This window comes from Pleuronectes platessa, chromosome 6, assembly GCF_947347685.1.
Source record: "Pleuronectes platessa chromosome 6, fPlePla1.1, whole genome shotgun sequence".
NCBI classification, from domain to species: domain Eukaryota; kingdom Metazoa; phylum Chordata; class Actinopteri; order Pleuronectiformes; family Pleuronectidae; genus Pleuronectes; species Pleuronectes platessa.
The window spans coordinates 17,810,129-17,874,380 of record NC_070631.1 but is presented as its reverse complement, the minus strand read 5'-3'; the positions used below and the strand labels follow the sequence as shown (position 1 = coordinate 17,874,380).

General features: G+C 40.9%; 5 protein-coding genes across 6 annotated transcripts; 2 read left to right on the top strand and 3 right to left on the bottom strand.

The window, feature by feature from the left end:
* The first annotated feature begins 6,895 nt into the window (after positions 1-6,895).
* On the top strand, positions 6,896-39,489 carry si:dkey-11f4.7 (piezo-type mechanosensitive ion channel component 2). Its single transcript, XM_053424824.1, has 56 exons — positions 6,896-6,959; positions 8,557-8,652; positions 10,449-10,550; positions 10,737-10,782; positions 11,100-11,259; positions 11,348-11,561; positions 11,702-11,915; positions 12,617-12,794; positions 13,383-13,481; positions 13,721-13,762; positions 13,949-14,081; positions 14,297-14,451; positions 15,076-15,342; positions 16,062-16,170; positions 16,387-16,508; positions 16,977-17,036; positions 17,871-18,019; positions 18,119-18,283; positions 18,747-18,788; positions 18,933-18,965; positions 19,390-19,502; positions 19,900-20,075; positions 20,678-20,854; positions 21,015-21,179; positions 21,420-21,620; positions 21,733-21,937; positions 22,238-22,339; positions 22,459-22,624; positions 23,670-23,913; positions 24,055-24,151; positions 25,103-25,262; positions 25,654-25,743; positions 26,383-26,474; positions 26,838-26,903; positions 27,057-27,169; positions 27,641-27,761; positions 28,236-28,307; positions 28,424-28,590; positions 28,889-29,085; positions 29,593-29,742; positions 30,699-31,037; positions 31,184-31,442; positions 32,329-32,517; positions 32,629-32,839; positions 33,136-33,268; positions 33,453-33,600; positions 33,729-33,943; positions 34,397-34,555; positions 35,061-35,208; positions 35,348-35,536; positions 36,164-36,256; positions 36,427-36,596; positions 37,102-37,218; positions 37,479-37,558; positions 37,807-38,032; positions 39,133-39,489. Exons 1-56 carry the CDS (start codon positions 6,896-6,898, stop codon positions 39,386-39,388), a joined length of 8,256 nt encoding a protein of 2,751 aa, XP_053280799.1. The 3' UTR covers positions 39,389-39,489.
* Positions 39,490-40,028: 539 nt separating this feature from the next.
* atp5f1e (ATP synthase F1 subunit epsilon) lies at positions 40,029-41,859 on the bottom strand. The gene is made up of 3 exons (XM_053424827.1): positions 41,707-41,859; positions 41,226-41,353; positions 40,029-40,225 (listed from the first exon to the last, which is right to left on the bottom strand). The coding sequence occupies exons 1-2, from the start codon at positions 41,736-41,738 to the stop codon at positions 41,227-41,229; spliced, it is 159 nt and encodes a 52-aa protein (XP_053280802.1). The 5' UTR covers positions 41,739-41,859; the 3' UTR covers positions 40,029-40,225; position 41,226.
* Positions 41,860-42,540: 681 nt separating this feature from the next.
* On the top strand, positions 42,541-47,546 carry LOC128442391 (PRELI domain containing protein 3B). Its single transcript, XM_053424826.1, has 6 exons — positions 42,541-42,679; positions 44,107-44,275; positions 44,388-44,477; positions 44,811-44,881; positions 45,016-45,118; positions 45,237-47,546. The coding sequence occupies exons 1-6, from the start codon at positions 42,648-42,650 to the stop codon at positions 45,351-45,353; spliced, it is 582 nt and encodes a 193-aa protein (XP_053280801.1). The 5' UTR covers positions 42,541-42,647; the 3' UTR covers positions 45,354-47,546.
* Positions 47,547-50,096: 2,550 nt separating this feature from the next.
* bpifcl (BPI fold containing family C, like) lies at positions 50,097-56,558 on the bottom strand. Of its 2 annotated transcripts, none has more exons than XM_053425476.1 (16): positions 56,398-56,558; positions 56,125-56,236; positions 55,642-55,756; positions 54,920-55,051; positions 53,751-53,906; positions 53,568-53,631; positions 53,401-53,461; positions 52,778-52,869; positions 52,385-52,561; positions 52,222-52,281; positions 51,723-51,890; positions 51,332-51,399; positions 51,213-51,255; positions 51,077-51,137; positions 50,393-50,469; positions 50,097-50,319 (listed from the first exon to the last, which is right to left on the bottom strand). In XM_053425476.1, the coding sequence occupies exons 2-16, from the start codon at positions 56,222-56,224 to the stop codon at positions 50,242-50,244; spliced, it is 1,452 nt and encodes a 483-aa protein (XP_053281451.1). In that variant the 5' UTR covers positions 56,225-56,236; positions 56,398-56,558; the 3' UTR covers positions 50,097-50,241. The 2 variants fall into 2 exon arrangements, with proteins under 2 accessions (XP_053281451.1, XP_053281453.1); XM_053425478.1 differs by having other exon boundaries at positions 56,125-56,233; positions 56,398-56,543.
* Positions 56,559-58,237: 1,679 nt separating this feature from the next.
* LOC128442902 (vesicular inhibitory amino acid transporter-like) lies at positions 58,238-60,560 on the bottom strand. The gene is made up of 2 exons (XM_053425521.1): positions 60,180-60,560; positions 58,238-59,425 (listed from the first exon to the last, which is right to left on the bottom strand). Exons 1-2 carry the CDS (start codon positions 60,558-60,560, stop codon positions 58,238-58,240), a joined length of 1,569 nt encoding a protein of 522 aa, XP_053281496.1.
* Positions 60,561-64,252: the final 3,692 nt, after the last annotated feature.

Here is a 64,252-nt window from a genome sequence, read left to right as displayed (position 1 = left end):
GGAAGTGAACAGAAGGCAAAGGTTCCAAACTGAAACATTTGTATGTGTGTGACCAGGCCCTTGACCTCCATCACCTGAACTTCAGCACTGTAGCCATGCAGGTTGACAGAGAGTCCCAGCTCCGTTGAACCCAGGATTCCTAGAAACTCTGAACAGCAATGTCTTTACGCACGTCTTTAACGATACAATTCTAACTATTTGAAATAAAATCTACCATCTCCTGCCCTCAATTGATGTGCATAGAGCATCAAGCAAAGAAATCTCAGCAGCAACTGATAAAATCCTGTTAGCTGACCTGAATTATCTCATCGTCTAAACCCAAAACTTGTATCTTAGATCCCATTCTAATGAAGTTAATTCAAGAAAGTCTGCCCTTAATAAATAGTACTTTACTGAATACAATCAATCTATCTTCAAAGCTCTTGCCCAAGGGTGTGCTGTAGCATCGCTAGTTCCGGTAGCATCACTGCAATTACAGCTGAGATTGCTGATCTCGTCACATGCCCCTTGGACGAGAGCATATAGGCGCAAGCTTGTGCGGTGCACACAACCATGAATGCGGCTCCAGGCAGGAGGATAACAGTGGACAATTAGGGTTAAAACATGGTGTATATTATTCCATTTAGAACTCGAATTTGAATATTGGAGCTTATGGACACATGGATGACATCACAGGAGCAGTATCGAGGCATTTTATGTTATTTTTTTTACGCTTGAAGAAGTGGTCACCTGTTACTTCAATTTGATTGGATTTGGCTGCAAAAGTTTTTACCCCTGGAACTCAACCAGTTTTGTGTAGACTAAAACATTTCACCCACCCCTCCATCGGCATAGTAGTGAGTAGATAATGACTGAATTTTAATTTTTGGGTAAACTATTCCCTTAATGTCTCATCAATACATGTTTCTAAATTGACTTCTTCCTCGGAGTCCTTGTGCTATATTGTTTGTAGATCTAAGATCCCTGCTTCGGCCACATCGTGGATCGAGACGTTGGCTCGTAGACTGTGACCTTGGACCATAGATTATGAAGATGGATCACGAATCAGAGATTGTGATGGTGGATCGTGATCATGGTGGCAGCAGATCCTGGATAGCAATGGTGGATTGTGGATCCTGATCATGGATAGAGAGGGTGAATTGTGATTGCGGTAGCAGCTGATCATGGACTTTCATTACAACAATACAATATGCCTACTCAGCTATTCTACCATTACTCCAATAATTACGCAATAACTCCTCCATTTCAATTGTCATTGTGGCTCCCTTCATCTCTATCAGACATTTCCACATGCATCAATACTTTAAACATTGACACACCTTTCCATTATGTTTAAAACTGTTTCTTCTAATCAATGTTGTAAATATGGTACTTTTGTTGATGTGTTTAGCTTCACATACCGACTGGGCGAGGGATCCCTCACATGTGTCCTCTATTAATTAATTTAGCTTCTGAGTAAAAGGTTTATAAGTTCACAGCAGGGGTACATGCCTACACTGCTGTTAGGTCTTTTAAACACTAGGTGGCAGCAGTCTTAAATCTTGGAAGCAGGCTCAAGGTTAATTTATGAGCTGTAAAGTTACAACAGTGTAATTCTCATTCCACAATCTATAACATTTATATAATTCATCAAAAATAAATGTTCTGAATGGATTTGTCACTTCATGTTCGAGGCTGACTTTGAAAGTATCTTAAAACAAACAGGAACTGTAAATAGGTTTAAATAAAAATTGTTTTCACCTATAGACAAATTTGTTTTTGAGGCAAACAATTGTACATTTTCTGGATCCTCCACCCAGATCCTCCACTATATAGGCACAGCAAACAGAACAAAACACCACCTGACACTCACATGGTTTATCTCACATAAAAAGTGAAAAGCATCCTTGAGTGGACTAAAGCTGTGCCAAGCTCTGTATTTAAAACCCTCCCTGGCTTGTCCTCTGGGTTTTGCGGTGGGCTTCAGAATAAAGTGTTGTGCTGATCTGATGCTCTCCGGAGCATGAGGCCAAATCTCTGAGGAGCAGCCTCCCATCTGTTAGACTAACATGAGTAACATTACAGCCACACCTTTTTCTGCAGCTCGCCTTTCCCCCCCAACATGCAATCTATAACTGTTTCTGTTATTACCAACTGAATTAAGTAAGTAATAGATGGAAAGAAGATGCACATTGAAAAGTTCTACACGCTCCTAATTCTGAAAAGTCACGACTTCATGCTATAAATCTGCCATTGATTATACGCTCTATAACATTCCCTTACCCCAGGGGTTTGTAAATATATAAAATCAGTGTGTTTGCAATCAGTTGATGGTCTGTGTCAACCTTTTGTAGGACTTGATTGCTGTTATCATAAAACCTTATTACAAAAAAAATCCATAGAGCTGACTAAACATGCATATCTATACTAAATTTGAGACTTTTAACAGCAACAGGTCAATATCAACTAAAAAATGTAGAGACCACTCCAAATTCTTCTTAAATTAGCATTTCTACGTGTATGGCAGCCATTCCATTCCAGTGTCTGTTGAATTCCAATACAAGCCTGATTCTACTTTAATGAGGTACTGATTAGGTGATCACCTGAACCAAATCTTATTCGATGAAGAAAATTATAAGAAAACAGTGCTGTGGTCATGACTGTCGTCTTGCAATAGGACCAGCTGGTTGGCAGAAACAGTGCTAGTAGCACCTCAAGAGTAATTGGAATAAATGAGGGAGGATGAGTGAGGAAAAGAAGAGTTAAATTCTGGTTTTACTGGCAGAGGGTTACAGTGAGCTTCAGGTTGCTTCCATCCTTAAGACTTCAAAGACGGCGGTTCATAAGAACAAGGTCAAGCAGCTGACATTAGGGACAACAAAGCTACAGACCGGCAGAGGACGGAAACGACTCTCCACTCACCGGGATGACCGCCAACTCATTCAAATGTCACTCAACAACCGTAGGATGACATCAGGTGACCTCCAAAAAGAATGGCAAACGGCAGCTGGGTTGAAGTGCACGGCGAGGACGGTTAGAAACAGGCTCCTAGAGGCAGGGCTGAAGTCGGGCAAAGCATTGAAAAAGCCCTTCATCAACGAGAAGCAAAGAAGAGCCAGGCTGAGGTTTGCAAAAGACCATGAGTATTGGACCATAGAGGACTGGAATAAGGTCATCTTCTCTGATGAGTCCAATTTTCAGCTTTGCCCAACACCTGGTCATTAATAGTTAGACGGAGACTTGGAGAGGCCCACAAGCCACAGTGTCGTGCACCTACTGTGAAATTTGGTGGAGGATCGGTGATGATCTGGGGGTGCTTCAGCAAGGCTGGAATTGGGCCGATTTGTCTTTGTGGAGGACGCATGAATCAAGCCAAGTACAAAGTTGTCCTGGAAGAAAACTGGCGTCCTTCTGCTCTGACAAGGTTCCCCAACTCTGAGGAGTGTTTTATCCATCAGGACAACGCTCCATGCCACACTGCCAGGTCAGTGAAGGTGTTCTCTTTGCATTGTTCGAGAACCGAAAACACTGCATCTTTTTTGTTATTTTGACCAGTTGTCATTTTCTGCAAATAAATGCTCTGAATGACAATATTTGTATTTGAAATTTGGGAGAAATGTCAATAGTTTATAGAATAAAACTAAATTTTCATTTTACTCAAACAAATACCAATAAACAGCAAAACCAGAAAAACGGATTAATTTTAAAGTGGTCTCTTAATTCTTCCAGAACTGTATATATATATATATATATATATATATATATTCTAGGGCATACATACCATACATTAACATGAATAAAAGCAAGCAATAAACTGTAAGATGAAAAGAAGACAATAGGAACCTAAGATTTTCATGATATTAATACCACAATAAGATTTTTGTAACGATTTAATTTGTCATGTGTGGATTTTAAATTTAAGATTTACACTTATATATGTATGCCACAGGGGTGCATCCAATGAGTTATTGTTGATAGCACCTATCTACCTTTTCCAGTGGAAGTTATTGTAATTGTGTTTTCATCTTTGAGGTTGTGGATTCTGTTTTACTAAAGTCTTTTGTTATTTCAACAAAAGAGTTTGGACACGCTGCTGCGCAATGTTTTAGTTGGAAAACTCCTGGGCTGAGTTTTAGTGTGGACGAACCGAACAGTGTCACTGGGCTTTAAGCTTCAGCTACCAGTGTAGAATGTAAGTGTTGCTCTTTGCTCACATATTGACCCACGGACAGTGAGGCAGAAATGACAGATGTTGAACAGTGCCGACAAAAAGTGTGAATACAGGATTTCAACAAGGGACTGCTAATACCAAACGAATAACTCCACTGCTTCAGGATCCGAGCAGAAGCAGTGTTGGTTTGTATCTTGTCATAGTCTCCTGTCAGGGTGTCCTCCCTCCACACTCCTGCTGATCTGCGCTCACTTTACACTTTAACAATAAACACCAACACCAATCACAAGTTATTAGGACCTGAACAGAACTGAAGTTCACATTGTGCTTGTTTGATTCACTCCATGGTTTATGAGACATGTATTTAAGACCAATGAGAATTCTTATCATATCCAGACAAGATTGGTTTTGCACAATGAAATGTCCTTAACTGAATCGATATTTATTCTAATCAAAAATCGAATATAATCAAAACCTTGTGAATCGAAATCAAATCTATTTGGGAAATCAGTGGCAATACCCAGCTCTCAAGAAATTACCAATGTGATATGGGAACTGTCAAGAAAATATATAATAGGTGTATTTTTGGGTGCACCTAAATGATATGCAAAAAGTTAGTCTGGAGCCCTGAGCCTGTGCACATGCTTTGTCCATGATCCCCACAGATGAAGAGAGGACTTCAGTTGCTTTTTATAATGTTTTTTTTCTATCCCTGGCTCACACACTCCCCCCCCCCCCCCCCCCCCCCCACACACACACACACTCACACATGCTTTCCTCCCGCATCACCCTTTTACAGCACGTCCACTCACAGCTCTTTTTAACTGCACTGTCATGAAATGTTAGTTGCCTACTCAGCACTCATTCTCATCATAATCAATTCAGATCTACTGCTGAGCAATAATTGAGTATGTGTGTTTTTTCCCTCTCATTGAGTCAGGAGGTTTATCTGCCCACAGAGGGGCATCATTTGCAATAATCTTCAAAGGAATTTATTACCTTAGTTTGTCCTTAGTTAACAAGATTTGGAAAGTCCGGATGAAATGTAGTTATTAAGTAGGGATCAAAAATATTAGTGATTGTGTTGATATTTTGAGCATTTTGTAAAACAGGAAAAAGCTTCCTCTTCCTTTTCCTATTGTCTCGTTTTCCTTGTGGATGTGAGTTGTGTTAATTCACAGTGAATTCCAATAAACAAATCACTTTGTATGTTTTACATGGATGACTCTAAACCCAGCTGAAGACCCAGAGGTCAAATACCTGAAACCTCCAACTATTTAGATAGAAATGAGGAAGCCCTGTGGATGAGAGGGGAAATCTCTCCAACAAAGTCAAACAAGTCCAGTTGCCTATGTACACATGTACAGCTCCTGAAGATCAACTTGACAAAGTAATTCACATTAAAGCCAAGGAATCTGCACCTGAAAAACTGAACTGCACGGATTATATGTGGCTCCTGTTTCCTTTATCCTCGACTGTTAATGATCCTGCTCAGCTCTCTCTCAGAACGTCAGGACACTATACTGGCCATACACACTAGGACACATATTTGTTAACTTATTTCATTTTAATGATGTAAACAAGTGTTCCCTGTGTTTTCTTGTTTTGGCCCTGTTGCCCCAGACTCTGTAAATCACACAAAACAATACAAAGACATAATGATAATCTTTTCTTTTCAAAAGTGAATACACTTGTTTACGATGTTTACGTTCTCTGTTTGAAACAGCTGTTAATTAACTTCTTACACTCTTGCTCAAACGTCTGTCACTGGTAATAAAACAGCAATTAATCACTTTCCCTCACTAACAGTCTTAAACAGACACAGCTGCTGTATTAGCAGATTTGTGTCATTGGTGGAAGTTTTTCCAACAATGTCAGTGGACACACAAAAATATCCCATTCAATTTTTTTCTCATATCTTGGAATAAACTTGATGTATTTGCTCATCTCAGTCCATGCATTGCTCATTCCACTGTAGTCACACCAGCTCTTAATGGCCTCAACGCCATGAATATTAGATACACTTCCCTTCACCCCACAGTGCAAATGTGATGAACCAGCCTGATGTGGCTGTGAGGATACAAACAAAATCCTGCGCGAGTATCTGTCAGGGTTTCAGACAAACAAAGACTGTGGTTTCAACACAATGTGTGAAAAAGTCCTGCAAGCACATGAAAAATTTTTTTTTTAGAGATATTTTGCACAATATTACGTGTCAGTGTTTCTCTCAGTTGTTGCTGTTTTTTAGTCAGGCTTTTATGTTTTAGTAGAGGCATGTTTTTCAGTCAAGTAATGATGGCGGATATTCTCCTGAGTGAGATTAGCCTCAATAGGAGCATAGTAACACAGTTGATGGGTTACAACCCATTATGTCCGGGAGAGAGACAAAGAGAGAGAGTGAGAGGTGAGGGAGGGAAAGGAGGGTGTGACGGAGACACAAGCAAAGAGCAGAGGGAGTCATCCTCTCGGCTTTAAGTTAAGATCTTCAGCTCCCTCTCCTCTCTGTTTCTTCGCGGTGCTGATCGTCACTGGACCAACACACCTATCCTGTTGTTTGACTGTGTTTTCACTGCTGTATCGGAGGATGCTTTGACTGCATCTGCACAAGTTCTTCATCAGAGACATGTGTGGGCAGGTTGGAGTTTCCCTCCACACCGCTGAGACATTCCCAGATTTGTGCAGACATCTGGAGGACAGTAGTATCTGAAGGAGCTGCGTGGGTGTCTCTGACACAGAGGAGGAGACATGGCAGGGGACCTGGTGGTCGGGATGCTCTATAACTTATTACTGCCACTGCTCCTGCTGACTGGTGAGTTGTAGTGTGATTATTTTATCCCTGTTTTGCTGACAGGAATGACATTTGTGGTGCATCGCTCACCTGAGATCTGCTAGAGAGTAGGGATTATATTAAGCTAAGTTTAAATATACAAACAGTATTTCTGTAGCTGATGCGGATATCATTGTGCCTGAGATCAGATCAGATCTTTTTACAACTATTCATTAAGTATACCATAAACTGTTGTACATGGAAAAATCTTATTAAACTAATAATTTGTATTGCAGTTTCTGTGTATAGAAGAATTAAGTGTTTTACAAAGAGCTGAAGTTCTCAGGATCATGTCAAAACAGAATCACAGAATAAGACATTTGGTCGTAAGCTTTTTTCTTGTTGCCGATAAGATGACCTATCTTACCTCCATTTCATATAATTTAGGAAATGACTGTCATTAAATATTACTTTCCAACAAATTGGAATTAATTATATTATGGTGAAGATACAACAATAAAGGTTTATTTCCTCCTGTTATTGAAGGCGATGTATCAAAGACTCAGAGTTATTGTAGTACATGTGTGCTTACTGTTGCACACAGTTCTCCAATGGCTGAATCCCAATTCAATCTTGTCGACTGATTTAGATTTCTGTTGGGTGCATTGAGTTGGGTCTTCAGGGTTGTTTTTGAGAAGCAGTGTGTTCCGACTGAGATGGATCATGCTGACTGCCGATGATCATAGTCAACATTATCCCTGCTTTTAATGTAATGATGTTGTTGTGAATGGTTAAGTATGTCCCTTTGCTCTTAAAAATGAATTGGTTTAACTTAATCAAACTTAATTTAAATTCTAATTAAGTTGGGTTTTCTCTTGGACCATGGTCACATGTTGAGTTGATTGGAAACACTGAAATCGTCCGTAGATGCAAATCTAGAGCGAATAGTTGTTTGTCTGTGTATTGGGCCCTGTGATAGAAAGGCTTGTCAAGGGTGTAAGCCGCCTCTCCCTCCAAAATATTTCAATAAATAGGCTGATTAACGGAGAAAATATAAAATATTAAACAATGTAGAAATGTGGGCATAAATCATTTTCCATAACATTTAGGGTGCACTTACATAAAACTAAAACAAATCTCCTGAATTAAAAATATCAATCAAATTTGATTATGCTCTGGAGCAAACACATATACAGTATGTAATATAGTTAGAGAACCGCTGTTTAAGGTAAATTTACACAGAAAAGTAATCACTTAAATTACAATTATCCTGATTAGTAATGATTCTCCTATGTCCACTTGTTTAACCTGGTGACTGGTATTAAAATAAAACACAACGTCGGAGATTAATGTATCTATCCAAATTTCAGCTCAAGACAACCTGACGCAGGATTCTTTTGACCTCATTTTCAGTTTTAATGCTAAGTCTCAGCACACTGTGGTTTCTATATAGTGTGATGAAATAATTTTAGAATTTGCTGATCTGCATTTATTTACAAACATAAAAAAATCAAGCAGGAGGCAGGATAAACTCCACACAGGATATTGACTTGTTTTCTCTAATAGTAAATATATTATAGTTGATTATGTATTTCTATCAAACAGATGATACATGTGTAATCTTTCTTCTGCACCTCAGCCTCCTCGTTCCGCTACAATGGTCTGTCAGTGGTGTATTTCCTGTTCCTGCTCGTCTTACCATTGATGCCAAAGCCTAGCCTGGTCACCATGAAAGGTGAGAGTGGCTTCAAAGACAAACAATATAATTTGTATGATTTTAAACATTTTTATTTGACCCAGTTTCCAAAATGTGTGATTTTGCAGATTATAGAATTAAAAACTGTCACAAACTTCTACACTAAAATGCTGGGTTTGCTTGAAAGTCATTTATATGTTCTTCCCACAGTTTCTGTCAAAGTAATTTTCCTCATTATAACCAGTAGTATAGAGCAAACGTTTTAAGGCTGTTATGTATTTACTATCATGTACATTAAACATTTCAAGCAACAACCCATGTTAAATCAAAGTTGTAAATATTTTATAGCATTGTACTGTACCTCTAGCACTTATCTGTGTCCAGACCAACGGATGTGAACATAATAATTCAAACATATTAATAATTGGGCAGAAGCAATATCAAATGAATCAAAAATTATCTCAGCAGTTTGTTGTGCTATATCTTTGCGCTTATTTTCTATTATTACACACAAACATTTTCATGTGTTTTCATATGTGGTTACATATAAAAACAACCTGTAGATAAACACAACATAATACAAAACACCAAAATGCATTCCCTGTATGTCATCTGACTCTCCCTTTATTACTTTCTAGTGAAAAAACTGATGACAAAAATACTTTTAATGGCTGATTAAAGTTTAATGTGATGAAAAAAGTGGCGACAAAGCACAATATATACATATATATATAATATATATTGAGTAAAATTGAAAAAGTGTGTGCGTATGTGTTTGTTTGCTTCATGTAAGTGTGTGCGTGTGTGTGTGTGTGTGTGTGTGTGTGTGTGTGTGCCTTCTGTATATTGATCACTGCATTCTGATGAATTAAAGTATCTTCACCCCTCCCTCAAAGTACTTTGTAAAGGGGATGTGGTCGGAGCAGTCGAATCAATTATACATAGCCTGGTAATTACAGCAAGGAATTAAAAGATGTGCTGTCAGCATTTTGACAGGGTCCTCTCTTTATTTCTTTCTCTCTCCTCCCATCCCCCCATTTAAAAACAGTTTGCTTTATCGCTGGTCTTTGAAAGCTTCACTGATCCCACAGTTATCTAAATCTCCCAAACATGGGCTCGCTGTCTTTGGGCTAAGTGGTCGAGTGTGTGTACATCCTGTGTGTGCCTGTGTTTGTGTGTGTGTCTCTTATTGGGAAGCAGAGAGGTTTAAGTGAAAAATTGCTTTTAGTAAAAAATCCTGAACATCAATAGCAGATATGCTGGCTCAGCTGACTCTCTCAAGCCTTTGGATCTCCATTCTTTTTATCACTAGTATTGAAGTGAAGTCTGAGATTTCAAATTGGAGTATTTTTTTTTAAGTCATCGTCATTTTAGAACCTTGAACTGCCCTGGTAGAAAAAAGGTAAGAGATTCAGGTCTGAATCTGATTTCACTTGACTCCAAAATCCATTCGTTGAGTACAATTAAAAATGTGGTATTAAATATGATTCTTGTCTGCTCGGGTTTGGTTCGCATCAGGTTAGAAAACTGCTCAAAACACAGAAGTGGATTGCCATGTGACATCAACTGTCCCGTTCAAAGATGACTACCAAAGGATTCTCTCTGGTCTAATACATAAATAGAGCTTGTACCACCCGATGAATTAAAAAAAATGAAATCTGAAACTGTGACAACCACTCCAATTCAGAAATAAATAAATATACCATAAACTGCTTTTGGCTCAGTACATTGTCAAGATATACAATTGGTCTGAATAGCTTTACTGTGAAATGTATTTGTTCACTTTCACTTTTGTCTCCTCTTGGCTTTCTGTCACTGTTTGCTGCTCTGTTCAGGTAAAACCGGGAAGTTTCTGCTGGTTATCATCTATACCAGTCTGATCTTCCTGACCCTGCAGTGCTTCATGCAGATCCCCTTCACCTACATCCCTCAACATGGTAAAAGCAAAATGAATAGGACAGCTTCTGTTCAAATAGAATGTCACCAGTCCTGTGAGCATACTTCAAAACTACGAATGTTGTAGAAGTTCAATGAAAGCGCTGCAAATAATTACTTTCGTCATGTCGAAATTAAAATCTTTGAGGAACTAAAAGGTGTTTTGATGAACATGTTTTCTTTGACAGTAAGCGGCCACTTGGACGATGTCCTCTACCACTTTGGCATTTTAAGGTATGGGTGTGCATTTGACATTGTTTTTCTCAAGAAGAAATTTGAAATCCACAAAACTTTAAATCACATCTACATTACTGCTAACCACTTTCTATTTTCCAAACAACGATTTGAAGTAAATTTCATTATAAAAAAATCAACTCATTGTGGCCTGTAAAAAACATCGCTTAATCAGTTTTTTTGTCAATGATGCATTGTAAAGCAGCACCACTAACATTATTGTCTATTGAGATAAATGACCCATCCCAAGCAGGTCTCAGCAAACAGATCTTCATACCTAAGTGTCATTAAGTAAGAACATGCTTGTGTGTTTCCAGATTCAGCTCCGTGGATCCAGGGAACATTGTGCGTCTCCTGGCCCCAGACGTGGTCCTCTTCGTTTCTTCCCTTTTCATTCTGAGACTCTGTAAAAAACTCCTGCGCCCCGTTCCCCAAATCAGTCTCCATGAAAACGGAATACCCCCGTCTGTCCCTGAGGTAACCACAGGCACACTCATCGACTGCTTTGACATTATTCTAAAAACCTGGCAGTGATATGAATTGGATCATTTCCCCCGTCTGGCAGGAGGTGGAGACGTCTGAAGCAGAGTCTGATGGAGACAGTGACTCGGAGGGCTCCTCCTTTGACAGCTCAGACGAGACCACGGTGCCGGTTCAGGCGAGGCCGCCCCAGTTTGTCCAGAAGCTGATAGTGTTTGCAGCCGGACTCAGGCTGCTGCTGTCAGCAATCATGAACACAGCAGGGAAAGTGGTGGTGACCTTACTGCTGGGGTTGGCAGGTATGACAATCGTAATTACAATGCTCATACATTTTTGTCAATTATCGCTTAAAAAAAATCTCTTGCCTTATCACACTTTGTTGTTGTTGTTGTTGTGTGTGTGTGTGTGTGTGTGTGTGTGTGTGTGTGTGCGTGTACAGGTATCACGCTGCCTTCCCTCACCTCAGGTTTGTATTTTGGGGTATTTCTTGGACTAGTGTGGTGGTGGGTGTTCAGCCGCTCCATCAGCCTGCTCCTCTTCAGCTCCCTGTGTGTGATGATGGCTATCTTCAGCGGGGGACACCTGCTGGCTCTGTACCTCTACCAGCTGCCCCTGTCCCAGCAGATTGTTCCACCAGAAGACGTCTTTGCCAGGTACAGAAGCGATTCAAGATTAGACAAACATTGTGGACTCATCTGGCGTTTGAATTAAATATACAATATTAGCAATGTTGATTTCAGTCTAATGTAACCTTAACACAAATACAAGCTACAAGCTTTTGTTATTTGAATTCAAGGACAAAGAATTCAATGCAAGGTACATCTTCTACTCAATGAAAATACAGAAATATAAGGTGCAGAATAAAAACAAAGTGTAAATTTAAATAAAAATACAAGTAATACAAATAATAATGCGAACATCTTGGTGCTAAGTATAAATGTTTACAGTGATGATCGCAGGACTGGCAGGGGTAGATGAATTGATTGATGAACTGACACAGGTAGATGAGTCTGTGGCTGAAGGTGCTCTTTAGGCTTTCCAGTGTTTTGTGAAGGGGGCGAGTGGCAATATACATAATGTACATAGATTTGCCACCATTTTGTCATCAGCCTCTTTCTCAAGAGCGGCGAGTTAAGACCTATTCACAGACACGGCCTTTTAAGTCAGTTTGTTTAGTCTATTTTTCTTCAATTACCTCAAATACAATGTAGGGCTCAGAAAAGGCAAGTACTTTTACCAGGAGAAAAAAAAGAAGATTTGCCCAATAAGGGTTTTACCCCCTCATGTACATCCATTATTGAACTGCACACAACCTCTCCACTCTATAGTAACTCTCTCTTCCCCCTGTCCCCAGACTGTTCGGTATGACAGGTATAATCAGAACCAACAGCTCAGACCGTAACTTTCTTGGTCTGCACCCAAACGTCAGCTGGCCTGACTTCATCAACCCTTTGGTTCTGCTGCTGCTGTACTACACACTGGTGGCCCTGCTGCACAAATGGGTGCATATAACTGAAGAGGTTTGTTTGGTTGTTTTTTTTGGTGCGTATTAATACTAGTGTTGCTGCAAATTGTACTTTCACCACTGCAAAACCACAGCTCCTGCTGGTGACACTCTGCTACCAACAAACTCTGCTCTGGCTATAGTGGGTGGCAGTTAAAGAATAAGTACTTTCCATCACTTTCATTCGTAATCGGTGGCTTTGGCTCAGAGCGGGTCATCCACTAACCAGAGGGTTGGTAGATCAAACCCAGTCTACCCCTTTCCACATGCCAAGTGTCCTCTGGCATGATGCTGAATGCCAAATTGTCCCTGCTGTGCTATGCCAGTAGTGTGAGAGTGATGTGAGATAGTGAACGTGCTTCACATAGATTCATGGATGAAAGTGTGTGTGAATGTGTCAATGGCAAAACTGACCATTTACTATTTAATGCTGACAAGTCCTACTGCCAATGTGACTTAAAATTCTGGGAACTGCTGCTCCCTCTAATGACAAATGTCTTTTTGTGCTTGTGCAATTTTATTTTTCATCACTATAATTCACGTTCATTAACTTCACATATCCTTCAGATGGTATTAACTTACATGACAGGCTCTTCCCAACTACTGTGCTTCTCAGGATGCTGTTGATGCTGAGGAACCTGAGAGTCCATTGGAAAGTCCAGACCTTCCTCCAAGCTTCTCCAGAGTCATCTACATCACAGGAGATAAGCAGGAGGTAATCTACAAACACAGATGTTTGGCTTCTTAATTGAATGATTGGGTCACAGGAACAATGTTAATGTATTTGGCTCTGAACAAAGTATTGATTCTCTAGGTCTGCGATGGTTAGTTTGCCTCAGATAACAATAGCATCAGATACACGCTGAAAAAACAAATGACACATCATAGTTTTCCTGCGGTTTCACTGCTGCAAATGTCAGAAGACACAACCAACCAAAGATTTCATTTTTTCAGCTGTTGAGCAGCACAGATGATGAAACCTATCTACCTGATGAGGTAAGCCGGTTTATTGCCCAATTTTGTTTTTCAGATGAATCACAGATGGGCAAATAGTAGTAATAAACAAAAAAACTGGAGGCGTGTGGACTCATTTAAACAGTACTAGTGGCTCTCTCACTGTTTTTGGCATCATGAACTTGTTAGACCTAAACTTACAGCCTAATGCACTCTTTGTTTTTTCAGCCAATGATCTTAATGACAAGCAGCTCCTGGCAAGATGTCCATAGAAATGAACTGGGATCTCTGTTAGGAGCGGACGGTTACACAAACTGTCATTCTCCGCCCCAGTATGAAGACAAAGACTCAGCTTCTAATGGTAAACGCGCTAACATCTCTGAATACAAATCCTCAGAGCAGTGTCCTCAAACCTCACCCACACATGTGTTAAATCCCTGGGAAGGATTCTGTCAAATCATCAGATATTAATGAACTGTACTTGATTTGCCCACTAAATGTTGTGGTCTAATTCCATTTGCTCCGTTTACTGAAGTCTTTTATGAGATCTTTTCCTTTGTCTGTATCTGGTGGTAGGGACAGAAAGCGAGGACGAAATGGCGGACAAGAGTGAGGAGGACCCGAACAGTCCCGCAGAGACGTTGGCTCCTCCCTCAGGTCCAAGTGGTCTGGTCATCTTTGGACAGCTGGTGCAAAAACACAGTTATGTCAGTGCCCTGATCATCATGATGGTAAAGTGAACTGATTATTGATGGTTTTCAGTTTTTGTGACAAGTATTATAAAGACCATTACTTGTACCATCATAGAAAAGAGAGACATCTGAAATAGAAAATATGCTCCGGTGTGTCCGAGCATGGGTCAGCTCAAGCCAAATAAAGTGTATTACAAAATTATACATTTTTCTCCTTATTAGAGTTGAGAAAAAAATCAAGACTGCTTAGGTAACAGTTAGGCTATATTAACCACAGGCTAATTTAACATTAGCACACTATGCTAAGTCCAAGTACAGTGAATTGCATTTCTGATGATTGAAATAATAAGTTTTATTTATAAAGCTCATTTAACAATGCTTAAATCTTTTTTGCATAGGTCAAAAATACATATTTAGTTAACCTTAGGATAAATCGACATTATCACACTGTTTAGCTGCTAGCTAATTGAGTAAATTTGAAAACTAAGTGATTTTTGGTTTAGCTCACCAGTAGAACCTTGGTTTATCAAAATAAATCTGAAAATAAAACACAGCAGACGTTAGTGTTAACTTATTTATTTTTCATACACAGTTTGATGTTAGTGCCGATCAATGGAGGAAAACCAAGACTAGCATCAATGCATTTAAAATATGTGTTTTAAGGTTTGGAGCATCACCTACAACAACTGGCTAACCTTCGCCCTGCTGGTGTGGTCCTGTATCATCTGGATGATGCGAGATCGCCGGCGCTATGCCATGATGTCAGCCCCATTCCTCGCCATCTACGGCACCGTGCTGCTGGTGCTGGGCTTCCTGAGCGGCCTGCGCCTGAGCCGGGCCGAGCTCTACCCGGGTCTGCCCCCGGCCGTCATAGTGGACTTTGACCTGAACAGCTACCACCCTGCGCCCTGTGTCCACCTGGGGGCAAAGGTCAGTGGACAGAAGAGTCACCTAACAAAGTTGTTTTTGATGAAAACACTGATGACAAAGTCAATGCTAAGAATCCAACTTTGTTCATAGAGTCATGTGTTTTCAATAAAGCTGACAACGTTTTAACATTAAATATATCTTTATGACATTAAATACCTGTGACAAGTTCTATGAGAAACAATACAGAAATTAAAAAAACCTTTTTCAAGGAACTGATTTTAACATATCACAGTACAAAGCACAGGTGGTTTTACTAAAAACACCATTACTTAGACTATTTATCTTATTCTGAATATGACATTATTTTGACTATGATGTTTATGTGAGTTGCTAATAGAATATTCATATTCCCGTTTACAAGTTAGAGAGCATAGTCTGACTCTGTCGATGTCAGAAAATGTGATGTAACATGTCTACATAATGCAAATTAAATCAGAATACTCCACATCTTAATTTGATTGTTGCTTATTCAACTTATTTGGTTTAAGATCATCGGAAAATGATGACACGATAAGAACTACCTAAAATGACAGAGACCATGTTTGAGAAATAATAGTTTAATGTGTACTGATTAGTTTGGCTCAGGTCCTATTTGTTAACATTGAGGAGGTGGGATTTATGACCTATGTTCAGAACCTAACTATGTTTACCATGCAGAGTAAAGCGCTGCACATGTACATTACAAATGTTTTACTTACGATAAACTGTGTTTGCTGCAGGTCTTCTACAGCTTCAGCTTTTGGTTGATGTTTCGTCAGCAGCTGAAGGAGAGACAGGAGGAGAAGAGCTTAAAGGCAGAGTCTCTAGATGAAGTCAAAGTTGTGTCATGTAATTCATTTTTGGATTTTCTTTTGTAAATATTATGTTTAATGTCTTAGAGAAAGAAATATGTGGTTTGGAGCAATGGAACACACACTCTGTATAGTCTGACTGGCTCTGTTTCCTTCTCTTTTGGTCATCTATTTTCCTTCTGTCTTTCAACTTTTCCCCCATCTTTTTCCCTTCTCCTTCCTCATCCTCCTTTTCTGTTTTTCTCCATGTCAGTGGAGGAAAATCAGCCTTCGGCTCTCATAGCGATGCTGATCTCGGGAGTTAAAGGGACACTGGTGAAATACTGGATACTCTTCTGCTGCTCCATGTTCTTTGTCATCAGCTTCTCTGGAAAGGTATATTTTGACACACTTTAACTCAAAGTGCTGGAGAGATCTATGTTCATGACATATTACTAATCAGACCCTCCTAGCTCTGGTATTATCAATTGAAAAAAGCCCATAGCAGGTATTTGGTTTTGATCTGAAGTCAGGTAAACTGGTGGATTTCATTTTTTAAATGATTGTAAACTGCATGAGAGGGGGGTCATTGGGTTCAGGGCTGGGTTTGGGGTTTTTGTTTTCATTTAATAGAGAAAATGTGTTTAATTGAGAAGAAAAAGGAATTTATGAGCAAATTAGTATAGAATATTTATTCAATCAATAATATTAATTTACTATTCTTTAGAATTGATTTACTTTGGATATATATAGTGACCCTACATTTATGTTTTTGAAGCTATCTATACATATATTATATATATAAATAATATTTGATGCGGTGAAATCGACCTTATCTTTCTTTACCATGTTCTACTTTTTTAGGTGGTCGTCTACAAGATCCTCTACATAGTCCTCTTCCTCTTCTGTGTTGTCCTCTATCAGGTTAGTGATTTTAGAGATGTGTCTGATAAGAGAAAAATAATATTTAGTCTTAAGGAGGAATATAGCCAATGACTCAACGTATGTCTTGCGTCTTGTACAGTAATTACGTTTCTCCCCGGTGTGAAAACTTTAATTTATACTTTATTTTCAGACTGTGCAGCCTACTGTACACATGGTAGAGTAGATGATGCAATAAATTGTTATACTGCGCTTGCTGGGGTCAGTGAATGGATACGACGTCAGCTTATGTAGTTGAGATATTGTTGATTTTTTTATTTCACAGTCACTATGGAGTCAGGTTCATCTGACACATGTTGACTCCTAAATTATCATCCGTGAATCATTTAGCTATTGTCAGTAAATTAAAATGTTGAGAACAGTTCTAGCTTGTTTAGCTAAACTGTGTGCGCTCACACTAACACCGCCTGTGCCAGATCAATGCTGCTTTACAGTTACAACTATTGATTATGTCTCATAAACACGCAGCCATTATTTTTTTTGCTGTTTTCCATTTTTTTCTCCACTGTCTTATGTTTCTGCTGACCTTAAAGAAACGGTGGGCACTTACAGGAAGGTCTAATGGCTGTTGAGGTGACGCAATGTCTGTCTGTTTGGACAACATCTGCAGCAGACAGCTGTTTTACATGCTTTAGTGAATGATGGGGGCGTAAGGGCAAAACGGCTAATTATGATGATGTTGCTGCTTATTTTCAGAGACACACAACATCCAGATTAAACGTTGTCATTGCAGGAGTTCTAACTAATGAGTAATCCTGGCCCCTAACAGTAAAAAAGTACTGTACTGTAAATTCTGTCTGTCTGGTTCCCCCTCAGATGCGTTATGACGTGTGGCGGCGGGTCCTGAAGACATTCTGGGCCGTGGTGGTCGGTTACTCCATGGTGGTGCTGATAGCCATTTACATGTACCAGTTCAGAAGTGTGTCGGGGCTGTTTAGACAGATCATGGGCATGTCGGAGGAAGGGTAAATGTTTTCTGTTTGCTCATATCGAAAAAAGATAATGAATTTATTTACCAGTCTTGACCATTTTAATTATATTTGGATTCATGTTTGATTCTCTAGTCTTCGTGACCTGGGTTTGGAACGGTACGACACAGTGGAGCTGTTTGCGCGTATTCTCCTTCCTGCTGCGTTTCTATTGGCCTGTATTCTCCAGCTGCACTACTTCAATTCAGACTTCCTGACGCTCACCGACCTCGACAACGTACCTGTGAGACAGGCTTCCAGGTGAGACAAAGAGCATCCTATTCAAATACAGATACTTTCACCTGACATAAAATCCCCTTTGATATAGAGAGTCAATAAAGTACTAAAACACTAGAAATCAATGTTAACCTACTAATTAAAGATGGGTCGTCAACTAACAAGAAGGTCGGTGGTTCGATCCCGGTCTCCCTCATTCTGCTGATCCTCAAATTGCGTGTGTGAGTGATATGTGATAAAGTGCTGCACATAGATGAACTGTATGAATGTGTGAGAAAATGGGTGAATGTGTACCGGTACTTCGGCTTGTAGTGCCTGAGTTGTCATCAACACTAGAGAAGCTTCTATATAAATACAGATCATTTACCATTTACTACTCTGTATAACAGACACCTAGTTAAATCTGGTCACTTTTCAAGAGACAATATATATATTCTGTATATATATATACAACACGTTTGTTTCATGTGTCTTTCTCTTCACACAGAGAGGAAGAACTCAGGGGTTCAGTAAATGTGATATCTGAGAAGTAAGTGATGCATTTATTTCTCCATAAATGTTTTGTTGCACGAACAATTCAGAGATTTGTAAAGACTAATCACAATTTAATTTATCTTACACACTTTGTTTACTTTTTGTAAAGTTCACAAATTTGTCTTTAATCTAATTCCAGCATTAAAGAAAACATTGAAAAGCTCCAGAAAAGGTAAGAGCCTTGTTTGACTATTTATTATTGTTGTTTAATGACTCATTATGCTGACTTGGAAGATCTATATTTAAATGTTGTTTTAATGATCATTCAAAGATTATCCTTTACATATTTACATATTCTCATTATTACTTTCACGTTTTACATAGATATATAATCAAAATAGAAAACTTAGGATGAAAAACAGTAACCAGATATATGGGCAAACTAGGGAAATTGAATAAATATAATACAATTTAATTGAATTTAAAAAAAGAAATACATTTAGATTTTATAAGTACCTATGTCAATTTTGAGAACATTTTAGCTCGGACAGCCTTTATTGTTAAAAAGCATTTAGTTGCTTGTTTACTTCAAATGACAATCGTAAAGAAGAGTGTTGGTTTTCGAAAACTGTCAAACGCACACTCTTGTCCTGCAGACTTGTGAAGGAGGACATGGGAAATGGGAAAAGTCAGGAGACTCTGGACGACATCGGACCGCAAGCGTCGTTTGAGAGAGGAGCTGAGGAGCAAGAGGAGACGACAGGAGAGGGTAACTGCAGCTCAGAACCCAAAATAGCTCTTCAGTCTCATTTACTGACTGACAACAAGAATTATATGTGAATATATAATTCATATTGTGGTTCCATGTATTACTTGGTAAAACTGTACATTGCATTACATTCATCAGAAAAAACAGGGTCTAACATTAAAGGAGCGATGTATATCAATGTTCAAACTATTTACATAAAAAGAAAAGAAAATTACACGATGCAAACAAGTTCACAGTTATGTTAGGTTTATATCAGTTTATCATAGAAGATTTCCTTTCTGTAAATCATTGTATGAGCTGTAGGGGAGCTGCAGCAGAGTTGTGTTTAATTTTCAGTTTAAATCTGATACTTGGCTCCTTCCCTCGCTTTGGATCCTCACTTCTCTCTTGCTCCCAGGAAGTGACCCCAGCAGCAAGGACGACAAGTGGATTGTGATCGTGGACCGTGCCAGCCTGCTGATCCTTCAGGCTCTGTCTGGATTCCACAGGCTCCAGGAGCTGAGCTGGAGACTGCTGGAGCTCCACAGCCTCAAGATCGTTTCCACGGGCATCATTTGGGTGTCACTGCAGGAGGTGGGATGTTTGATGTGTGCGTTTGTGAAAAAGTATGTATATGTTTTTTTTCTCCTATTTTTATTCAGGAGCGTGGTCTTTCAGTTTGAGAAGAAGGACTTATTGATTTGAAGTTCAGATTTTGAAATACTTGTAATGCTTGCACTTAAATAGCCCCTGCCGTCATCCAGATTTGCTCTGCTTGTGCTCAAACTGCGCTTGCGCTTTGATTTTGTTGCAAGGACAAATTTCCTGCTTTCCAGCTTCAGCTCTTCTCCACGTGCTTCTCACAGAGGCAGGGTGAGCGCCAGGTGAGGAGCTGAGACTGGAGGGCAGGAAGGCTAAAACATAAGCAGAAGCTATCTGAGTGTGAGCGCAGGGTTTAGAGTGAAAGCCATTCAAGAACTGAATGTGAAATCGATAAGTCCTGTTTTCAAACTGAAACACAATGCTCTTGAATGAAACGAGAAAAAAAACTCTCATTTATGTTGTGGAGGTAAAAAGAACATGAAATACATTTTTGTATTCTCAAGGAGAGAATCAATGAACATTTTGTGTAGAATTAAATTATCAGTCCTGAATTAAAAAAAAAAAAAAAACATTTCTACTTTCCTTTTTTTCAGGTTTCTTTGATGAACTTGGTCTTCCTGGTCCTGTGGGTGTTTGCGCTCCCGTTCCCACGCTTACGACCTTTGGCGAGCAGCATCTCCGCTGTGTGGGCCTGCGTCATGGTGGTGTGTAAAATGTTTTACCAGCTCAAAGTCATCAAGCCCCTGGACTACTCCTCCAACTGCACCGCTGTGAGTGGCTATGTGTTTGATGGATAATTTAAATGCTAAGAATGCTGTTTTTTTGTTGTTGTTTGCTCTGGGCATCACCCCTCCTCATTTTTAATCACATGAAACTGTGGAGAATGACTCTCAACTTCCTGCTTACACATAGTTGTCTTATGTTTCTCAGGGGCTGGTGCCGTCCAACAGCTCAAGCCTGTACGATGAATTCGGGCTGAGGGGGAACATGGTGGAGCTGCTCGGACGATCTATACTCTACATCGAGCCTGTGGACCCCATCTACTGGTGTGGAGCACTGCGCAAGTGTGAGGGCAGGATTCTCCCCTGTCTCAGGGTACGGTGATATTTTACAGTATAGTCTGGTTCAAGGGAAAACTTGAAAACAAAACTGGTTTTGCATTTCTATTATAGGACATGAAATACACTGAACCAGGTTTAAATTGAGACATCTTGGCCCATGCAACATTATATCCATACAAACCATTTTTTAACCTATCACATTATTCATTTTCACGGTATCATTCGTCATTAAGTCCTAGTAAATTTTTTTACTAAGACTTGTTTTGTGTTGTAGAACCATCTGATGGTTCTTGGGCTGCTGGTGTTCGAGGCGACTGTCCATCGCCACCAGCTCTACTTCCGTCTCCACAACGACCTGAAGAGCCCGCCCTTTAGCATCATCTTCCAGGGAATCACGAGGCAGCACCTGGACCAGGGCGTCCTGCCCTGCATCAAGTACTTAATCAACTTCTGCTACTACAAATTTGGACTGGAGGTACACTTTGAGGCCTGTGTGTCTATATGTTTGTCCAGATCTGATCACGTGTTTCTGAGCTGTGTAATATGTCTGACATTGACTTCTTTCTCACACGTGCACATCTTCTTAGATCAGTTTGATCGTGGCGGTTAATGTGATCGGTCAAAGGATGGATTTCTACGCCCTGCTCCATTCTTGCGCCTTACTGGCAGTCCTGTCAAGGCGACGCAGGAAGGCTATCGGGGAGGTGTGGCCTAAATACTGCTGCTTTACGGCGGGGCTAATGGTGCTGCAGTATGTGCTCTGCGTCGGCATCCCCCCCGCCTTCTGTGCTGGTATGAAAGATTTGATCTGCGTTAGATTTCTGTATCAACTATTATTTATATCCAGCTCCTATAAAATATACAGTTTTGCTTTGAAAGACTGATGAGGAACTGCAAAGCAAAAAATATATAGGTAATAGATATAATAGATATGTGTCCAAAATTAAAAGTACAGTCAAAAACATTACAGATGTCCACATGAAGGAAAACTCCAGATGAACACCTTCAGATATAAATATGTCGCTGCATAAAATTGTCATTCCATGCTCTTCTTGTCTACTCTGTTGTATATTCTACTATTGTACTTGTCAGATTACCCCTGGAGAACTGCATTTCAACCTTTGACTTCCAATGTCATCAAGTGGTTTTACCTGCCTGACTTCGCCATGAGACCCGATCCTTTATTCATATTCTGTGAGTCAATCTTCCTTTCGCTCCTTTGTTCCTCCTCTTTTCTCTTACTCCTCCATTCCACTGCTCCTCCTCTGTCCTTCCTCCTGACAGATTGTTTGTGTCTCTCCTGCTCTCTGCAGACGACCACCTCCTGTTGCTGGGTTCGTCTCTGCAGTGGCATGTTTTTGAGGAGGAGAACCGTGCGGCGGTGCGACTGCTGGCCGGGGACAACGTTGAGATCAGCCGCAGTCTGGATCCTTGTTCCTTCAACCAGTTCATACCTGTCAATAACTTCCTTCACTGCAGGTCAGAAATATTAGCCTTTCAATTTTTTTCTCCCATTTCAGTTGATCTAAATGTTCATTTTAAATGGCTATTTACACTATAAAAAATATATGTGTCTTATGGTTGGATTTATTTTCTAATCACGATGCACACGACTCTCAAATCTAAATTGATGGACTCTGAATAAAAGCATGAACAAGCCTTGACTCCATAATCGAGCACTTAGTTAATCTCTTAAAACAGCTTCCTGGTCTGCAGGTTAAACTGCAGGTGGACAACCGGGACTCCATAACTCTGGTTTGCGGTTGTTTTAGCAGCATTAATGGGTTGAGTTAGATCATTCATTTATGTCCGTTGTCAGACTCATGAGAGCTGTTCTGGTAAACTGAAAATGCTGGATAAGCACTCATGGACGTTTTGCATTTCCATGATAGATCAGGGCCTTTGCTTATGGATTTCATTTCACTTTCTGCTGCAGGCCATCTTCAGATTTCTCGCTGTTGACAGAATATATTTCAATAAAACAAAACTCAACCAAAACCAAAGCCTTCCACCAAGGACATATTCATGGACAATGCATTGATGTTTAAGATGTTGTGTTGTTTCATTAATCAAGCCGAAATTATTTGTTTTCAGCCCTCAGCCCCCAGTGCTACATCCCTCAGATTTGTAATTTGAATAATATTGAAATTGGGCTATTCATTTGTTTTTATCTTGTAATGAACTACCACAAAATCAATTCAATAAAAGCTATAAATTGATTGACAAAAATAAACATAATACAACATTGCTTTCTATCCTATACTTACAATAAAAACAGTAAAGGAATCAAAAATCTATTTATGATAAATCTGAAGCTATAGCGAGAGAATGGTGATCTTAGGTTAGCTTAGCATACAGACTGGAAACAGATAGCTAGGCTGCCTTGCCAAACTCATTCTTGGTATGTCCATATCACCCAGCCCTAAATCACATGTCTTTGCAGAGTTGTTTGCAGATGCAATATGACAAGAAGGATAAGAAATGAGTTCATGTTGTGAAACGTCCGTCTCTGTCTGGTCTTCAGGTCCTACCTTGACATGGTGAAGGTGTTTGTGTTCAGCTATTTCTTCTGGATGGTGCTTTGCCTCATATTCATCACCGGAACCACTCGGATCAACATCTTCTGTCTTGGCTACTTGGTGGCCTGTTTCTACTTCATGTTGTTCGGCGGCAGCGTGCTGATGCAGCCCGTCAGATACATCCTGCGTCTGTGGGACTGGCTCATTGGCTACACCTGCTTTGTGATTGCGATGAAGAACCTACTGTCTGTGAGTTACCACTCAGTGATCAACTTCAGCCTTTTTCTGCATCATTTCAGAGATGTGTTGATTTATTGTTTAGCTTTTTCTGCCATTTTAGCCTCTACTGATTACAGCCTGTTTCTGTCTCTTTCCCTGTTCTGTGCTCAGCTCGGATCTTGTGCGTACCTGGACAGCCTGCTGAAGAATGGCTGCTGGTTAATTCAGGCCTTCAGTATGTTCTGCACCATCAAAGGCTACGATCTCCGTAAGTGTCTCTTATGGCAATCACTGACATCTTCCATGTGTAGGATAAGAACATGTTTTTATTTATTCAATATTACATGAATAATTACACTTTCATGCAGTAAACATCACAAACTTGATCGAACGTCATTTTACATAGCGCTTATAAGACTTAACTAAACTAATGTGTCATTAATAAGACAGGAAACAAACACAGTTTTACTTTATATCAGATTAGACAAAACACAGAAATAAAACACATTTATTGTTTTGCCTAACATGATAACTTTTACATGTCTTCAGATACTGATACTGAAAACGTATAATTTGGTACCATAGTGGAACAGGAAACAATTAATACACAATATGCTGCATTTATTTACTGCAAATGCTGTATGATATTGTTAAGAGGGGGGCAGAACGAGCCAACACATACAGTACAAACCAATGACAAGAAGTGTATCATATTAGGTGTAATAATAATACTGCATTATTATAGTTCTGTACTATATCAAATAGTGAAATATGAGCAATAACTTATGATTGAATATCTACTTTGTATTGAAAAAATTATGATTCTTGACATTTGTTAAGATGATCGATAACATCATTATAATGGAAAATCTCATGGTGGAAGGTACAGAAATCGATTAGAAACCATGTTTTGTGCTTTACCAAAGCATGTATTACATAAGCATACGGTACAGAAAGCATTGTTACATTCTTCTCTATCACAGTGAGTATTGTGTGCTCATATGATTTCCACAATTTACATTCTACAAAGTAACGGTGATTTTCTCTTTGTTTTGAATTTCTAGTTCCACTTTGTTTCAAAAGTTAAATTCACAAAACAGTTTGTATTCGTTGGAATTTAACTTTAATGTGTGTAGCAGCTCTATACATTTGAAACATTTAATCTTACAGTGCACATATACAATAAATATATATATATTTCTTCTCTCCCATGTGGCAGCTAATCCTGACGATGAGTGTGAGCTGCCGGAGGGCGAGGCCGGCATCGTCTGGGATGCGATCTGTTTCACTGTCCTCCTCGCACAGAGGAGGGTCTTCCTCAGCTACTACTTCCTCTATGTGGTGTCGGACCTCAAGTCTTCTAAGATATTGGCCTCCAGGTCTGAGCTCTACAAATGCTCATCCAACTCCTGTTTACAGATAGTGGGGGTACAAATATGCTGAGGGTATAAACATGAAAGTGAAAATTGCAGTTTTAAATTAATTTCCCAGATATCCAAACAAGCTTAATCTATATTTACTTCATAAAAGAAGGGACACGGTCGACCAAGACAAGTTCAACTTTGCTTAGATCAGGAAATATCCTCTCACAGCTGTTTAAGAGAGTTTTTGCAATCTGCCATTTTACAGGTTTTTGATTATCAATGATAATTGCCAAATAATGCACTGAAAGAATGCAATTGAAACCAAACTCAGTTAGCCTACATATGTATTCATTGTTCAGTTATTATCTGAAGTTTTATTTGATCTCTTCTTCTCCTCGTCTCAAAGGGGAGCTGAGCTGTTTGAGGCCAAGGTGAAGAAGCTGGTGGCAGCCAGACTGGAGATGGAGAAGAAATCCGTGGAGACGCTGAAGAAACAGTAAGAACATATGCTGCAAAACTTTGAGACGTTGAATACAGAGGCACGATGAAAATTCAATGAAGGTTTTTCAAAACCAAGTTCAATGGTGAATGTTCAAAGAAAAGTCTGAGTCTAAGAAAGATTAAACTAGCAAACCAAGGATTCCTGGTCCAACAGAGTTCAATTCTTCTTGAGTGTATTAGAATACTAGTGTAACGCTGTTCAGACCTATCCACATCTGTCTGAGTGATCTGATCAGAGGTCAGTTTTAACGAACAGAGGCGAATGCACTGAAATGCATCCTGATTGTGTCCTGAGATCCTGTTACAGTTTAAACTTATTTTGATGTCTCTATTTGACCATATGTCAACGCCACAATATCAACACTTACCACCACATAATGATTGATACTTTTCTTAAACTGGTAAAATCCTTCTTCATAGCTGCAGAGCATGTACTCATCAGACACAGTTTCCTCTCGCACTCACTCTCTCTCTCTCTCTCTAACTAATGCATTAACTTACATCTATTTCCCACAGACTTACTCTAACCTAAACAATAGTTACCACTTGCATAAACCTTAACCTAACCTTAACCCAAACTTAAAACAATGTTTACTAAAAGTGAACCTCTGACCCGTCCACCCTCTTCCTGTAGGATGGAAAAGATCAAATCGAAACAGAAGCCCCAATCAGCGAACAAAGCAGGACCTCCTGTTGATCAGGAGCAGGGGACACTGGCTAACACAGGTGAATCTATTTTCTGTTTCTACTGTTAATAACCCATCAAAGCATGAGCAGGCATTCACAACTGCACGAAAAGTCTCCATGGAAAATATGTTTGCTACGAAAACAGTTTCATTTGCATAAAGAAACTCAAACATAAAACTAAAAATATCATATCAAAGCACATATCAATGTTTTGCATATTTGATATAGATTCAGATATAGAGAAAAGTTTGAAGATTGTTCTTATGCTGTGGGATCAGTTAGGTTCAGTCAAGCTTTTAAAATGTATTTGGCACTGACTCATAGTTCATCAACCTCAAAAACCATAAGAAGGAAAACCAAAAGAAATGTAATTTTGAACAGATAATAAACTGTGTTTCTCAGGTGATGATGAGAAGGCAAAGAAAGATGCAGGGAAATGGTGGAAGCCTTGGGTCTCTCAGCCTGGAGGTGAGCAACAGCAAGCACACATGTTTAAAATCACAGACAGCATATTATGTGGAAGGATGAAGCCCGGCCACTGCAGCAGCTTTAGATCAGGAGCCCGTTCAAAGGCTGAACACAGTGAATCGTGATGTTATGACACTGCTCTGTTTAACGCAGTGGAAAACAACTGTGGCTACCACCTGTTTGAGAGCGACACGGAGGAGGAGGAGGACGAGGAAGTTGTAGAGAAAGAGGAGGAAGAAGCACCAAAGAAGAAATCTGCTTTCCAGGTAAGAGCCAGAAAACACCTGAGACACAAACTACACATAAATAAAAGGGATTCATTCCTTTATGAATCAGCACTGGTGACAGCCAGTGGCCAGAGGATTTTGGTGTGCAGCAAATGTTCACTTGAACTGATACATTTTGATAGTCAATGGTCAAGGCCACTGTGACCTCACTAAACACGTTTCTTACCTTGTGAATGCAACATCTCAGGAACACCAGCAAGGATACATCTGGAAAAACATTCACTCAAAAATTAACTGATTAAAATTTTGGAGGTCAAAGGTCGAAGTCACTGTGACCTCACAAAAACTACTTTTTGTTGTGTAATGTTCACTGAGATTCATGGATCAATTGATTGGATGCTGGTGGTCAAAGGTCAAGGGTCACACTGGTTATAGTCTTTTTACAGCTGATGTCTCTATATGGGGACATCACCAGCCCTGACGTGTGTAACTATGTCTGTGATATTCCAGCTGGCCTATGACGCCTGGGTGACCAGCTCTAAGACGGCGCTGAAGGACCTGAAAAAGGATAAGAATAAAAGAAAGAAAGAAGAGAAGAAGAGAGCAAAGAGAGAGCTGCAGAGACAGCAGGGTGAGAGAGCACCCTGTGGTGTTTACTGTGTGCAACAGCGTTTAATCCCACTCTAAATCTGCAGACATTAAATCTTATCTGTTTAGTGGAATAAAGAGTAGAAGAGAAAAGTAGAAGAAGATACAGTGTATTGTTTACAAAGTTGTATCTTGTCCAAAGTGCCTACATTTAAAGCACGATTTATAAAAACCTTTGATTCAATCTGTCCATTAGATTTTAATATTGCCTAAAGGTGAACATTATGGCACCAGGGGATTTATCGGGTCACAGAAGCTTGAGGATACATTCGGAAGTTGTGTTTAATATCATGAATTGTTTGTCCTGGAACTTGAGGTCACAAGGTCACGGAATCTGTATAATCCTCTGAATTTGACACTGATCTGGCTGATCGTTGTGGAGACTTCCTGCTGTTGTCGGACACCAGGTCGTCGCCAACTGCAAAAAAAGTTATTCAACATTAAAACCTCTTTGCAGGCATTGATAGAGCGGACTCCAGTGAACTGGAGGAAAGTACAGTGGAGGAGGAGGTGGAAGAGGAGGAAAAAGGTAAACACACATGGACGACCTTATTACACAAAACCACTGGATTCCAACACCAGTGTTCGGGTGGTGTCAGACTTTTGGATCCACGTGTGCTGTGTGAATTTGTCCTCTCCTGACAGAAAACATCCTGCAGCGTGTTATCAGCACCCTGAAGTTCAGCTGGGTGTTCGTTCAGTCGCTTCTCGACGACCTGACGGAGAGCCTCAACTCGTTCTGTAAAGACACCCTGGACATTTCCGAAGTGCTGCGCTTTGAGCGAGCGTTACTCAACCAGCAGCAAAAGAAGGTGGGATGAAAGGATATAAGACTGACAATTGTAAATGTAATCTCCAGACTTTCAGTTTCATATTTAACTTGTTGAGTATGGACACAAAAAATAGATTAACAGTAAACATTTAATTTGATTGGTTTTATTGTATTTTAGTTAAAATAATTCATGCCAGCAAATATTTAACAATTCGAAAACGTTGCAGATCCTTTTACCCTTTGTTTGATGTATTCTAAATAGTAAATATTGTACAGTAGATAGCTCCCACACACACTGTGTTATGTGTGAGCTACAGCCTCAGTTTCTCACTCCTCAGGGCAAAGAGGTGAGCCAGGAGAGTGTGAAGCAGTTTTACGAGAACTGGCTGTCCCGTCAGAACACACAGTCGTCTCAGGACTTCCTGGACGACTCCTCGCCTCCTCCGTCCCCGCCAGTCTTCGTCTCTTCACACCATACATATGCCAAGCTGAGGAACCAAGCGTCTAAAGTGTCCTGGGGCAGCAGCGTCTCCAGGTAGGAGGCTGAGCTAGTACCATGATGACCTTCTTCTCATGTTGTCTCTCTTCTCCCAGCGTCGGCTGTGTTTCATCCTCTTTGTCCAGGCATCAACTGCAAATAAGTATAGCAGGTCAGCTTAGTTGGGTTTTCTGAAATCACAACTGAAAACTAATCCTAAAAAAAAATCCACAAAGATAATCAAGGCAAGTTTATTTAGCACATTTCAACAACAAGGCAATGTAAAGTGCTTTACATAAAATATAAAAGGTATCCTCACAAATTTTAAAGCAATGTAAGACAATTCAAAAAGAAGCCCTTTCTACAAATGTGAAGTTAAGTAGAGAATGAATATATATAACTACATGAATATATCGAGAAATAAGAGTAGCATTGCTATGTAAAATCCTTATTTGATTTGATAAAAGGCAGTGGCAAACTTTTATATACTATACTGCTCATAGTCTACTTGTCTTTTAGACCACCTATACCAATCTGCATTTTCTCTCTCTCCTCCACCTTCAGCTGTATGACGGATGAGACGATGCTAGGCTCCCGGCAGCCGACCCAGGAGGAGCTGGACGAGCTGCCCCCTGCCGACCAGCTCAGACGGAGGCTCCTGAAGACGACCAACATCGACCTAAACTCCTTTGAGATTGACTCACTCTCACCAAGGTGAAGGAGAACTCTTCAGTGTTCACACACAGATTTGCTAAAGGTTTTTGAGGATAATAAATTCATAATTTAGCACTTAGTGGCTACTTTATTAGGTGGAAATGCGAAATCTAATGCAATCCAATATGACAGCTAAGCTATAAGTTCTTCCTTTACAAAATGAATAATGTTCAGCGAGGTGTTGAGTATGTGTAACTGTATGTTGACGATTGAAGTGGCAGTTTTGAATTGTACTGTTCTATATTAAGAGATGTTAAAGGTTATTTTCATTAGCGAGTAGTCTGTTGATTATTTTCTTGATTAATCGATTAGTTCGGTCCATAAAATGTCAGAAAATGGTAAAAAAAAAAAGTTGATCTATGTTTCTAAAAGCCAAGACGGCTGGATATTCACTAAATAGTCATTAGACGAACAAAGAAAACAGAAATTATTTACATTTAAGTGTTTAACCGATTAATTTATCTATCACAATGGTATATCTGTGGTATTATATTGCACTAATTTGTAATAGGTTTACCTATTGAAGTGTCCAGTATCTATTTTCCCCACAAAATGAGAACAATTAACATAAGATCCTTTAAATGTGTAAAGAAGACATTGCAGAGTCGCATTTATTTATATGTGAGAAAGAGCATCTAAATGAAACAGATCAGAATGCTATAAGGGTCCGCTCCAGTTGATTTACTCTAGAAGCCCAGTCCATCATTCAAATGTGAGCAGAATGTACTTTGTGGGATTCGATCAACATCAATTAGTGCAAATTAAATGGAAGCCATCATATTGTCTTTGTCTGAGATGTTTTTTTTCCTGCCATTCCAGACACTCTGGAACTTTTCCAGTTTAATAAGCTTTTAATGTCTTTTTATTGCGCAACACAACATTTGCTCTCTACATGCGTTATATAAATTTCCTTCATTTGTGAAGATAAATATCTGTTTCCATCTTATCCTCAAAAGCTGTGAAGATGGCGACCTTCAAATGGAAGATCCCAAACAGGAAGAGGAGGAGGAGGAGGAGGACACAGAAGATGAGAAGAAACCTGAGGGAGAACAGGAAGAGACAGAGGAGAAAGAGAAGGTCGAACTGCGTGAAGAGGATTGTGAGATGGAGAGAGAGATCGAGCTGGACGAGGATCAGCCGCAGCAGGAAGAAGATGAGTGCGGTGAATATCCAGAATGCAACTTGGTGGGTTTCAGGGAGAGTGATGGAGAGAAAAGTCTGGACCTCACGGAGTCACCCAGACCTCTGAGTCAGGAGACGAGGAACCTCACTGCCAGCGAGCTGCTGCTCAACAAGTCAGTTGATTCTAGAAATGTGTTGCTTTTAAACACGATTAGAGCATCTTTAAAAAACGTTTTTCAAGAGACAAGTTTCTAATCTTCATCTCTTTCTCTGTCTTTCCGACTCTGTCTTTTCCTCACTTCCCTCCATCCTCCTGCAGCATGTTTGAAAATGACGAGATCTCTGACTCCGACAAGTATTTTGTGACGTTGCCGAGGCCACTGAAGCTTCTGTTCGCCCTCTACAACACCATGGTGTCCAAATCAGAGATGCTTTGCTATTTCGTCATCATCCTCAACCACATCGTGTCGGCCTCCTTCCTCTCACTCATCCTGCCCATTCTCATCTTCCTCTGGGCCATGCTGTCTGTGCCTCGGCCGTCCAAGCGCTTCTGGATGACAGCTATAATCTACACAGAGGTAGGTTGTTTATCACCAGAGCTACAGTCATAAAAAAATGACTGTAGAAACAAAGTGATTCTCATCGACTTGGTGGTATAGTAAAAATGTCTGGACCAAAGATGGAAATAAAAGAAGGGAGGTTTATTTCAGGTCGTTTTTTTTTTTTTAACAATGCTTTTAATGCTCTGCTTGCACAGTAACATAAAGATGGCCTTCATCAATTTTGCATATGTTCGACATTTACCTGGCAGCAGAAATAGTTACTGTGCTTATATTTTGCATGATGCTGCACCAGATAAATATATAATACAGTAATTCAATACTATCACAAGCTCGACAACTTAACACAGAGAGACCAAGGTCAAACCGGGATTCGAACCAGGAACCTCCTTTCTGTGAGGAGAAAGTGTAACCCACTGCAGAGCATCTATTACTGAACAAATAAATGGAAATCCACAAAGATGCATGTTGATCCATTATTGTCGCAACACAAAATGGGTGATTGAGGGGCGACATCATGAAAAGATGACTGGTGGTATTTTTTTTTTTAATTGTTTAAATATTCTGTAGGTCACAGGTGCTTTATACCAAGAAAATACGGCCACTCAATTCTAAGATCAGTTTTTCTCTCATTCGATCTCAAATGATTTAAACTGGTGTTTCATATAGAATGACACTAACATTTCAACAGAATTCATTTTTCTAAATTTACATTTTTGGTGCATTATTTCTATATCTGAACATCAACTAGAGAGACATATTCAAATAAAGACCTCTGATATTATTATCTAATGTGTGTCATTATATCTGACGAGGAAGCAATAAGGATACTGTTCTTGTTTGGTCATAACTATTCATAGTTTCATTTGATGCTCAATCCAGGACTTTCTCCTCTGTTTTTCAGCTGACAGTTGTGGTGAAGTACTTCTTCCAGTTTGGTTTCTTCCCCTGGACCACGTCTGCCTACAGAGGCATCAATGCAGAGCTGCCCTTTGCCCTGCCCAACATCATCGGGGTGGAGAAGAAAGATGGCTACGTCCTCATGGATCTCATCCAGCTGCTCGCTCTGTTCTTCCACCGCTCTATTCTGAAGGTTGTCATGAAAAATGAGACTTCAGATACGTCTGCTCGTTCAAATATACCCACGTGCCGCAGTATCTCCTGTACAGGAATTAAATTCACTTTTGTGTCCGTGTCTGCACAGTGCCATGGGCTTTGGGACAACAAGGAGGTGGAGATGCCCGATTTCTTCAAGAAGCTGAAGAAGAAAGTGGACAAGACGAAGATGACACCGGGAGATAAGATGGGCAGCAAAGGGAAAGCTTCACGTCGGCTGAAGTTCCTGCCGCTCCAGGCCTCAACCACCTCCATTTTCTGTAGACGAAAGAAAGGCGACTCTGGAGACTCTCAGGATGGTGAATATTGAGATAAAAATACCTTTTCATGAGAGTTCTACTTCTCCTCTCTTTTCTGTTCTCTTTCCTTCTCAATTTTTAGTTTTAAAAAGTTACCCAGGCGAAAATGTTTGTTTGTTATTTAGCAGGATTGTGCAAAATCTCGTGTTTTAATTTAATAATTGAAATGTGGTTTCATAAGGGGACTGTTGGGACTTGGTGGAGGTATGAGCTCTACTGCCTGTCATGCTAGTCGCTTGACGAAATGAATCTCCAGACGTGACTCACATGACTCCCTTTGATTATTTTCACTGGAGAGGGGAAGCCCAAGAAGCAGCACAGCAATAAGAAGAGACGCCAGCAAAACAAGGCGCCACTGACCAGGAAGCAGAGGATCCGACAGCAGATAAGGGAGAGGATGCTACAGGCCAAAGCTGCCATCATAGAAGTGTACGATGTTTTCTTGTCTCTAGTTTTTGCTTCACATATGAAACGTTATAGCATTTGCATATAATCTTTTTTTCCCGCTAACAATATAAAACGTTTTGTTTGCGTCTGATGTCTGAGAAAAGATTGTACCTTTTCCAGCTTCTGTGGGTTTCTGATTTCTGTACTTTCGTCTCTTTTTCTCTAGCGCTCTTCACATCTACTTACCCATAAGGCAGTTTTTCTATGACATCATCCACCCAGACTACAGTCCTGTGTGTGATGTCTACGCCCTCATGTTTCTCATCGACGTGGTCAATTTCATCGTCACTATATATGGATATTCGGCTTTTGGGGTAAGTGTCTTTTGTGTGTCTCGTCAAACTCAGAATACACATCTATACATAATGTTACTTGACAAGTTAATTTACACTTAAATGTATGTTGCGTTCAATATAAGAAAATCTGTGTCATATTTGTGCAGAAATACTCCGGAGCAGCCGACATCTCAGAGTCCCTGTCGGAGGACCAGGTTCCAGAGGCTTTCCTGGTCATGCTGCTCATGCAGTTCGGCACCATGATAGTTGACCGGGCTCTCTACCTGAAAAAGTCCCTGTTGGGGAAGTGTGTTTTCCAGGTGGTGCTGGTGTTTGGCATACATTTCTGGATGTTCTTCATCCTCCCTGGGGTCACTGAGAGGTCAGAGTTCATCACCTTCATTTGTTTCTGGTCATTCAGCTGTTGAATTCCCCACATTGACACTGAGCCCTTTTTTGTGTCCACACACACAAAAGCAAAAGGGGTGATGCATACCCTAAAGGTGCATTGTATACATCCTTGCAGTGTTTTCCTTAATGAACTAGCCTATGTTGGCCCACTATAGTTTCATAGTGATTCGCTCCCGGTCCTGATATGTAAGAGGATACCTTGTGTCCCACACTGTAAAAAGGGGTAAAGGGTAAATAAGAAAAGAAAGAAAATTCTTTAAAATATAATATTATTAACTATGATGGCCCTCTGAGTAGAACTACAGTCTGGTTGGTTTCAAAATAAACTATAAAGATCAGAAATCGCTTAATTTCTGTAAGAAAAAACATCTGTTTATTTTCCTCATTGATATCTTCTTCTATTGTGTCATTTATATCTCTGCAGGCGGTTCAACACGAATTCAATCGCTCAGCTCTGGTACTTTGTAAAGTGCATCTACTTCGGCCTGTCTGCCTACCAGATCAAGTGTGGCTACCCAAACCGCATCCTGGGAAACTTCCTCACCAAGAACTACAACTACCTGAACCTTTTCCTCTTCCAGGGGTAGGGAATAGTTACAAGAATTAATATCAATCAGGATAGAGTTCAAATGACAAATGAACTAAAGTTATAGCCATGCACAATCAATGAATGAATGAGACCCCTTCCACCTGGCTGACCCCTGGTAATGTCACCACGGTTGGAAAGGGATGTGGCTGCACAGTATAGGACACACCTGCTGGGTCTAGGCACTGGTGGTGGTTAATAGGATTGAGAGAATGTTGAGGATCTGATGAGATGAGTGGACCCAGTTCGGATTCATCCAGGACACTGAATATGGAGACTGGAGGTAACTGGGAAAATAATATGACACCAATGAAATGACAGCTAACAATGACTGAGAGGAGAACAGATTTGACAGCAGCGACATGATTGGCTGATTGACCTCATGGCGAGATTAGATTGGATCACCGTAAACACCCAACATACAGCCGATTAGAAAAGGCGAGGGAGTGAGAGAGAACGTTTTACAAAAGGAACTGAATCTGAGTCTCCTCTCCTCTTTCAGGTTCCGTTTGGTCCCCTTCCTAACAGAGCTGAGAGCAGTGATGGATTGGGTTTGGACCGACACCACCCTCTCGCTGTCCAGCTGGATTTGTGTTGAAGACATCTATGCGAACATATTCATCCTCAAGTGCTGGAGAGAGTCTGAGAAAGTAAGTGGGACATTGGTGTCCTGCTGCATCATCGCCACGCAGCACACACTCAACTTAGAGACAATATTAAAGTAGCCGTACAAAAGACAAGAGCATTTATATCTTCAGCTTCGTAAATATGGCAGGTTGTTTCTTCCAGAAATACCCCCACACTCCAGGGCAGAAGAAGAAGAAGGTGGTGAAATATGGGATGGGAGGATTCATCATCTTCGCTCTCATCAGCATCATCTGGTTCCCACTCCTCTTCATGTCACTGGTCCAGTCAGCAGCCGGGGTGACCAATCAGCCGGTGGACGTCTCCATCCAGCTCGGCATTGCAGGATACGAGGTCAGGATGGATATGAGCGTGTTGAACTTATGTTTCAATCTGGAGAGACTTCGATTTAGAGTTGGAACAAAAAAAATGTGTAGCCGTGCAATACATAAAAAGTGATGGTATATGAAGGTATAAGTCTGTTGGTGTTTAGATCCTGTTGTACCCTGTTTGTTCTCACTCTCTCTCCTCACAGATGCACGTGGAGGAGGATTTAAAGGATTTAAGAGTCTCTCTCTCTGTCTCTCTCTGCCAACTGAGTGCCAGCAGTGTGAATTGTTTTTGGTTTCCTTTTTAGTTGGGGGTCCGGTAGTCCGTTTTTCGTTTTCGATATTTTTTCTCAGGAGGGGAAGTATCTGGATCCAACAGCCCATTGTATGGTTGGACCAGATCTTCCCATTTTTTCTTTTCTTCTTGGTCAGGATTCCACACTTAATTCATTTAATATTTGTTTATTCTTTGGTTTTGTCAATAAATTCTTTGTTTAGCCGTGACTCTTTATATGTTTGTTGAGCCAAATTAAATGTATCTTGTTGAGCCCGTAATAGAACCTATTGTAATGTCACTGGGATTAGAAAAAGGTTGAACAAGGTGTGAGGACATGTATTTTACTCTCTGGTCTGACTGCTTGTGTTTCCACAGCCTCTATTCACCATGAGCGCCCAGGAGCAGAACCTGGTTCCATACACAGAAGCTGAATTGAACCGGCTCATTAAAGTCTACGCTAATCAACCAGTAAGCACCGCTTCATTTTACTGTGTGTGAGACCAAAGAGGAAACCGTTCACTCCAGCACCTGATCTCAAGTTAGAGGAACAAAATATTCAGGAAACCTACATTTTTTCTTTTTTGTGTGTTTTAGGATTTAACAGTAAACATCTATTAAATGTTCTCCCTCTCTCTCAGTCTGCCATGCAGTTCTTAATGAACTACTATGCTCAGGATATTGTTGTTGCTAAGATCAAGAGTGATGCCAGTCTGGTGTGGAGCATCAGCCCGGCCAGTCGAGAGGCCATGATACAGGAGCTCAGCAACTCCTCTCACATATACATGACCCTGGGTTGGACGCTGCTTCGGTCAGTTCTGTGTTTCATAATCTCTGATATAGAACAATGTGCTTGTAGGTGGTCATGTCGATTCACTGCTAATGTATACATTCATAGGAACATGTGTAGCTACACACTGATTTGCGGATACATGCATTTTCTAAAATGTTAGCTGCTTAAATATATTTTCATACTTACTGGGTTTTTTTTCTCTACTTATTCTGATTTGTATTTTGGTCACTAGTTGACTATCCGGATTAATATTTCACGTGTGAATGGATGTGAACAGTTTGCACATGACAGGTTACATCACACGTGACATGTTATATTTTGTCAGATTAATTTCTTTGGGATTCAAACATTTGAATCCTGCTTGTAATGAATGAGTCAGGTGGTGATGATGGTCCATTTGACTACTTACATAATCACAGATTATTTTTACTACGTTAAAATGCATCATGCGTTTCCTCTGGCTGCCTTTTGCACACATGTACAAAGCTTTGCATAAACTTTGGCACCTGTGCCACTTCCTCAGGAATGCGTCCATATCGATGAACGCAGAGACAGTGGGAGAACACACTGTGAAGTTTGAGGACAAGAACCTGAGGGAAGGGATCGTCCACATGCTCAAAGGCAACAGCAGCAACTCTGTGTGAGTCTCAATCAACGTGCACATAGAGCTGCTTTTGGCTGTTTTATCTTCTGCAGGTTTCCTTTTAAGACGCTAATGCATAAAAAAAAGAGCAGCTTCATGAAATCAGACAAGTAAAACTCATACCTACAAATGTAATGCGAATGAAGGTTGAAGTACTGTATGTTCTCAACCATGTCTCAACACTTTCACAGCCCAGGCATTCATCTGCGTCCTCACATACACTATATTTTGTTATGTTGTGTTGTTCTGCTCTGCAGGATCATTAACTCTCTGCTACCAAAGTTCATCAGGGGTCCCAAAGGACCTGAATCCAAAATGGCGACCAGGATGAAAGTAGGTAGGTTAAAGTCTATTTTACATTTAAAAAATACTGCATTTATTCTTTGGCAAATTATAATTGCATTGTACTAATGTAAAGAATGTAGTCATACATTTGTTTGTATTTAGCTCCTTTAGCTCTCTTTCTATTTGGGATTTTTTCAAATTCTTTGTATACCGATGAGGTCTGGACACCAATGAGGGTCCGCTGATCAGAGGGATCAGTCCTGCAGATGGATTTGACCCCAGGTTTTCCTTTTCCCCCAGAGCCCTCAGACCGCTCAGACCGGCAGGGGCTCGCTTTCTTCAGGCCCATGTCGGTCAAACTTCAGCAGGTCAACAGGACGTCAGAGAAGGAGTCAGACCAGTGGTGGAAAGTGGAGGAGTGCTCGCCTGTTCTCACCTCCTCTGAGCTCAAGTGTGAGAGTATAGAGATCGTGGTGTTCAGTGATAAAGTCAGCCCCTCCAGTCTGGGCTTTTTGGCAGGACATGGGTAGGTAACAAGAGAAATTTGATCCGTCAAGATATCAGTATCATGATTGTGGCTGGGCTTGATTCCCCCTCTTCTCTGGTTTTAAAGAGACATTTCAACGTGCACTGCAAAACTTTCCTTGTTTCAAAACTGATATTTTTGCGGAGCTTTGAAAACTCTGTCCCTGCTGCAGCTCAGTTCTTCTCAGAGTGCTTGAAGTTTAGATATTTTTCTTTTTGATAATCCATACACCTCATTTCCAGCATTTATACATCAGCCTCTTCCCTTGTCACAGTGGTTGGATGTTACAAACTACCCTTCCTCAGTTATTGTACTTAAGTACATTTTTCATGTAACTGTTCTCTAGCTCTAGTACATTTATTTACAGGTACTTTTCACTTTTACTTCATACATATATCCACAGATATATTTTTCTTTCTGCTTCATAACTACAAAACCTTGAGTTGGATGATCACATTCTTCTTTGTATTCTTAAAAGTCATCGATAAGGAGAAGCGAATTGTTCCACTGTTACAATCAGAGCGAGCATGTAATATTAGATCTTACCTCCTGCAGCGGTAGCATTACTGATGAAGAGGAAACATCGTAAATGAATGCCGAAGAGGCCACTGTCGAGTCATTAACTAATATAACAAAGCCAAGAGTTTTCAGTAGCATCATCTGCAACATTCTTTATTAATTTGACAGTCTGTACTTTTACTTTCACTCTAGTAGAACGGTTGTTGTGGGACTTATACTTTTACTTGAGTAACCCTAACCCTAACCCTCATTTATTTGTACTTTTACTTAAATATGTTTGAGTGTTTCCTCCACCACTGCTTTTACAAGTGCCAAGAGACACATCTTTTGCATTTGTCAAATCAGATTTTTTTTTTGCTGATTGAGCATTTAAAACCAAATATTACTGAGTACACTGTAGTGAGGTGATATACAGCTGACATATCTTTAAACATTGGCCGATCATAGCAAACCACAGAATCCCAATTGATGCTGTAGCGGTGATGTAAACAGTGTTTTGAGTCAGGTCAAGTGTTCTAATATACACTTGGGGATTTTTTTGAAATGAGTCTCCCACCCTCACTCTCTGCTCCTCACCACAGCATCGTGGGTCTGTACATGTCGGTGGTGCTGGTCATCGGAAAGTTCGTCAGGGAGTTCTTCAACGGGATCTCCAGGTCCATCATGTTTGAGGACCTGCCGTGCGTGGACCGAGTCCTGAAGCTCTGCACAGACATTTTCGTGGTCCGGGAGACGGGAGAGATGGAGCTGGAGGAGACACTGTTTGAGAAACTCATCTTCCTCTACCGATCGCCGGAGACCATGATCAAGATGACCCGAGAGAAGAAAGACAGCTAGGGTTCCAGAATCTAGCACCAATCACTCGCCATATCGATCCAGTTGTAATGAAGATGAGAATCCATTTCTCTGATATAAATTTTGACCTCAGGCCTTCATGGACAGACTTTTTTAGTTGATTAGTAAAACATTTTACATTGTAAGAATTCATACTTTTCCTGATATTATTTATAAACATGTTTAAAATTTAAAAAGATAATGTTGTAGATTTAACTTTTATTAGATACGATTCAACTGTGACTTCTTTTAACAATTTCATCCAGGAAAATGATTCAATAATTTACAAGGCCTGTAACAACAGATAGCTCAATGAGTGCAGGCTACTATTTGTCATTGTGAATACAATTTTCTGCCCGTTGAGTATAATGCATGCAATTCTGATTTAGGTTTTTACTGTTGTTAAGAGCACAAATCATCATACTCCTCTTTTAGGGACAAAAGAAATCCTTCATATACTTACAGAACACACACACACATACCTCTGTACTGTAAATAACAATGTGTCTATGTAGACTACTGCTCTGATTTATTTATATCAAAATAAAAATTGTGGTTACAGACTAAATGGTTTGTGTCTCAATCAATCTGGTATGGTGTAAATCGAAGATTCACCAACAAGCACATATACTAGGAAACAGAGTGCATTTCAGATATTGATCTTTAATACCATTTTAATTACAAATAAAAGGGAAACTGTAGTTTCATTCGGGTCCCCGCTCCAACAAGTCATCTTGGTAACATCCATCTTTTTTTCCCCCCATTCTCGGTGGTGCACAGGATAGTGACAGGACCTCACTCACAACTCCAGAAAAGTTAACTACATCATAGTGTCACATCCTGAGGAAAAAAAGAGCAGAAGAGTGCAAAGCTTATTAAACATTAATATATATATATATATACACTGGACTTGTGTTGCAGCCAATGGCAGAGACAATTTCACCAGTGATATGGAAAATAAATCAAAGAAATACCAACAAATTCTTGTAACAAGAGTCATTGGGAGACGGTCTCCCAGGCGTCACAGAGAGAAGATCATTTGGTGCCATCACAAAAACCGGAAGCTGTAATATTACCTTTCCTTAGTATATGCACATTAACAGAAATTTTGATGAGGGGGCCAAACTAAAAAGGACTATAAAGAACTAACCTCTGACGACTACATTTATTTCATCAAACACAAATGTAGTACCTTTCATGATTATTATACTACTACTTTACACAAGGTTATATTTTCATCAGCATCATTTTGTCAGTCTGTTAGTCAGCAATAGTCCCCCAAAACTTGGTAGGATGTCATATGGGTCAAGGTTAGAACCCATTCAATTCCTCGGATATGGATCAGGGGGCAACTTTTCACAGATCTTGATGGAATTTTCTTTTAGAAATATTTAAGGGAATGATATCCGAGTATGTACAGCTTGATTCATTTTTAAATGATTGTTGGGCCTTGACAGCAGTATGTGCTATACCGAATGCCATTCTAGATACATATCCAGTTGTTAGTCAAATATAGTGTGTAGTACTCAAGTCTCAGCTACTTGTTACTATGTAGATAAAGATTTAGCATACTAAACATAATCTGGGCCTTGTGTAACTGACGTAGAAAATATAATGCATTTCTATAGTTTTAACTTAGACTTAAACCAGTGATACTATTGTACTTTAACTCTTATTAAACATGCATTTGCTTGTAGTGTGGTATTGAGTGTGACTGAAGTGTGAAGGTGTCAATGTCACTGCGGCCTTCCCTTCACGCCCCCTGCTGCGTTCAGGGGCCATGATGACTCCACCTGCACACGGGACTCAGTCGCCCGTCTGTGTGACATGTTAAACTTACGCTATGCTACAACTTTGGCTTTGAGGACTTTGACGCTGGCTTCTGCGACCTTCATAGCTTCGTCCCTGATCTGCGGCTTCAGCGCAGCGCGCACTGCGCTGGCGCAGATGGCTGAGAAGCGGATGTAGCTGCAGAGAGGAAACACACACACGTTAGCCGCATGCTAAAGGGCAAACATCACTGAGAATGACCAATCTGAAAAGAGACAAGTGTGAGCGCATCTTTAAAACACACACGATATCCCCGGTGCAGTAGCAGAGAGAGTCGCCTCTAACACGGCTGTCACTTCAACGAATGGGTGGAAAAGCTAACTCAGGCTAGTAGCTTAGCCGTGTAGCTCTGGTTAAGATTTAATAAGGAAATACGGACAAATACTTTGTAATCGTTAGCAGTTCGAATAACAGGGTCTTAATTAATGACACCGCGTTCAACTGTGAGCATAACACTGACTGTGTGGTGGCTATTTCCTGCAGTTTCTTACCTTATGCCTGCCTGTCTCCAGTATGCAACCATCTTGTCTGTGTTGTGGCTTCAAGGACAGTGCTGGATTTGTACGTGATGACGTATTTTGACCTACGCAGGCTCTTGTTCCCGTGGTTCTTCCCTCACCCAATGAGGACCGCGCAGGGTCATGATTGACAGCTCTGAAGGATTCTTGTCCGCACCCTCATGCAGAGTAAAATAAAAAGTACAGTATACTACTTTTAAAAACAGTTTTCTGGATAAATACAATTATTTTCTATTTCCATGAGAAAAAATATATCTTTTCTGTTTTTCCGAATTAACAAGATTATTTACTGGGTCCATGTTAATAGTTTGTCAGCTTTGTGAAGGCACCTCATGACTTTGAGATGGTTCAGAGTACAAAGATCTTTCACAAAACGACCTTGTTAATTCAGAAAAACAGAGCACAAGTATTTCTCTCAAGTTATTGAAATACACTTCTGTACTCATTTCAAAGATCTATTTTTTTAAGTTTAGGATTCATATAGTTGTTTTTGTCACCTTTGTACCATGTGGATCAATATTCAAGACTCAGGACAAGGAAAATAGCTACTAATGATCATTATTATCGATAGGACTATGTGGTGATAATACCCAGAATAAACCCATTATTTTGTGGCCGTAGTGAAGGGATTTCACCACCGTCCTGTATGTAGAGCGGAGAAGCATAGGTAACGAGTTTTAGAGAAACAAACCCGTTCATATTCTCCTTCATTTTTATTAATTAAAATAAAACATAAACAACACTCGGATTGTTCTGGATGTTTTCGGGGTGCAGTACGACTCTCTGCCGCCAGGGGGAGTGTCGGCGCTGATGGGAATTAAACCATCGCTCCTCCGACTCCTCCTCCCTCGCTCGCACCGGTCACGCTGTCACCAGTCGCCGGCTCCCGAGCCCCGACAGAGAAGCCTGTTAAAATGAAGATCTGGGCGTCAGAGCACATTTTCAAGTGAGTGCTTTCCTGTGTGTGTTCTTGTGATATGTGAGGAGGTGGCTCAAGGTCAATGGGTTCCTCTTGAATGAGCTGTTTTGTTCGGTTCCCTCCACACTGTCCGGGCAGCCGCTGCTAGCCGCCGCCTGTACGCTGCTAAGGTTACACCTAAGTTAGGTAACTTCTCACAACGAGCACGAGGTTAAACTACCTAAATAACGCCTCGTACTTTAGTTATCGCAGCTCTGAGATCCAGCCACACGCACCATTATGGTTCAGCTCTTCCTACAAATATGACATTTCCGCCCTTGGCCGCGAGAACCGCGTTAGCTAGCGGAGACAGTTAACTTCTAGGTTAGCGTTAGCTGCTAGCCCGGAAGCTAACTTTATCAAATCTGATGCAAGTTGCTCACAACGTTGCATCGTTTTGTGTGTGGAAGCTCGTGGTGACATTACCTCCACAGCCCGTTAGAAGTTAAGCGTTATCATGCGTTGTGTTTTGATCACAGCGACTTAAGCTGCGGCTCAATGTGACATTCTGTTATGTAACGGCCTGCGGGTCCGTTACACCAGAAGCTCTGAGGTTGAAGGAGTCGACGGTCCTTCCAGTCCTGCGAATAGAACGCTTTCTCACTCAGAAATGAAAGTATAGAAGTAAGACGTGGAATGTTTGTGTTGATTTGTTTTCGTTGAAGTGTAACTACACGATGTGTTGATCTCTGATGTGCGGAGGGGGCGTTCACCACTTCACCTCTATCTGAGCAGTCAGTGTCAATGCTTCAGTAACCCTCATTATTTCAGGCTGTTAAACATTAATGTAATTTCTACATCTCCACTTAATGCAGTTCCAGAGCCTCTATTACCTTTCATGATTTTCCAACATAATTCGAAATTTAGTTGGTTCCTCTTGTTTAAATGTTCCTCACTGCCACCAGTGATCAGTCATTGTGGTTTGGAAGTGGTGTTCGCTGGATCAATCTGAAAATGTCACTTGGCTCCACCCAGTGATCGCAAAACACAATTCAATCAAGGCAGAATTATTTGAAATGAACAAAACATTCAATTTGACAATCTGAGTTAAAAATAACTAGCTAAAAACAGAACTGGACCACAAGACGGCCAACTCAAAGGGAAACAATCCTACTAAAAGAAAGGATAGAGATAAACACAAGTTTGTGTGTGTAACAGATGTTTAAATTGACTTTCAAATTCGCCCAGCGTACTAAGTCTGCCAATGTCTCTGTCATGTAAATGGAGTGTACAACATGATCAATCTGATTTCCACGGTTTGATATCCAACATATTCTCACATCATCGCAACGCATTGTTTAGATTTCTGTGTTTTCAATAGGATTCTGCAAATTCTTCATATGCAGTCTCTTGCCGGGATGTTAAACACCCGGCAGGAATTTGATGTTTCTAATGTCCGTGTTGTTTTTTGACAGCCACCCATGGGAGACGGTGACTCAGGCGGCGATGCAGAAGTACCCCAACCCCATGAACCCTGGTGTGTTTGGCGTGGATGTTCTGGACAGACGTGTGGACACAGACGGACGGTTACACAGCACCAGACTGCTCAGCACAGAGTGGGGGCTCCCTGCCATGGCCAAGTCTGTAAGTTACATCATCAAGGAAAGGCTCGAGTTGAAGTGATGCTGCATTTTGTTTGATGATGTTAAATAATTTTTCTTTGCACTGAGCCTGAGTTGTGTCCATTTTCCTGCAGATGATTGGGGCAACGAGGTCATGCACGTATGTTCAGGAGCATTCTGTTGTGGACCCCAAAGAGAAGACCTTCGAGCTGCAATCTACAAACGTGAGTGTTATTGATAGATGGACCTATATTAATGAGAACAAGTACTAGCTCTTCTTTTGGAGCAGCAGATCTAGATAGTAAGACATTTGGATCAAACCTAAAGATATAGAAGAAATAAAGACCAAACTAAAGATCAGTAGATTCCTCTGTTCGTTTACCAAGGGAATGGTCTCAGTGAGAGAGAGGATTAATGTTAGCGCTTCGTGGCTCTCCTCTCCCTGACTGGGCTCACTGCAGTTGCTTTAAAAAAAACTTTATGGCATGTAAATATAATTCACGTTGTAAACTTTATATGTGATATAAAAAGACCAACAATTTTTTTTGTCTATCCAGATCTCCTTCACTAACCTGGTATCTGTGGATGAGAAGTTGACGTACAAGCCACATCCGCAGGATCCTGAAAAGTAATTGAGCCTTGTTCCTGTGAAGTCAGATTTGATGAAAATTATCAGTTTGTACAAAGATGCAGAAGTCACAATCGATTTTCAGGTTCATTGTTGACCTTATTATTCATGTGTGTGTTTGTCTGTCTTTTCAGAACGGTGCTGACACAGGAGGCTCTGATAAGTGTGAAAGGCATCAGTCTGAGCAGCTACCTCGAGGGTCTCATGGCCAAGACCATCTCTGTCAACGCTGGCAAGGTGAGAAAAGCACTCTCCCAATAAGGCTTCATGACACAATGACTCCACAATGTACCTTACTGCACTTAGTTCTAATATCCCTGAAGTAGCTGTATAGTAATACACCTGTCTGTCTCAGGGTCGGGAGGCGATGGAGTGGGTCATCAGACGACTAAACACTGAAATCGAAGAGTTGGCGGCGACGGCTCGTGGTACGATGCGTGTTCCCATGGCAGCAGCCGTTGCAAACAAATGATCCTGGGCCTGCCCCGCTGCTTCCTCCTGCATCATGAACCGATGGTCTTCTCGAACCTTTGCCCCTTAAAGGGGTCCTCATCTGCCAGCACAGCCTAGTAACCACAGCCCCGTCCCTTGGTATGTTTGTCTTAGTACGTCACAAGAAGTCGCTGTTCGTCCTTCCTCGGCAGGCTGCGCAGACGAGTTCGATACTCGTCTCTGTGGGCAGTGAAGGAAAGTATTGAGTCGAGGACAGATAAAAAAACAGAGCAAACAAACACAGGGTTCAATTGAACTGCACTTGAAGCTCATAGGATTTAGACCTGTGAAGTTAAAGCTCTTTTTTTTAAATTCACGTGTGCCTCCGCATCATTCATAACTTATGCGTAACTTTTCTAATCTTTCTCCGCCCCCTCATCTGGGTATGTCTTCTTAAATCTCTTTTAATTCTTTCCAAGCCTTTGTGAACAAGCTGAGCCCTGCTAGCAGCTGAAATGAAGTCGCTTCACCCTCCAGCAGAACTGGCCAAAATATGTCACTTCCAAATCCTCACCAGTCCAGACAGGCTGTTATCCTCTTAGACTGTTGGTAATAAAACTGCACATTTGTCTTTTCCTCTCCTTGGAAATTTTTTTGGGGAATTCTCGGATTGCAGTGTTTCGGTCATGACTCGACTGTCAAACATCTGTCAAGCTGTTGTGTGAACAGTTTGTTTCTCCTGCAAAGAGAGATGCAGCTCAGTGCCAGATCTGAGTACAGGCTAAGTGGCCAGACAGTAACACCAGTTTGCAGGTATTGCATCGTGTTGGGGAAACAATGGTACCTCTCTTGTCTGGGTCTGGTACAAGCAGCACAACTTGGCCTCCAGGTAGAAGTCGGAGAGACTGTGGCTACATCCACTGTACGACGTTTTCTTTTGAAAATGTATCAACTCTGCCACGTAAACACCTGGCATCCGCATTGCCCTGTTTGAGTTTGAAAACCCAGAGGCTGTGTTTTAGTCTGGACAGGTTTCTAACAGTGGTTGTGTAGTTAAATTCTGATCTTCACAATGATACAACTGATTACATTCGTAGAAGAGCTATTACTCAAGCAACATGCCCAGTGCACGTGAATGGTCATATGGGTTTTCCGGTGTGTTGGTTTGGACGGGGATTTAAACACTCGTTTGAAAACAGCATAATAGTTGTTGATGTAGACAGTATACTGAAGGTCCAAGCTCTGCTGCAGGGGGGCGGTGCTGATCAAGATGTTGAACAGCAAACAATGACGGCTTCTATTTCTATTTGTCGAAGGCGTCAAAGCATTTAAACAAAATGGGAGATGGAGCTTTAGCGAAATCAACCCTTTGTACCGTTAACAAACACTTGCGTGTTTTGTCTGTTTGTTACAGTATGTGAACAAGCTTGAATGTTTAACTTATATTCAGCATGTGTACTCGAGCGTGGGCGGGAAGTTTCTTGAAAAGTGCAGAGTTGTGTCCAGGGTGTTGTGAACGCTCACCAGTGTTGTCAGAGGACCACTACAGGGTTATGTTCAGGATCATGGAGTGTGCCAAGATGGAAATCATTTTCAGAACCTCTGTAAAGGTTCACTTAGGATATCAGTCATAAACAAGCTCTTAATAGATGGTGATGTTTATTGTATATTTCTATTGGTGAATATTGACACAGGCTGTCCGATTTATTTATTTAAAAAAAATTGTATCTGCAATTTTTACACTTAATTTCCCAGGTACATCCCTGTAGGACACTCATACAGATGCTAAGCGATGATGGTTCAGTTTACTACTACATCTGTTTTACCCTGTACCCTCTTTCAATGGAGCTCCACACAATCTCAAGTCTTCCCACGTGGCTCCACAGCTCGGCTCTTGCTCGACCATCAAGCTGTCGAGCAAGTTTATAACTGCGGCTTTATCATTAAACTTGAATCCCATCAAGCACTGTCCTGCCCTGGATCCTTCTGCCTGACGCCTGGTCCACTTCCTAACGCAGCCCTCATCCAGGCAGTATCCACACGCAGCATCTCCTTTCATGAGTGAACTGTGATGATTTTTCTATGGGGAACATTTTAAGTACAAGTGGCTGTAAATAGGCTTATATTTATATTCTGGTAGTGTTACATTCTGAGAATGGAAACATGTAACACAATCTGAAGAGTGCACACTGAAGTGTTTAAAAAATAAAGAGATGTCATTGTTTCATGAAAACGGCTGTGAAGTGTTAAATGTCTCAACTTTCACTTTAACTGAGGTTCTCAAACAGGTATTAAGTTCAGTTTGTTTATTCCACTTATTAACCTCAAATTTATTCACCTTTTAGCTTTCAGCTAAATTAAATAAATTGATTAGGCTCTGATGGTAAATGACGACTCTACAGGATTCTCATCTTCTGAGGGGATTCACTTGGGTTCATATCTGAAACCAACAAATATATTCATGCCACTGAATTTGAGCATTGACTCAAAAACAGTTTTATTGAAAATAGCTATATTTTTGGGATTCAGAAATTACATTCAATTAAAGGTAGATTTGTTCAATTGAAGACCCTGTGCAGAAATACTTTTTATTAGGGCTGTGAAATGATTAAAATTTTTAATCAAATTAATCACAGGTTTCTATGGATTAATCATGATTAATCACATTACCGATTTTTTTCGGAATATTTTTGTGAAAACAAGATTAATGACATTTAACTTTTCTTTTGTGCTGCAACTCAGCAGTTCTTCAGCAGTTATCAATGCTTTTCCATATGGAACATTAATATAATCTTCATCCTAAACAGAATTCGGGTTCCTTAGCCATTGTGTGGTTGAATAAAACTTTTTTTTTAAAATTAAACAGAAATTATTTGAGCTTCTTAGCCATAGGATGGTTGACATTTTTTATATTTTTTGTCACACAACCATTAACCACACCATGATACAATCTAATGCCTCTAAAGGCCCTCTTAGCTACTCGGTCTTTAGCCAGTTGGTGAGGCAAACTAACTTGTTCAAATTCTCTGACAGTAAAGCTGACCGCTTCTTTTGCACAATGTGTCCGGCGAGTGAGTCTGGTTTGGCGCATTCCACTTGAACGCCCCTCGCCGACCAACACATGCTTCGCGTTGCGGTGGTTAGGCGGGTATTGCTACGGTGAAACGATAACGTCTTCTCGCAGAGTGTGCATATCACCTTGGTTTTACTGAATGTTCGATCTTTGTTTTTTTGGAACACGATCTTCCCGTCCAGAAGGTCCTCAGGTTCATCAGAATTATCCATGTTGTTTGTTTGTTTGAATGGCAGCTGCCGTCTGACTGCATTACGCCGGGTTCACACCGGACGCGGAAGCGACGCCGAAGCGTGGCGTAAGCGCTAATCCCTGGCGCGCCGGCGCTTGGCTGGTCACACCGGACGCGGTAGCGACGCCGAAGCGCCGCGCATTACTAATAATATCACATACTTCTGCTGTTATCAGCCTGCAGTAAAAACGGCATTTAATATTTTTTTTCAAGCATATACTTACTTGTTGCTCCAACATTAACTGCAACAGCGTCCCAACATGTGTCTTTTGTGGCGTTGTCTTTATACAACATATGCTGAGAATCAACAACTCAAGTTACTCCTCCACTTCAATGATTCATTTAATGTCATCCATGTTGAAGAACTTCTCCGCTGTTAGCTCCGGTAAATGTCGGGTGTCGAGGGTAAATTACGTATTCTCCACTCAAGCCTATGTGGAGAATACGTAGCCCCCCCCTCTCTTTTTTATCTTTAGGACTGCTTGTGTGGCTGTAGTGGATGGGGGGGACATTAAATAATGTGGTTGGTAAAAGTGGTAAAATTAAAACTCCAAGACAACAGAACGTGAATGCAAAGTATGGGATGCATATTTGATCATTTATATCATATATCATCATCTATATCGTTTAAAATCATTTTTCAGTGTGTTTCCTGTCGCGATACGCTCGCGTCAAGCGGAAAAAATAGACTCGAAAACGATCGCTTCACGGCGCTAGGCAGCCGCGGCACAACGCTACGCTTCAGCCTCCGGTGTGTTCAGCGCTGCGGTTTAACATGGGAGTGGATGGGAGCCAGAGGATTGGCGCTGCGCTTACGCCTCGCTTCGGCGTCGCTTCCGCGTCCGGTGTGAACCCGGCGTTAGAGCGGCGACTAGTGCAGAGGCGGCGGAATTGGAAGGTCCTTCTGCGCATGCGTTAAATGCGTTAAAAAAAAAAAAACGAATTAATCCTGTAATTTAATCATAACGCGTTAACGCGTTATTTTTCACAGCTCTACTTTTTAGATGAGTAAAACCCGTTATCTCTTTCATTTTGTGCTGTGTAGATTTTATGAAATGGGGCGCCCTCTTGTGGAAGTCCACTGCTCCAAACTGGCAAAAACTTACATGAGAAGAAATCAAAGTGACTCGACAAATCAGCTCAACCCCCTTTTTCATGAATTACCACCCCAAACCCTGAATAAAACCTTTACCTTGCAATGTACAAAGTAAAATGTTTATTCAGATTTTGTACTCACTAATAAACAGGATTAGCATTCAAGTAAATATGTATTTACACATGAATGCTTCTTTAGAAATAATTAAATTATTTACATAATTCTGTATGTAAACACTGATTATGAGTATTGAATTCTCATGACAGTAACATTCCCCAAAGTAAGATAGGTATTAACATATTTATACTAATGACTGTTTGATGGTAATTAAGTAATATTTGATTTTATTCATCTTAATGTAGGAAACATTGAAGGCTATATATATTTTTTTTTTGGAAAACGTTTTTATTGCAGTCAGAGTTGATTTGAATTGATTATTGTTGAGACAAATTAGTCATTGAGCTTTAGCTTCTGTCGCGTGGCATCAGAGACAGAAACTTGTCTATCGGCTGCTCGATGTGCCAGAGTTACTCAGCTCTGTTAGTGTGTGAGCTGAAGCCTCTGTCTGTTAACACCTCAGCATCAGAGAGGAGGACGACGAACCCCTGTTAGGAACAAGGCAGTGGTCAGTTTAAAAACAGTCAAATGTATTTAATAGTTGTTTTTACCAATACTGACCTCATGCACTTTCAGAACTGAGTCGACCAGCTGTGCACATCCCAGTCCAGGTAAAAGGATTCCTTCACCCAGTGTCTCTGAAACAGGAACAAGCAACATGTTGGATCTTTACAGTATCAGGGCAGAAGGGAAACAAATGGTGTTTCTGAGACTGAAGTCATAAATTGAAGGGTAATATAAGAAGAAAAAAAAGAAACTCTTTTCACTAATTGCAAAATATTGAATAATTCTCATTGTGAAACTCCTGTTAAATTGGCAGGTGGATGAAATCGACCACTACTGAACATTTTCTTCAAGTCTGTGAGGTTCTTCAGAATAGAGACAGATTGTTAAACAATCTTTTTTAAAGTCCTGATACTTATGATAATATGGCACTGATGACCAAAATATTTAGTGTTTTGTTATTTATTATAACTAAAGTATAACTTAAGATGCCCCACATTCCTCATTTTAATGAAGGCTGATCTTCTGATCTTCCCTTCTCACATGACACGTGGCCTTAATACCCAAAAATATGAATTTATTCTACGTCGTGTTACGATTATTCTTTGAATTGTTTTTATCAACACGGCCCTAATACTCCATGATATTATAATGAACAAAAAAAGATTATCCTTAGTAACCAGGATGTTGTGAGGTTATTCATAAAGTTAGATATGAATAAATGAAAAACTGAAGACTCACCATTCACTTTTGCCAGGACCATCTCTACTCCTGTCCTTGCAACTTTTTCCAAAGCATCAGTCTGAAAAGAGAACATGATTGTTTACAGTCACACACAAACAAAAAAAGGTGTGTTGTGTTATTATGTTTCATCTACCTTGAAGGATCCCACATTACTTCCCACCAGCGTCAGTGTGAAACTATTTGAAAGAGAATTCATTAGTTCAGCTTTGAGTTTGTGAACTCACACATTGTGTGTTTCCAAAATGTGCTCACTTGTCCAATGAAGCAGAGCCTTTCACTCTTTCACCAGCGATCCACACTTTGCTGCTGAAGTTTGACACCTGGAAGAAGACAGCGGTTGGAGTTCAGGCTGCAATCAATGGTTATTTTAATCAGGAAGTAATTTCCCCTGGTGTGAAGTCAACAGGACGTCTGACATTCAGCACAAAATGTTTCAGAACAATGTGATTAAAACAGATTTGAGAAGCTGCAACCATGACAAAGTCCATTTTTGCCTTTAAATAACTAAAACTAGTTATGCTCAAAAATAAAACAACACGGCAAATACATCCTTTAACGTGAACTTGTAGGTGAGCAGGTTTTCCCATGAACAGATACTTTGCTTTTGGGTGAAGTGATAGGACAGCAAAGAAAAGTTTCTCACAACACTGAGTTCAAACAGAGGAGTCTCGGTAGCGTTTGGCTGGATGGCGAAGGCCTGCACGGCGCCCTGGAAGCTCAGCTTAACAGCATCAGGCTGGAATGAAGACACCGGAGCCTCTGTGGCAGAAACCCGCAGATTCATCAGCAGACCGGGAAACAGCTTGGGAAGCTGCAGAGAGAGAGGTGGATGATTTGAAACTCTGTGTTGTTGAACAAATGAAATAAGACATTTGAGATGCACATTCTGGAGCCTTCACGGTTGTGGGCTATGGAGGAGGTGAGCCACACCCAAATAATATTCAACATTATTGATGTTTGAAGTTTAATATGGCTGCAGTGTGAACCACAGTGGCTTCATGCTAACATGTTCCTGCCAAGCATTTATTATGGAAGAGATTCTTTTCAGGACTCTTTTCTTGATCTTGAAGTGTGTGGATGCTGGCTCCGATCCATTGAGATAATAAAAGTCAATATGTATATATATATATAAATAAACATACCTGAGGGATGTAGGGTCCCATTAAGCTGGTATTTAGGTGCAGGGGAAAGTCTGGGGGGATCTGAGAGGAGGACAATGTTAAGAAATACAAACTTGAAACCAAACTTAAATCCTCTTGCTTTACTTGTCTGTTTCTGTTGGTGCGTGATGTCAGGTGAACTGACCACGCTGTCGTTGATGAGGGTCCGAAACACTCCGGCTGAGTAGTATCCATACAAGGCCGAGTTCACAGTGAAGTCCGACAGGCCCACGGACAACATGTAGCCCTGCTGCTCAGGCACGGTGAAGGACGGAGCTTCAAACGGAGGCTCTGCATGAGTTTTGATGTTGTAGAACTCACCCTTTAAATAAAGAGTTTCCAATGATCAGTTGAACCTTTGATCACAGTTTATGTTTTTTTCTTTTCACATGCACAAGCCCTCATTAAGATATAGATGCCAGGGTATCTTGAGCACAGACGTATAAGTGTGTGTAACATGAAGTTTTGTATGTTTGCGTTTGTGTGTGTGTATGTGTGTGTGTGTGTGTGTGTGTGTGTGTGTGTGTGGTGTCTTTACCTTGAGACCCAGATTCAGACTTGAAACACTGACAACAGGTAAACTGGTGAGAGCGAGGTCCAAGGTGACAGCCTGATCCACATCGAAGAAAACTGGATAAAATAGAAATAATTTGTGGTACTCTGTTAATATAACTAAATAGTTTTATCACGCATAACCTAAAGTAACGTTCGGCTGATGTATCTGGTGTGAGTGTATGTATTGTATTTTGTAATTGGGGTCTCTTTATTCCTTATCAGTTAAGGAATATTTCCAAAGTCAGACCCTTTCTCACCCAAGCAGACACAGGAAAGTTAACAAATTCATTAGTCAGCAGGGCTGTCACAGAATTAATAAAAAATTGTTTGACTAGTTTTAGAATTACTGGCTGGCTTTGCCCCAACACTATGGAACAGTCTCCCTCACGATCTCAGGGGCTCTACATCTGTTGACAGAATCAGCAAGACGTCTTTTTACACCTATTTATTGTGTTGTAGCTGATGGCTGTTAAATCCTGTTCATATTTACCTTAACCTGCTATTTATATATAATTTTATGTAAGGCACTCCGTGTTACATTTTATGCATTGATAAAAATTTGAATAAAAATAAAAATAATTATAATACATTAGTCTATTGCAATACCGTTTATGGCCTGTAGGCGCTGCTCAAAGTTTCCAATATATTCCTTCACATGGGGGCAAATCTGAGGAGGGAACAACATTACAAAGGTGCTGCAGTGTCCACTGCTCAAAATGTTACAGTATATTAATCATCTAATGATCACATAACGAAAGAGGAGAAACACTCACTCCGATCTCAATTTGTCTCCTGATATCGCTCCTGAATTCCCTCACAAAATACGGGAATGTGCGTCTGAGGACAAATGAGAATGCAGGGCTTTATGTCGTGACTTCAGTATCACACCTCTCTCTCTCTCTCTCTCTCTCTCTCTCGCTCTCTCGCTCTCTCGCTCTCTCTCTGCTTTCCTCTACCTGGTTCCACCACGGATGTTTACGTCTACACGTCCAACGCGAGCGTCACAGCTCACACTGGTCACAGACAAATGGCCGCCGGCGTCTTTCCCCAGCTTCACCACAGAGGTCACATCCACATCAAACACAGCCATGTCGAAAGTTCCACTGTCATGCCTGAAATTGAACGACACAAAGAGATCAGTGCACGTAAAGATCTGATTGTGCAACAAAAGACGTAGTCACCATCAGCCACATGAATCCAGCTGACTGGCTGTGCCTCAGTGACTCATCCAAGTCATAACTTATCATGTGTTTTTTATTACACATGATTATGAGTATTTTTTATATTTCAATCAATCAATATTTGGATAGCCCACGTTCACAAATTATAAGTTGCTTTATAGGGTTCATTAATCTGTATAAGGTGCGACAGCATCTGTCCTTTGACTATAGTGCGGAATCGATAACATATTGAGTTGTTATTTTTTCATAATTTACACTTTAATTTTCCTATAATTCGAAGCAGTTGTGACCAAATAATACAGATTTAATAGATGTAAATCTGGAGTTAGAAATGTTACAGGTTGGATTTAAATACCACTGAGAAAAAAAGGCTTTCCTCTGTTGTTTTTAACCCAAACTGTGTGATTTTATTCCTTAATTCTCTACAGTTTAATGTAGAACTAACTCGGAGTTCAGACCTCTGCCTTGGCCTAACAACACCACCAGTCAGCGGCCAGTTTCAGATAACTACACAATGGTCTGTTAGCACAAGGGGAAAGAGCAGGAGGTCACCAAAACAGGTTATAACTAAATTTACACTATGTAACACTCTGTATTTGATTCAGGGCAGTTTGTCACAATGTGGTTTCCCAAATTTTGTCTTTTGAATCTTTAAGTGACTTATAGAGTAAATTAAAGATGAATTACATATATAAAGGGAGGATGGTGGAACATGAATGTCAGAGGATTTTTTTTTTAATCTAAGAACGAAGAACTCAATCAACATTTAAAAGCGTGTAACATATACCTTTTCACACAGCCACTCTTTTATCACTCTTTTGATGATGACCTCAGTTTCTCTCAAGATTAGTCTTTTCCCAAAATGGAAAGCCTGACATTATACAAAGCCTGGGTTGTGTAGCTGCTGATTTTGTGGTGAGGAGTTTGCATGTTAAGAAACTCACAATCTCATGAAGCTGTTGCTCCACTCTCCGGACAGTGCAACACTGAGGCCTGACAGTGATGTCTTGAATCCTGTGGAATCTGGATAGAACTCAGTAGACGGCTCTGGAAGGTCACACTTCTTTATCCGGGTGCTAGGAGCACATGAGGAGAGCACAGGCACGATAATAGGTGAAGTGACACAGACCTACTGATAATAATCATAACTTTATCAAGATAGCAAATTTCCAAACAAAGTTAATTCTATAACAGACGATGAACATAATAAAATCCCAAAATGTAAAATGTAAAAAGATAAAATTATATTGTTTCAACCATAGCTAAGGTTGATAATGTGCCAATAAAAGTGAGTTCTGAGCACAGATTTAAAAGAAGATATGAGATTTCCAGCCTGAGATCTCCAGGCAGGAAGTTCCACATCTGAGGAGCCCGAGCAGGAGGAGCCTGCTCAGCTTTAGTGATCCGTCCTCATTTTGGAACAGTTAGTAGCAGCAGCCTGACTTGTCACCAAATTTACTAAAGGAGAGCATTTTTCTCAGATTTCACTTTTATCTTTGTTGGCTTCAATACATTTTAGAATTGATTTTGAGATTTTATTGCTGACTTTTAAGGCCTGTTCCGGACTTGAACCTAAGTACATTTCAGATCTATTGACACCTTATGTGAAGTGATTTGGAACCGAAAGGACGCTTCAGTGTTCAGGAATGTCGAATGTCAAACCTACCCTGTCAGTGTGAAGCCTATCTTAAACAGGTGTAACCAAGTAACGTGACCACTGAAGTCCGGGAGGCTGACACCCTCCAAATTCTTCTGAATCCAGTCTGTCCCTGCGTGTTTCCCTGTGACACAGCACATACATGAATTGTGAATTCAACATGTCTAACATACAGATTAGACAGTTCGATTTTGCACTACTGCTTTATTTTCCAAACAACTCATTTCTGCTTCGACCAACTTAGCAACTGAATGAATTAAACCATAAGATCAGATAAGATAAGATAATTTATTATCCTTAGTTAGTCCCACTATGAAAAATAGTGTCTACCGTGAACAGCAGAAAGGAAATAATGCAATACAGACTAAAGTTTAAGGAAACAAATGAGTAAATGTGTACAAAACGAATACAAGGAACAATACAAGATAGAACTATGTACAATTTAAACAAAACATAAACAGTAAAACAATACCTCTCCCTCCTACACCTTACCGTACTGAAGCCCTTTATTGGTCAGGAGGACTTGTATTGCAGGGTTTTCTCCACTGGTGCAGGAGAAGAGCAGGAGCACTGCTGCCACTGACAGAAGCATGTTGCCGGGCTGCTGTAATGCACCAAATGAAACATGCGAGTAGTGACTACAACCACAAAACCCAAAGAGCTACTGAGACATTTACATTTCTAGTGTGAAACATAATGTCTAAAATCAAACATGGTATTCGTGATAAAAGCTGATCAGTTATGTCACGGATGTGAAGCACATACCTGAATCACTGCAGGATGAATTTGCTGAAGGTGGCTCCTGATGTTTCTTCTTCATGTGAGAAAAGACGTCTCCGCTTCTGTGCAGTGGCTTTATGTGCTGCTGGTGCTTCCTGTATCACCGAGAAGTGAAACTCAGCGACATGTGACGGTGGAGATTTGTTGGTGTGTTGATGGCTGGAAAAACCGGTTGTAGTTTTTCTTTCCTTCTTTTTCTTATTATTCTGCTCTGACTGCCTTATATACGTATTTGGAAGGCACTATAGTTTGTTAAAAGAAATCACGACATTCAAAAAACGATCTTTGTAAACAACAATCTTTTTCTGAGAATAGAAACCTATCAGGGCCAATAATCTTGAAAAGTGAAGTGAAACCTACTTCCTGGTTAGTTGACCTTTTTTTTTTTTTAATGATTTTAGTTACTGAGCAACAGAAAAGTATTCTTCTCCACATCCTGTTATTTTTTAAACAGGTTATTTAAAAAAAATAACAGGATGGCCCCAAGATTTCATGACCAAACCCTGGTCTGATCAGCCTGTGGTGGGCCTGCCCTGGTAGAGAGGGTTTGTGATTAACAGGCCGAAATCGTCCGATGACACTAAGACCGCTTACATCTGATCCCTGATATCTGCTGGTGGTTGGCAACTTGACATTAAGCTATGTAAGACTTTCAAACATACAAGGGATATTCACCATCATGTCCTTTGTTCTAAAATGGATGTTAGCAGGAACCGTGTTGTCACACAGTCTGCAACAAGCTGTTCTGGAGGCCTCTGTTACTAAAGCGGCTGCACACAAGTTGTCACACAGATTACCAGCTGCAAATCGACAAACTCTTCGCATGTTCGGACTGTTGTGATAACAGAAATTTACCCACAATTCCACGGAGCAAAACTGAGGCTTTTCAGTCACCCACTGGTTACATTTCTCTACAATTCAATGCGCAAGGAAACATTAGAATCACCAGCCATAAAATATTTGATTTATTTATCTCTTAATTCAACAAACTCTTGGTCTCACACACCATGATTAGTTCCATTTAAATCACAAGTAACACGTTCAATAGGAAGAGAATATCATCAGACAGACAGTTTTCATACATATAACACAGTTAGGACCCACTTGCTTGAACTTTGAATTCACTTCACCCAGAATGACACTTGAAACACCAAGAAAACAAAACGAGCCAACAGGACCACTATCTATAAGATGTCAAATAAAACACAACAAAAAAACTAAACTGGAAATAAAAAGTCATTCTGTTTTAAACAACTACACATAAGTTATTCATGGTTTTTTTTAAATATTTCCACAGAGCATCGTGTGATCTGAAGGGTGCCCTGCTCTTATCTTTTCTCTGGAGTGGGATTAATGATATATCTAGCAGCTCAAAAACCAGTAACAACATATTCACCTCATTGTTTTTCACATATTTCATTCCCCAACTATAAACACGTACACACTCACAGTTATAGAGCCACGGCTGACATTTTCACTGGATCTCTGATAACTTTGCATGAAGACTCAGACTCTGTCATGCCTGCATATTATTTAATCAGCCCCCTGTCATGCGGAGGCTGTATTCCTCTGTCCACTTAATAAAACATTGTTTCTGGAATGAGAAGACTAGACTTTACACAATGATTGTAGAGTTCATTATTGCACATTATATCACGAAGGCGAAATAAAAAGATGTAGGCTACATTTCACACAAATAATCCTCCTCACAAGCTTCTATGTCAAGTGGTCAACATGATGTTCTGATAAGGTCTGCTTCATGACAGCCTGCAGGAGTGCGGCATTATGGGATGTCACGTTTCAGTAAAGGTCTTCTCTGAAGCTCTCAGTCGTGGATATTGTACCTGTAGGCCTCTATGAGTCCTTCAACTGAGTGGATGAAGCCAGATATGGCGCATATACCTCCAATAACAAAAATGGCAACGTCGAAGAAGACGTGGTGCCACAGGAGGTTCCTCCACTGGAGCCTCAGGTGGAAGAGGCTCGGCAAGAGGAAGCACAGGCCGGCGCCGGTGAGGCTTCCAGTTAGGCCCATCAGAAGGGCAAAATGGGGGACAAAGACAGCCATGAGCAAGGTGAAGACTACCAGGGTGACTCGAAGGCCCAGACCCCAGGATTTCAGTTGCCCATTGGGGCCGTAGCAGTCAGGAAACACGGCCCTGCCGCCGTCCTGGAAGAAGGATTTCTCCAGAACCTCCACTGCAGCAAAGAAAGGCAGCGGGTAAGATAGCAGCGCCTTGGCGACGAGGAAGATGTTCACCACGGCCCTAATGGTTGAAGGCAGGTTATCTGTGATGACCTCTTTGGTAGCGTCTGCCCAAGTCAAGTAGGCCACCAGTGCAAAGAGGCCCTTGAGGACACAGGCGGAGATGTGAGTCCAATCCATCATGCAGTGAAACTCGCTGGGCCTCTGCATGTTCCCCTCCAGGGAGGGCAGGAAGATCTGGGAGGTGTAGCTGAACACGATGATGCCGATGGAGATGGGGAACTTCTTCACGTCGATGTAGAACTTGACCTTCTCCCAGGCCCATTCGCGTGCCCTGGAGAGACAGTAGGCGATCACGAGGACGTTGATGACGAAGTGCGCCATCGTGCACAGCAAGCTAAACTTGGACACGGACTTGAGGTTCTTCAGGAACGCGCACGGCAGGAGCGCGACCGTGGCCACCACGGACCAGGCCTTCTGGGAGACGGGGAACCCCGGGAAGCTGTTGACCATCAGGTTGCCGCTGACCACCACGTAGAGGATGCAGGTCATGACCAGCTCGATGATCTGCGCCACGTTCACGACGTGTCCGCCCAGGGCCGGGAAGCGGGGCGCGCAGCAGGCGTTGGCGATGTCCACGTACGAGTCCCTGACGCGCACTTTGATGCCGTCCTCGTTGTCCTCGTACAGACACGCGATGAGGATCTTTCCCGTGTAGCAGCACACCACGGCCGCGAAGATAATGAGGAAGAGGCCGAGGTAGCCGCCGTGGAGGATGGCGTACGGCAGGCCGAGGACGAACATGCCCTGCGGACAGAGAGGCGCAGTTGAATGATAATGGACGAGGCCCACATCGCATTGACAGGCCGAGGCAGCCCGGGCAATGACTGGCTCACACAGCACACAGATTACATAATAACCGTTAAAAAATAAACATGTATATTTGGCATTAAACGTATACACAGTATACGTGTGATTTAAAACAACGGATCGATTTATAATGTCTGCATCACACCCGTTATTTTCTATTTGACTTCGCCCTTGAAAAAAAAGGCCTTTAGATGGCTTTAAACAATTAGAGCATTATAAAGAAAACAATTTAAAAACGAAATTTCAAGTCAATTTCTTTAAAAACTACATTTGATGGAGCCGCTGATAAGCACGTGGAGCCATTGAGCCTCGGAGCTATCACAGAGGAACAGGCCCTGCCTGCGGCTCCACTGATAAAAGGATTTGAATAAATCCATTCTAAGACCCACTGACTGCAATGGATTCACACACAAACCAGCAATTGTTACATTTTAAATGGAAGCATGCATTGAATTAGACCATTATTAAAATATAGCAGATTTTGTAATATTTGCTTATAATTTTATTCTGCTATGTAAAATATTTGTTCTTTATTCGATTTTTTTATTGAATGAATGTACGCGCATCTCCAGGCCCTCTTCCTCCTAAAATATCTTCAAGGTGACATCTCGTGCAGTGGCAGGCCTGCATGCATCACGTGCTATTCTTTGCATCCTCACATAATTTTTAGAATAAAGTGATCACAGTGTACCTGAATGGCGTTGGTGACGTTCCAGCCAGCTTCCCATGTCGTGATTTTTGGTTTGTCCTCGTCCAGGGAGCCTCCTGTCTTCAGAGGCGCAGGCCGGGGCCCGGTGCCGTCCCTCTGGTAGTGGCTGTCTCCGTCCAGATCCCCCTCTCCCTCCACGTGTCCCCCTTCGTTTTCGCCCTGAAGGACATCCATCTGCATCCCTTGTCGGTAGTCATAATCCAGGTCATCGCACTCGGCGAAACCCAGGCCCTCCTCGTCCGTCGCAGCCTGGAAGCCCAGGCGGGCGAACACCCCACTGACCTTGGCCTGGGATTTGTTGGACACCGTGTGGGCCGCGTTGGTCAGCTTGTTGGAGAGCTTGTGTCGGATCAGGTGAGCCATCTTCTATCCGAGTAAAATGTGGTCTTCGAATGAGAATGATATTACGGAGTGAAAAAGCGGAGATGCAGATGCATGCAGGATCGAGCTTTGATTCAGGGCTACACTGAAGTCATGCCTGTTGCCTCTTCTATGTGGAGCTGCCTGACCGTCTCATCCAAACCCTTCACAGATCCTCAGCCTCTTCTCTCAGCCTGCTCATCCATATTAGTCCCTCGCAGAAAAAACTAGAGGACAGTCAGACATGAGTCTCAGCGAGGAAACGCCCGGAAACATGCAGAGACCAAAAAATGTGTCCTCGATCATTTGTGGTTAAGAAAGACAATTTGGCATATTTCTCTCATCCAAGCTGTTTTTTTATTCTCCCTGTTGGGGGTCCTGATGGTGACAGCGCGAGCAGTGGAATCTCTGACTGCTTCACCCAATGAGAGAGAGGGAGAGAGATGGAGAGAGAGAGAGAGAGAGAGAGAGAGAGAGAGAGAGAGAGAGTGTGTGTGTGTGCGTGGGGGGGGGGGGGGGGGGGGCACGTGTCTGCATAGAGTGCCAGTGTAGCACGGCTCGTGCACAGCAGAGGAGCTGTCACGGAGAGAGAGAGAGAGATATTTCCGCATAGAGTAAGTGTATTACAACAGTGTCTCTGACATTAATGCGTGAATGAATGAAAAGATCAAACATTTCACCTGCCCTCGTGCTCTCCTCTGTCAACAGGTCCACACACACACACATACACACACACACACACACAGACACACACACACACACACACACACACACACACACACACACACACACACACACACACATACAGCCATCATGCATGCAACAATAGCATGAGCAATACAAAAATAATTTCTGCATCAACTTATCAAAATATAAGTAATCGCAAATAGTCTGTATTTTTTATTTTAAGAAATGCAGCATTATCAACGGTCGTATTTGCGGTTTAATAAAATGTTTATTTATCTTAAATATGTGAAATGAGGAACACACACACACGCGCGCACACACACACACACACACACACACACACACACACACACACACACACACACACACACTGTGTATTTTCACAAATATAAAGGAAAAAGTACTTAATATTTTAGAAAACCAAGTATGCACTAATATTATTTTCCCATAGAAAATCATTACATTTGTTTCGCGAACTTTTTTATTTTCCCTTAAAAATTATTCCTTTTGTTCGCGTCAAAAACATAATTCAATTATTCCCGTAGGAAAATCTAGCCCCGCGTTTAACACATTTAAAAGAAATGGCGCTGTTTGTCCAGATCTGTGCATTAATTCCTCACGCATGAATGCGGATTTTTACGTTTCCTGCTCATTTAACAGCTGGATTCCAGATGTGCAGGCTGGGCGCGGAGGGAAGCAACTCGTTGGTGATATGATGAGCATCGGGCATCTGGCCTGATGCTGCAGCACCACGGACAGCTCCTCATACACACTGCGAGGAAAACAGGAATTCTCAACTTTTATTAATTTCACCATCACAGAGTTAAAAAGAAAACAAATATAGTTATTAGCTGGTAAATATAATTGTTCTTTATTCAGCTTTGTTACATTTACTGAAGCTCCGCACAGAGGAGAGGAGAGAGGGAGAGTTATTTCTTCTCCACCTCGACTCTAATCATCGGGAATAAGAAGCACCTCGAGTTCGCCGCCATAATCTGCTGTGACACGGCTCAGTAAAGCTGTCATCTTCTTCTTTTTTGCAGCATGCTTGCAGAAATGAAGCCCACCATAGCAAGAAGGCTAAAATACCAAGACTTTCACCTTTATAGTCGCAATAATTTAAAAGCTGTGCATACTGAAACAAATTACCATTTCTGGTAATTATCAGAGGATGTGTGAACAAATTGAGACATCTTCAAGGCGGATTCAAAAAGGAAAATGTTGTGAGAAGTGTGAGACAATGATGCACGAGCAGAGTCGCAAGACAAAATAAAAAAAAACGCAACATGGAGGAGAGGTCTAAATTTAGAAAGTAGCCGGAGGACAGAGAAAGCTCCGCATATTTTCATGCTTGACTTGGGCGGCTTTGCCAGCTGCTGTTTGTGTTCAGGCCAATGCAGTGTTTGTTTGTGAGTGTGTGTCATCAATGTCTGGAGGTATGTGTGTGTGTGTGGGGGGGGGGGGTGCGTGCGTGTGTATGTGTGGGACAGTAGTCAGGAACCGGGGAGGGTCCTTGAGGCGTCTCTCCCTCCCCCCATGCACATGCACAAACCCCGGGATGACGCTGGGACTGAGGATGGTCTGCAAATGTCACACACACGCGCATTCACAAGAAACGCCAGCACGCAAAAAAAAAAAAAAAAAAAAAAAGGCTACACGCATGCAGCCTATAACCGAAATTGTGCAATGAAAAAGGAAGAGGCGTAGGAAACATAATGAGGCGGATATATAATATATTACAAACATAGCTGTAACATTTCCCCTATGAATCCTGTCAAACACGATAGATGTATTTCTATGCTTCATGACAAAATGGATTTTCAGTCTCTTTTCTCTTTGAAAGGGATTTTGAGATTGGTTGCTGTGGCGACCAATTTAGCTTCTATAAGGCTACAAAGAGAAGGATTAATTCAGTGCTATGTGTGTGTGTGTGTGTGTGTGTGTGTGTGTGTGTGTGTGTGTGTGTGTGTGTGTGTGTGTGTGTGTAGGCCTGAGATATGGAAGGGCTTACCGCCTCCTTTAACAGCCATGCAGCCCTGACTGGGAGCAATAATCTCTGATAGTTGCCATGGTCACAGTAATTGGACAGGATGTGTGCACGTGTGTGTGCGTGCGTGTGAGTGCGTGGAGATTTTGGAGAAAAGAGATTTTACCGGCACAAGTTTAATGTAAGAAGAATTTAAAGCATTCAAGCCCAACCTCAATAAAAGCGGAATACAAATTACAGAATGGTGAAATAACACTTTCTTTCAAGGGTGCACAGTGCTGAGATTTAGATTTTTGCTAATGGATTTTTTATGATTATATATATATATATATAATCATAAAAAATGATTATTTAATTATTTAAAAATGATCCATTAATAAACTAATGGATTAGTTTTTGAAATAAGTGTTGTTTATACATACAAAATTACAAAAAGAAGTTTAACACATCTGTGTAAGTGGAAGTAACATTGCTCAAAATATTAGACAAAAAAAGTGATTAAAAAAAATAGATTTTGCCTCTAATAACAGGTGTTAATAGTAATTCAATCTTTATTCGTAAGCACTTTCCAAAACAGAGTACAAATCCCTGCATGACACGGAAATTAATGTTCAAAATACAATAAGTCGTACACAGACAATGATGGAGATATAAAAACAGTTATAGTCCGGCACCCCTAGTAAATTCTAGAATATACCACCAATTTTTTTTGCCAAGACTTAAAAGAAGAGGTGATGTTACATAATTCAATATAATTACGAGTGAATGAGATGTCCTGTCAGCCTCGTTGCAAAATACAGTGACACACACCTGCCACAGTCCTGGTATTTAACCTGATACCAGGACTGTGGAGGTGCACACACACGGATTTACTTAATCCCTCACATCTCAGTTGGATCTGATGCAGCTGCTGGAAACAATGTACACTGTAGTTACTGCCGTGTGTCTGTTAGTACCCCCCCCCCCCCACACACACACACACACTCACACACACCACCACACACACACACACACAAATGAG

Excerpts from the sequence above, each read along its gene's own strand:
- si:dkey-11f4.7 (XM_053424824.1), top strand. The coding sequence starts at position 6,896 with ATGGCAGGGGACCTGGTGGTCGGGATGCTCTATAACTTATTACTGCCA. Across the intron at positions 8,653-10,448 it reads TAGCCTGGTCACCATGAAAG|GTAAAACCGGGAAGTTTCTG; the intron begins GTGAGAGTGGCT and ends TGCTCTGTTCAG. Across the intron at positions 21,180-21,419 it reads GGATTCTCCCCTGTCTCAGG|AACCATCTGATGGTTCTTGG; the intron begins GTACGGTGATAT and ends TTTGTGTTGTAG.
- atp5f1e (XM_053424827.1), bottom strand. The coding sequence starts at position 41,738 with ATGGTTGCATACTGGAGACAGGCAGGCATAAG. Across the intron at positions 41,354-41,706 it reads TGGAGACAGGCAGGCATAAG|CTACATCCGCTTCTCAGCCA; the intron begins GTAAGAAACTGC and ends TCCTCTCTGCAG.
- LOC128442391 (XM_053424826.1), top strand. The coding sequence starts at position 42,648 with ATGAAGATCTGGGCGTCAGAGCACATTTTCAA. Across the intron at positions 42,680-44,106 it reads GCGTCAGAGCACATTTTCAA|CCACCCATGGGAGACGGTGA; the intron begins GTGAGTGCTTTC and ends GTTTTTTGACAG. Across the intron at positions 44,276-44,387 it reads TCCCTGCCATGGCCAAGTCT|ATGATTGGGGCAACGAGGTC; the intron begins GTAAGTTACATC and ends ATTTTCCTGCAG.
- bpifcl (XM_053425476.1), bottom strand. The coding sequence starts at position 56,224 with ATGCTTCTGTCAGTGGCAGCAGTGCTCCTGCTCTTCTCCTGCACCAGT. Across the intron at positions 53,907-54,919 it reads AGCAACAGCTTCATGAGATT|GCATGACAGTGGAACTTTCG; the intron begins GTGAGTTTCTTA and ends GTTCAATTTCAG. Across the intron at positions 52,870-53,400 it reads GCGCCTACAGGCCATAAACG|TTTTCTTCGATGTGGATCAG; the intron begins GTATTGCAATAG and ends TATTTTATCCAG.
- LOC128442902 (XM_053425521.1), bottom strand. The coding sequence starts at position 60,560 with ATGGCTCACCTGATCCGACACAAGCTCTCCAACAAGCTGACCAACGCG. Across the intron at positions 59,426-60,179 it reads ACGTCACCAACGCCATTCAG|GGCATGTTCGTCCTCGGCCT; the intron begins GTACACTGTGAT and ends CTCTGTCCGCAG.